The sequence below is a fragment of the Lissotriton helveticus genome, chromosome 5_1 (assembly GCF_964261635.1).
Source record: "Lissotriton helveticus chromosome 5_1, aLisHel1.1, whole genome shotgun sequence".
Classification (NCBI taxonomy): Eukaryota; Metazoa; Chordata; class Amphibia; order Caudata; family Salamandridae; genus Lissotriton; species Lissotriton helveticus.
The window spans coordinates 257,411,036-257,483,124 of NC_136065.1; the positions used below are offsets into that span (position 1 = coordinate 257,411,036).

The window sequence follows — 72,089 nt, forward strand, 5'->3', positions numbered from 1 at the left end:
TCAACACTTGTTATTAATAGTAGCTGACACTGATATCTTTAAAGCTACAGTATTTGCAGATGAGGTGTTGCTTACTCTACCCAGCCCTGAAACTTTGTTCTCAATGTTACTAATGGAATGAAGCCAATTCCAGGCATTTTCTGGCTTTAAAATGATCTTTACAAAATCAGATGACTTAAACGTTGGTGCGACTCCAGACCATCAGCCCTATCAAATGGATGAAAAAATAACTATAATATCTAAGAATAACTATGGCTCAAACTCTGCCAGAGAACTGATTGAAAATCATGATAAGATTCACTCACATGGCTAAGGCAAAACTATTTTGCTGGCGTAATCATCCAATCTCATGGGTATGATGAATTGTAGCAGTCAAGACGATGATCTTAGTAAGATATTTTATCTTTTTGTTGAACTCCACTGGCTAGTCCAAAGGCCAGTATACAAAACGTACAAACCATTTGGCAAGGCAAAAAGGCAAGGATATGAGGGCAGGAAGGAACTTGTCAACATAGAGATGGAGGATTGGTAATTTCCTAGTTACATACAATTTGAAAGTCCCAGTTTTGATCCTTAATGGATTGACCACATTTCGAACTGCAAAAAGAATGGTGCTACATAGGACACACGCTTTCAGTAGAAATCTCTGGTAAGTAGCATGGCTGCCCAAATCACAGAGGAATACTTGGCTCTATATATCACCAGTAGTGAGGTCTTCTCTAGAAATGTGGGAGGACCCTAACCACATAGTCTTCTCCTACCACCTCCTTGCTAAGTAATGTGAACTTCACTACCGGCTGTTAAGCAGTGTTTTGAGTATGGAGACGGAATGAATGTGTCATGGTGAGGTTGTACGAGTAATCAAAACATTTCAGCAACTGAAGGAAGAACATGAGTTTCAAGAAGATGAGAGATACCAATATTTGCAAATGAGATATTGAGCAAAGCGGCAACAAGTCAGCTATTGAGGCTGTAGGTCACTGACAACATTTGAAACATTGATCAAAAGACATATCATTCACACAAACTCATTTATAGAATTCTAGAAAAAAATCAAAGGATCAAACATGTTACTTGTTCCAGTGGTAGACGGAAAAAGAACTAGTTATCATGCAGAATGATAAGCGATGGGAGTAGATCTCACAAACACACAATATTTTTCCTAAACATGCCAATGGGAAAGAAATTTTGTTAAAAACATTTTATAGACAGCATCTCACACCAACTGGTTACCTGATATAGGCAATATCTGTCCCAATGCCTTCTGGAGATGTTTTAGGAAACAAGGTATAGCCAGTACTTTATTTGTGCCTGTGTTTGCCGGTGCTCAGCATGGGCACTTATTTATAAACACCAGCATGTATTCATTAGAATTCACCACATGGTGGTGCTGTGTGTGCATTCTTTAACAGTGTTCGTTAGTTAACCGTTTAGCCATTTAATATATCTTAAAATTATAAAAGTATGACTTCAACCATATTTTGAGGTGACAAGTGAGTAGCACAAGCTGCATAGGGCTCGTGTAAAATTCCTTGGTCCCTGGGACTTAATAATTTATGAACTAAACGCTGAGGTAGTGTTAACGCGGGATTTCTGGTCTATTATTATAGATCTAGATCCCAACTCGGGTCGACTAGACCGTTGGTACCTGTCATAGAGTAAAAGGCAATCCACTACTAGGTCAATCAGTTAAGGACTTACACCACTCTAAAGAACCACCTACTACGAATAAGTTTTAAAAGTTTATTATAAAGCCAAAGTTAACTGGAGATACAAACATCTCAAAATAAGGTTTAAAAGGTATACGGGTATCAATACAAACATGAATTTTCTAAATGCTCTTAGTCGGCAGAAGAATATCACCAAACCCAATTCAAATATCATCAGAGTTGCAAGAATAGACACAAGCTGTAGCTTGTAAGTCATTTACAGAAAGGAAAAATTCAGGTTAGACTGTCCCTACACTAGACTAAGTGACATCCCTACTTAGCAGAATCTTTACCTAAAAAGGTGTCAGCCGTGGTGACTTCCAAAGAAGATCACACACTTTCCTTAATCTTCGTGGTGAATCGATGTCTCGAAGTTAACCTATCTGCCTACCCATCCGCTCTCTGTGGTTCCTCAGACCATCTGCTCTAACTCCACCCAGGGGTGCTGTCCCTAATACAAAAATCACATTTACAATAGAAACGCCCCTTAGAGACGCCCCTCACGTGGTGTCGGAATTGGCATTTTCAATGCTGATACTCCTCTGGGCCCATCGTTAGCGTGGTGACCTTGCTTCTCAGGCTCTTCTCCGGCAGGACGGTACCCCCCAGGAAATTCCTGAAGCCTCCTCCAGGCCTGTGCCTGGCTCCCTGAACAAAAGTCTATTCATCACTCTCTTGATTAGAACCCCCTCGCACCTGCAAACAGACACTTGTACTGTGGGCCCCAAATTCCGGCCTCCACCGTATCTTCTAAGTCGTAAACCCTTCGAGCAGTCTCTGCAATTTATGCTTAACATGACCTTCCTTTAACTAGCACATGCAGATCTAAAGAAATGACTTTCTCTATTCAGGCTTATTAGAATTACATGAAACGGGCCTGTGCACTCTGTAACCTTTAATTTCTTAGTTTAAACAGTATTCTAACTTATTACACACAATGGTTATATGAAACACTTCTATAAAACATATATTTCAGTTCTATGATCAATAATACTTTGAATTACGACAACATTAAAATCCATCTCATGTGAAAGTGTAACAGCATCTTTCGTTCTCTGTGAACTGCCATGTGGCCTACACATTTCTACGTTTAGCAGAATTACATTTTCCCCTACAACAGCCACATAACATGGGATTTCAACATAATTCTAACATCTCTATACACCTCTACATTAGCTTCTCACACTGATATATGCATTCTATTTTAATTAAACACTCTTATGTAATCTTTACTAAACTGATGCAATGTGCTTGTAAATATGGTGCACTTCTATATTTTTTCCCAATTTGCGCTCTCTCAGTCCCCCCTTTGATGACTTTTAGTAGTCATCACCATCACAACACCATCCCTGAGGTATGAACTGAGTCAAACTGAACTCGTTGCAGTACTCCCTCGTTTCATCATCTCTAGAGCCCTCAGACTCCTGTACTGGTTATCCTGCATCACAGCTAGTCTCCTCTCCTGCTCTCTCATGGATCTCTGCAATCTATTTGATCTATACCATTGGTACAGCCGCACCAATCCCCACAAGGTGATTACACAAATCACTATTATGATAATAGGTTTCAGTATGTACCAAATGAAACTCTTTCCTAGGTTGGCAAACCAACCTCCAACTTTACCCATTCCATGACCTACTTTTTCCCACACATTTATCTGTGTCAAATCCTCAATCTCATGATGAATTTCAGTAATATTCCGTATGTACTTTTCTAGAGGTTTTGAATTGTCTGGAATGTAAGTACAACATTCCTGAACCTTCAAAGCCTTACAGACTCCTCCCTCTTTGGCTAACAGAACGTCTAGAGCAAGTCGGTTCTGAAGAACCATTGCCCTTATCGATTGCATCTCTCGCTCCACCAGCATTAATGATCTAGCAGTACTGGCGGACAATCTATCTACAACTGTTGCCAATCTTCTAATCTTGACATCATTCAGTATTATCCCTAAAAGAGGAAACGCAGCACCAAATACGTCTCCTACTACCTCCTCATAGCTTACATCCCTTCTTCCTCTAGCTTGAGTTCCTCCCTCTATAGTTTCCAAATCCTTAGCATGGTATATTTTGGGGAAGACAATTGCCAAATAACATGATCCATACCAATTATCCGGTAGTTTCACATATGCATTTCTTCCACAAACAAAATATACATTTGGGATCACCTGCATTTCCTTCAAGAAGTCCTTGTTATAATATTCTAGTTGGAAAGCATGTTCACAACTTACTTCTCCCACAAACACATTTTCATAATAGGTTTTACCCCTATGTATACACAGTTTCCCCTTTTTCTCTCGATCTAATGCTATTGGACCATTACTACCCTTCCTTTGGTGTGACCTTTCTTCCTCGGTCCAATCTGTTTTCCATTGGCCTGAAGCTTTTAAGATCTTCTGTCTCCTATACCGATCATCCACCCGCCCTATAAACTTTTTCTCAATTTCTGACACTTTACAAGTCAAATTATTTCTTCGGGCATGTGAAGTATCCAACGTTTTCCAAGGAATGAAACATTCTGTAATCTATCTTCACTCTTATAATAATCCCACTTGTTCAAGTGCTTGTAGTTTGGCACTTCTGGTAAAACAGCATCAAAATATGAAAAATAATACTCAAAACCATCACGTTCATAAAATATGCTCAGCAACAAACTACATGTGATTCCATAAGTCATTGGAAGATGATGATATCTAATACCTTCGTCTACAGAGGCTGGCAATTTCATGCAAACATAACAATTCTTGGCCTCCATAGCATCAATATATTCATAAAGCAATTTAGCATATGCATTTGATTTGAAATTTCCCTGTGATTCATCCACATGTAACCTACGAGTCTCAGCTGCTAGTAAAGCTTTATATTTCTCTGTATTATTCCCCCTTTGACCAGCAGTAGTAGGTTTCTGTATCGATACAATTTTTGCTTCCTTTGTTGCTTTCTCTTCATTTTCATGTCCCACTACATATGATATAGTAACTACTAAAACTATAAGAAAAATCACTCCCCCTAAAAGTGTGCCTACTATGCATTTTGTCCTGCGGTTCGGGTTGCCAGCCTCCATGTTCTCAAGACAGTGTAGTTCTGATTTTCTTTCACAACACAAAGTCTCTTTTATTTGCTTCTTCAGCCTTTCCGAACCACACCTGGAAGCTGATAATCCCTTCTGCAAGATCAGTCTTTTGAGTTCTATAGCAACAGACAACCCTAGCCCTTCTCCGTCCACTAAATGGAAGTCCTTAAATTTTCTTCTTCTTCCACTTGGCGCTAGGTTATCTCTCAATCTGTTTATTTACAAAGTCTTTAGCAATCTGGAATTATACGTGTTCCGGCAGCTCTGATCACGTATTCCAATATTTCCAAATGAAGAATGATCTCCTCATGTGTTGGGCTCATTGAACAAGAAGTCGGAAATTCTAGTCTGTTTAAAACCATGTCTCTTATCCTGCTCAGTAGGGGAGGATTGGGGATAGTGAATGTCAGCAACCCTTCGACCTCCACTCCTGGTATCAACAACACTATTTCCAATGTTATGATTGGGTCAGTACTGATCGGTAGCACTTCCCTCACCCTCCCGGATCTCCGTGCACAGGACATCTGCAGCTAGGTAGGTCCACTCAGGAGTAGCGTATCTTCTACAGGGCACTCGCACTCTCCTCGATCTTCTCGGACCTTCCTGTTCCTGTCTTTGTGCACCTTCGTCCAAATCCGAGCCTTCAGATATAGGAGCAAGAGTTCTCTCTGGAGTTGACTTTAAGCTCGGCCTCTGCTTTCTTTCAGGCCAACTAGCTTCTCCACGCCTTGTTCTCCTATTTCTTGTCCTCACACTCGGTTCTTGATCACTCTGGTACTGATCTGTGTCCGAGCCGTATTCACAGCAACTTTCTCCTTCAGTGGCAACTTCAGTTTCACTGCCGTCCTGTCTTTCTTCTTCTGGATCTGTAGCGCTCCCAACTTCTTCCGACACCCCCACAGCTTGACTGATCCCCTCTAGTGGTTCGGCGTCCACAGCTGGATTTTCGTCTGTGAGAGGAGCTGTTTCTTCTAGGGGTGCTGGAACTCTTCGAGTATGGGAGGCATGTATCCAGTTTGGCAGCCCTCCACACTTTACAGCCGTATTCGTTGTCAGGATTATTTGGTAGGGCCCCTTCCAACGCACGTCTAGACAGTTCTTCCGGACGTGCTTCTTCACCAGAATCCAATCACCAGGGCACAAATCGTGACATAGGTCTCTGGAAGATGGAACTTCAGCAGCCTGCACCTGAAGAGACACAGAATGAATGGCGTCAGACAGTCCCTTGCAGTAATCCAGGATCAGGTCATCTGTAATATTCAACAAAGCTGTAGTTGGAACAGACGGAAGTCTCATTGCCCTCCCCATTAACACCTCATGTGGAGAGAGACCTGTCCTCCTGTCTGGTGTACTACGCATACTCATGAGCACCAAAGGCAGAGCATCAGGCCAGCTTAAGGACGTCGATGAACATACTTTGGCTATTCTGGACTTCAGAGTCGCATTTATCTGCTCCACGATACCTGAAGCTTCTGGTCGATAGCTACAGTGCAACTTCTGATCAATGTTCAATGCAGAGCAAAGCATCTTCACAACTTCACTGTTGAAATGAGTTCCTCTATCTGATTCCAGGGAGGTCGGCACCCCGAAGCGGGGGATCAATTCTCTAAGCAACAACTTTGCTACTGTGATTGTATCGCACCTGCGTGTAGGGTATGCTTCGACCCATCTGGAAAATATGCATACAACCACCAGAACATACCTGAGGCAGTTGACTTTTGGCATCTCAATAAAATCTAATTGCATTCGGTTGAAAGGCCCCCCAGACCTCCCAATGTGACTCATTGTAACTGGTGTTCTTTTCCCTACGTTCAATTGTTGACATGTAACACATCTCTTGCACACTGCTTCTGCCGCAATCCTGAACTTGGGACAATACCAAGTCTGCCTAAATAACCTCAGCATGGCATCTCTTCCCAAGTGTACTGGACCATGTATCTGTCGTGCCATTGGACTCACTAATTCCTCAGGTAATACTGCCCTTCCATCTGCTGAAACCCACAAATCCATTTCACCTTTCACACAACCTGCTGTTTCCCATGCCTTTTTCTCAGAATCAGGTGCGTTTTCTTGCATGTATTTCAAATCTTCCCAAGTATCTACTGTTTCTAGCACCATGTTTAACTCTGTCTTTTCCTGAGTCCCACCTACTTCCACCTCCGTGAAAGAATATCCTTGCTCCGCGCAATATCGCGCGACTTCGTCTGCATATCGATTTCCTTGCAACACAAAATCTGTATTTTTAGTGTGGGCTACACATTTAACAATCGCAATTGCTGCTGGTCCTTGTAATGCTTCTAACAACAGTCGCACAAATTCCCCATTTCGAATAGGCGAACCAGAGGAGGTCATGTAACCTCTCTGAGACCACAATTGCCCAAAATCATGAACTACACCGAAACCATATTGGCTATCGGTATAAATGGTGACTCTAATTTTTCTACCTGCTATACAGGCACGTGTCAATGCAATGATTTCGGCTTCCTGACCGGAGTGTACTCCTTCCAGGCAAGCGGCTTCCACAACTCCAGTAATGGTGCAAACAGCATAAGCTGCTCTCAACCGACCAGTATCGTCTCTTAAACATGAGCCATCAACAAAGAAAATTTCATCAGGGTCAGTCAACGGCTCATCCACAATATCTGGTCTTGGCTTCGTGCATAGTTCAGTCACATCAAGGCAATCGTGATCTTCACATTCTTCGCCTTCTATATCATTAGGAAGTGGCATCAATGTAGCAGGATTCAAAACAGAGCACCTCTTAAGGGTCACGTTCTCCGCAGCAAGAATAACTTGCTCGTAGCGCGTGAGCCTATTACTGGTTAAGTGCTGTGTCTTGGTCCTGGTCATTAACAGTTCTACAGAATGCGGTACATACACCACTAATTGGTGTCCCATGACAATGTTTTCACACTTTTCAATGCTGACACCTGTTGCAGCAACGGATTTGAGACATCCGGGCAACGCTGCGGCTACCGGATCTAAAGTAGCCGAAAAGTATGCAACTGGTCTACGGGCATTTCCATGAGTTTGTACTAAAACTGACAAAGCACAGCCCTCTCTTTCGCAACAGTAAAGTGAAAATGGTTTTTCGTAATCAGGCATCCCCAAGGCTGGAGCACGGCACAAGTCCTCTCTCAGCTGTAGGAACGACATCAAACAATCCTTGTCCCATGGTACCGGATCACTCACATCCTTGTGCGTCAGTTTTTGTAAGGGTTTTGCTTTCAGTGAAAAGTTAGCTATCCACTGTCGGCAATAACCAACCATTCCTAGGAACATCCTGACTTCTCTCTGAGTCGTAGGCGAGTTCATCTTCATTATCGCCTCTATCCTATCTGGTGACACCTTGCGCTTTCCTTTATCTATCCGGTGACCCAAGTACTGTACTTCTGTCAGACAGTACTGCAATTTGCTCGGAGATACCTTGTGCCCATTTTCAGCTAAATGGTTCAGCAAGGCGATGGTGTCTATCTTACAAGCTTCTTCCGTTCCTGACGCAACAAGTAGGTCGTCTATGTACTGGACCAGAACCGAGTCCTGTGGCAGTACTAGACTTTCAAGATTTTTCTTCAGTAGCTGGTTGAAAATTGATGGGCTTTCTGTATACCCTTGTGGGATACGACACCATGTTAAAACACGATTTTCCAGCTTAAAAGCGAAAAGATACTGGCTCTCCTCATCTAATAGAATTGAAAAGAAGGCCTGACAAAGATCTATCACTGTAAACCACTCAGCTTGGAATGGTATCTGAAACAATATCACTGATGAATTCGGTACCACTGGACAACATGAAACAACTATGGTATTAATTTTTCGAAGATCTTGTACTATTCTGAATTTCCCACTAGGTTTTTGCAAACCAATAATCGGGGAGTTGCATGGACTACCCACGATTTCCTTCAGTATTCCCTGTTGAATCATAGAGTCGATCACGGGTTTTATTCCTGCAATCATCTCCGGGGTCAATTTGTATTGGGGCGTTCTTGGATACTCAACATTTGGTTTTACCATGATCTTCACTGGTTCTACTCCTTTGATCAATCCTATCTCTTCTCCAGTGAAATCCCATACCTCTGATGCCACTGTATCTCGTAAGTCCCAAGGAAGGTCCTCCACAGTCAGGGTAGGATACAGTTCTATGCATACTCTCGAATTTGCAACTTTAAAAGTAGCATCATCGTCTGTAGTCTGTACCTCCACTCCCTGAGGTGTGCAGTATATTGAGCAATTCAGTTTGCACAATAAGTCCCTTCCTAACAGACACACAGGACTAGAATCACATACTACAAACTGGTGTTCATTGGTGTAGTTTCCTATTTTCACTGACACTGGTTCCGTCAAAGGGCTAGTCATTCTCCTATTTGCGACTCCTACCACCTGAATAGTTTCCCCCGACATTGGTAGATCTGGAACCACTGCCGATCTCAAAGTTGATCGAGTAGCTCCGGTATCTACTAAGAATGTTGTAGGACACCCTGCCACTTCAGCCTCAACAAACGGTCCTCTTTGATCCACTTCTAGAACTGCCCCGAGGGTACAGTCCTCTTCTCTACTTACACGTCGTCCCGTCAATGGATCGACGTAGTAACACTCTTCTTCGTCTACAAAAAGAGGCATTTGTCTATGGATCTTTCCCCCTGTCGTAATCTTTGGTGGCTGCGGGAACTGAGCTCGTGGAGCCGAAGTCCCCCCTTTGGCCACCTTACTCCTTGACACTGTCACCCCTTGAACTGGAACTTCTTGAACTTCCTCCTCTAGAACTTCTAGTTCTCCGTTTTCAGGGTTATAGGGACACTCGCGTTTCCAATGTCCCACCTGGTGACACTGGTGACACTTTGTCGTTTTTTTCAATGTAGCAAAGTCTATTCTAGGTCTCAGATTTTCCTCGTTGTTCTTATTCTGACTATTTGATTTCCGTCCCATTGTCCCTGTTCCCTGTTGCTGCTGTCCACCCTTTCCAGCTGACTGCATCTGCACCATCATCAGTTTCTCTTTCAGTTTCTTTGCTTTAGAATCTATTTCATCACTGCAATACCTTGCGTATCTCAAAATCTCATCCAATGGTTTGTTTTGCCAACAAATTAAATGTTGCTGAATCATCAAACAAATATCAGGTCTTAACCCCAAAACAAACTTCGATACAAACTGTCCTATCTCCTTGGGATCCATTACATCTAATCCACTGTATTGTTTGAACGTTTTCAACAATCGCTCATAATACTCATGAACTGTTTCCTTGGGTTCCTGTCTTGTTCGGTCTATTTTTACCCAATCTATATCTTGTGGTGGCACCTTCTCTTTCAGCCAAGTCATCACCCTTTCATATTTTAACATTACACTTTCTGACGGTCCATTAGTAAGAGCATTCCTTTCTGGTTCAGCAGTTGGCCATTCGACACTAACCTTGCATGCTATCCACAAGTCCCCTGGGACCACAATGTCAAACAAGGTGTTCAAATCTATCCACAATACCTTTGAAATCTTGACAAACCTCTCTACCTGCTTGTACCACTCTACAGGATTCTCCCTTAACTTCGGAAATGAGTTGGTAAATGCAGCTAAATCTCCTCTACTCCAAGGCACGTGTACATAACTCCCATTCGCTATTTCTCGCAAAGGGAATGCCTCCATCTGCATTAGCCTTCCCTCTGTAGACATCAAATTTGCGCTCCGCCTAACAGTTCCCTTTTTGGACCACCTCTCTTCCCATTTGTCCATATCTCTCCATGCTCTTATTCCTGTGATCAGTACTCTTATGTGTGTTTTTAATCCAGTAGTCCTCCTCTCATCTAAGTCCTGATCTGAATAATGCAACCTATGGTTACCCTGCAATGCCTTTGTTCTGGACAAATCTACCATATACTTTTCTGCCAGTTCAGACAGTTTCTCATGAGTTGCTCTTGCCTTCCGAGTAATATCCTTTGCTATAAACAGCAGCTCATCTTGTTCGTATATGTCAATCCTTTCTAAAGGCAACACACCCTCTATTATATCATCCAGGTCAGATTTTAAGCTGGTCACATCGAGTCTTTTGGCTTTTATCACAGCTTTCAGTATGCTATCTCTAGAGAGTCCATTTACATCTCTCCCATCACAGCTCTGAGTCCTTCGTCTGGGCTCAGGCGTGTTATGGGGAGTCCTCCCATGTTCCCATCTCTCCAGGTCCCATGCAGTTCCATCCTCTCTGGGTGTATGGTGAAACACTTCTCTATTTCCCATAGTCCCACATTTCTCATTCTGCCTGGTTTCTCTAGGTGCATTGTAAGACATTCCATTATTCCCCATGCCTTCGCAATTTGCCTGTGATCTCTGATCTCTCGACACATGGCAAGATCCTTCACGGTTTCCCATGTTCCCACGATTCCAGTGCTGTACATTATCACCAGGTGCGTGGAGAGTGCACTTAAATCTGTCCCTGTACTCTTGTGTCCTTTGGTCTCCCTCACTTTGAATGAGACGAGACATCTCTCCACACTCCATACTTCTACCTTTTCGCTCCTGTCCATTTCCACCGTCAATATGACGTGTAACTCCTCTACTCTCCTGACTTTTACCATCCCACTCCTGACCGCTTTCGCTAGCCCCGCAGTGAGATACTGTCCCGTTGCCTCGACTTCCCCATTCAGGTTCTGCTCTTGACCTGTTGCTCGGTGCTTCTGTGGACCTATCCCATTCTCTCAAGTCAGCCCTCAGCTCTTTGTAGGATTCAGGCCGTGGTCCCCTCAGGTCCATCGGTCCTCTCTGACCCCCCTGCTCTGTTACGGGATCCACTGCTGAATCCAATGGGGTGCTCCACGTTATCGGTCCTGGCAATTGCCTCCAGGCATTTGTCGTGTTATTTCTTCCTTCCATCTCAACTCTTTCTCTTTCTAGCTGTACCTGTTCTTCCTCTCTCCCTTTCTCTGGGTGATAAACCGACACTATAGGACCTATGGTAACGGGTACTTGAAGAGCATCTGGCAAACCATAAGGCTCAGCCCTCTCTGTCGCTGGCATCTTCTGCACCACAACCCTTCCGACTACACTCTGTACTGGACTATGTTGCGGTGTCCTCTCACCTTTGGTATGTACCCAATTCGTTATAGGGAGTGGCCTATTCCCTTCAACCCTATCTTCCCTTGGGAGCTCAGTACCTTCTATCTCCCTATTGTCCGGAGGCGGTCTATCTATCAGCAACCTATTTATTAGGCCATCCTCCGACTCGCTCTCGTCATCCTCTTCTATGAGTCTCTTTTCTCCTGTAACCTCTCTCATTGGGTACAACTTATCCACTTCAATCGTCTGTACCCTCCATTTATTGGCTTCCGCATCCCATTTGGCATCTTGCACTGCTCTTACTGATCGCCTTACCCTTTCCTGGCGTCTGTTCTGATTCCTGTTGTGCGCCGCCCTAATCCACGCATTAAGGGCCTCAAACTGTGTTGGTCTAGGCAAAGGTCTCAGTGAGGACATAACTGCTTTCAGCTGATGCAACACTTCTAGTCTAAACGTTCCGTATTTCGGAAAAGTCAGTTCCTCATTCCCTTCTGTAATCTTACTCCAAGCATCAAGCCACAGTATAGTATGTAGCCCAACATTCGTTGCCATATAGTGAGCTGGTGTACCCTCTGGCGGTGCCTCTTCCCCGTAATAAGATTCTCTTCTTTTTCTCTTAAAGATCGCTCTCAAACATTTAAAACACTTCATGTTAAAACCTACAAAATTCCTATTTTCTCCGCATTCGTTTAGTTCCTGATGACAATCCACCAATCTCAGCGCGGTTCTCGCTAACCGGCCTATCACAGCGCGGCTTCTCGCTGACGTCACACCAACCGCCCTATCACAGCGCGGCTTCTCACTAACCGGCCTATCACAGCGCGGCTCTCGCTGACATCACTCGTCTCAGCGTGGCTTCACACCGACCGGCCTATCACAGCGCGGCTCTCGCTGACGTCACTCTCCCCCTTCGCAGCAGTTCCCCTCCTTTCTCCGCTCGTCTCCCGGTCATGCATGCATCCCATTCATACTCTGAAAAAATGATTACTTCCGACCAAGCGATCACTTTTCTTGACTGTACGCCCACAGTCTAACTGTAATTGTCACCTTAACTGACGAAATGTCTTTCCGTGTATGTCCAGACAACCGCCTTAACTGATAGGTTACTTGCACACGGTAACTTTAGCCCTGCGTCCGTTACCCACACACTCACTCTTGCATTCCCCCTATCTCGGTCCTGCGGGCGATCAATGGTACCTCATGACCCCCTTTACTCTGGTCGACAACTACTCTGGATGTTCGATACACCCGAACCACTTAGCTCTTCCCCGAACTTAAGATTTCCCAGTTTACCAGGTTGCGCGCGCTCACATTCCTCTCTCAATCACACTACAGGCATTCAACTCCGCATGACATTACAATACAGATACAACACAAAACACCGCAATCTGTCAACGCATGACCCTTGTTATACTCACTCACGTCCGACCCTGCTGCTTTTCTCTCGCCGTCAGCACCTTCTTCGGCAGGACATCTCTCGATCTCTAGGGACCTTGGCGTAATCTTAACCTAGTCTAGATCACCTTCCTCAAGAAGGTAACCATCCTCACTCTGCTACCAACTGTTAACGCGGGATTTCTGGTCTATTATTATAGATCTAGATCCCAACTCGGGTCGACTAGACCGTTGGTACCTGTCATAGAGTAAAAGGCAATCCACTACTAGGTCAATCAGTTAAGGACTTACACCACTCTAAAGAACCACCTACTACGAATAAGTTTTAAAAGTTTATTATAAAGCCAAAGTTAACTGGAGATACAAACATCTCAAAATAAGGTTTAAAAGGTATACGGGTATCAATACAAACATGAATTTTCTAAATGCTCTTAGTCGGCAGAAGAATATCACCAAACCCAATTCAAATATCATCAGAGTTGCAAGAATAGACACAAGCTGTAGCTTGTAAGTCATTTACAGAAAGGAAAAATTCAGGTTAGACTGTCCCTACACTAGACTAAGTGACATCCCTACTTAGCAGAATCTTTACCTAAAAAGGTGTCAGCCGTGGTGACTTCCAAAGAAGATCACACACTTTCCTTAATCTTCGTGGTGAATCGATGTCTCGCAGTTAACCTATCTGCCTACCCATCCGCTCTCTGTGGTTCCTCAGACCATCTGCTCTAACTCCACCCAGAGGTGCTGTCCCTAATACAAAAATCACATTTACAATAGAAACGCCCCTTAGAGACGCCCCTCACGTGGTGTCGGAATTGGCATTTTCCATGCTGATACTCCTCTGGGCCCATCGTTAGCGTGGTGACCTTGCTTCTCAGGCTCTTCTCCGGCAGGACGGTACCCCCCAGGAAATTCCTGAAGCCTCCTCCAGGCCTGTGCCTGGCTCCCTGAACAAAAGTCTATTCATCACTCTCTTGATTAGAACCTCCTCGCACCTGCAAACAGACACTTGTACTGTGGGCCCCAAATTCCGGCCTCCACCGTATCTTCTAAGTCGTAAACCCTTCGAGCAGTCTCTGCAATTTATGCTTAACATGACCTTCCTTTAACTAGCACATGCAGATCTAAAGAAATGACTTTCTCTATTCAGGCCTATTAGAATTACATGAAACGGGCCTGTGCACTCTGTAACCTTTAATTTCTTAGTTTAAACAGTATTCTAACTTATTACACACAATGGTTATATGAAACACTTCTATAAAACATATATTTCAGTTCTATGATCAATAATACTTTGAATTACGACAACATGAAAATCCATCTCATGTGAAAGTGTAACAGCATCTTTCGTTCTCTGTGAACTGCCATGTGGCCTACACATTTCTACGTTTAGCAGAATTACATTTTCCCCTACAACAGCCACATAACATGGGATTTCAACATCATTCTAACATCTCTATACACTTCTACATTAGCTTCTCACACTGATATATGCATTCTATTTTAATTAAACACTCTTATGTAATCTTTACTAAACTGATGCAACGTGCTTGTAAATATGGTGCACTTCTATATTTTTTCCCAATTTGCGCTCTCTCAGTAGACTTACCCGTATCCTATGGGCCTGCCCATGGTTGCGATCCTACTAAAACATGCAATAAGAGATTTCAATCTGGATACATGCCCTCAAAGGATTTTAATGGTGTTCCTTTCAGAAGAGAACCTACATGATACCAAAGGGTAAACAATATCCTTCGTGCTTTTGGAGTCAATATGTAATTCTTGCACTTTGGCGGCAAGGATAAGCACCAGATTGTAATATTTGCTGCAAGGGATTTGGAAAAGTGTAAGCTAGCCTATAAAGAATGACATTATTTCGATTTCTAGCCGGGACTGCATCCACAAGCCATTTCTGAAGAGGATCTACGGTTGATGGACACCAAGAAGAGGTAGAGATCAATTGTCTCAGTGTCATTTTAAGGATTTAGGAGACCCCGGTGGAACGTTTTGGAACCCCCTCCCTGTTCAGAACAACTTTGAATTTTATTACCCATTTTCTGCTGATTCAAACCCACAGGATGCCAAACAAACCCTCGAAATGTGGTCACACAAAACATTTAAATTAAGTCTTTCCAGGGGACAGAAGGAGAGAGATTGAGATATATAAAAAGACGGAGGTGAGACAGAGAGAAAGAAAGTTCACCTCCCAGGGCCTCCTTGAATGATGGGGCCCTGGACAGTTGCTTTGCCCGTTCCTTTAAACGTCTCTGGATGTTGGCCGGAAAGGAGACATTGGTCACGAGCCTGATCGCTTGGATTGGACTCATGCATGGCGACGTGAACAACTAGAATATTAAGGCCTTATGTGGGGAAGGGGTGGAGAATGTTGAGAGGGCTTTTGTTTAATGTCTTGAAAGCCTTTGTTTCTTAAGAGAGTGTTGTGAAACAAAAGTGGAAATAAAACGATTGAAACCTGAAAGTTTAAGTCGATTTTAGGGCAACATTCCAGTTCGATCCATATAAGAGATTCTGTGATTGCAGAGCTCCGGCAGCATGGTAGTTTTGGGTGTAACATATGCCGCGAACATTAGTACAGAATGGGAGCACAGTCCCGGATTACAACATATGTTTTCCCGCACCCTACTTAAATGAGCAGTATCTCTCCATCTCTTCCCGTCTTTTGAGCATGTGTGTTGTCTGTATGCTTTTGGTAACCTGGGAGTGGAAGTGATAGCTCACAAAGCCTTAGTAATGTAATGCCCGTGTGCAGGACAGGGGATTCGCTCATCCACAGTTGTGCATGCAAGGGATGGGGCTGTCAGTGTTTGGCTTGTACCTCCCTGACCATGTGGGCTAGTGACTCCATCTTTATGGAAGGGCCTGACTAGTTGCATGGGCATGCTGTGTACATTTGGGAGATGTACGGGTGGAACATGCGTGAACATCACTGCTAGAAATTCTCTGCTTCCGTTTCTATGCCTTGTTGTTTTGTTCCCTAAGCTTTTAGTGCAGTGTTTTGTTCTCTAAGCTTGAAGTGTAGTGTCACGTCACACCGCAAACTTGGTAAATACAAATTAGGGAAGGCATGGGGTACACTAAAATAGACAGGCCAATGCACATTTTGGCATGCCTGTGGTTACATGCTTTAACATACAGGATTAACCTATGATTGTTCCTTATCTCTCCTGTGTTTCTTGAAACCGCATTTATTATTATATCGCTAGGCATTACCACAAATGAAGCATTTGTAATACTGCGTTAGAACCATTGTTTTTCGAATATTTGATAAATCATTATTCCATTCTTGTGGACAAATGGTTCTGGTATACCTATGGCCCTGATTAAAAATAGGCTGGATAATTGTGATCCCCGTGCAAACCCCTGTTTATGCAGGAGTCAATGCAAGGTTGACCACATCCTGCCATTACCAAATGCTATAAAGTCTACACACTCACTACTTTGACCAGGTAGATATTGGCAGGTCAGCCATGGTGATATGTGCTGGGGGAAACACCCAGAAAATACCGGGACATGCAGATTTTGGTGTGAACAGCACCAAACTGTGCATTTATACTCCCTTTTGAAGGTTTTTACATATCATAAGCAGTGGTACTGGAAGAATCTTTAGAGTAGGGGTGCTGGCCAAAGATGGAACCTCTCTAAAGACACAGGGACCATGTATGAAATGCTGCCAGTTGAAAAATATTTATTTTTCATTCTTCATCGAAACGTTCACGTTTTATGGGGGTGCTGCAGCACCTTCTGCACCCCTAGCCCCAGCACTAATGATTATAAGTGATAATTACAGCAATTATTAAAATATGAACACAGGATATCAGATTTCAACATAAGATATTATTATACCCAGGTCAGGGGCATGTGTGATTGAGGGGTTGTGGAAATTAATGAATTCATGTATATTATACATTTTGGATTCATTATGTGGCTGAAACAGAATGCTAGCCCAAAGACACTTTGGGGTTTATTTAGAGTTTGGCACATGCAGAACATCTGTCAAAAATAGGTGAATATCCTGTTCGCCCTACTTAGAGCCTGTCCGACCGCCCTATTGCAACTAGGGTAGTTGGATCGCCATTGCACTGCCGCAACACCTGGTGGTGGTGTGGTGGTCTTGAGGCTGCAATATTTTTGGTCCCGCCACACATATTACGAGTTTTCTCTCCGCCATAGTTTCCATGGCGGTTCCTACTCCATGAAAACCGTAGTGGAAAGGAAAGAAAGGGGACCCTACAGGGGGCTCTTTTGCCTCAGAGCCATGGTGCATGCCCACCAGTACCTGCACGGCATGGACTGCCATGCAGGTACTGCCTTTGACGTTTCCATTGTGGTGCCTATTTCCTAGGCACCGCCGTGGGACCACCAAAGAACCACCCGCCAGTGACAAAAAAGTCATAATCTAGCGTGCGGTGCGCACACGGGTTTGGTGAGGCAGAGGTGTGGCGGTCCCGCTCCCAAACTGCCAAACTCGTAATCAGGCCCTTACAGTGCATAGCCCCGAATATACTGTAAATAGGACAGATGTAGGAACCAATATAACAATTTTATGAGCAAGGATTCTGATAGCATGACTTGAAAATGCAAAATGTGACGAACCCATCACAGTTTTCACGTGCTGTGATGGGGATAACATAGTGTCTGCAGAACGCATAGGTTAGAGCACAAAGAGAGAATGAGAATCTTTCAAATGTGTACAAGAAGAGAGGCTGAACAAAATGAGTAAAGAGAAAGAAATGGAAGAACATTGGAGAGCAGGAGTGGCACTGTCACAGTTCCTGCTACAAGGTTCCACCCATGGCAAAGAATTAACACTTGAGAAGACTGACCTCCAATGAGCACACTGGAATAATTTATTATTTGGGAGTATTACACTGCAAGTAATCTTTCAGTGGTGTCAGAGCACAGTTCGAGAAATAAAACAATGTTCAAGCAGAAGAAGCAGGGTGGTGGGAATCTATATGGAGTAGGATGAGCTGTCTTTTATGCAGCTCCAGAGATGAAAAAGTATCTATATGGAGCTTCATCGTGTAGGGGGAAGCTGTCCACTGTGCAAATCCAGAAATGAACGCAGTTCTATCTAGAGTTTTATTGGGTAGGCAGAGTTTCCCTATGCAGCTTTGAAAATTGAATAGACATCTGTATGGAGTTTCAATTGGTTGCATTAGCTGGCATGCAATACCTGAACATACATCTTCCTCACCAGACAGCATGGAGCATTGGGAAGGGTCTTGTGTGAGCTTTGTGGACGTGATGGTCATCAGGTCTCAAGGAATTCTAAAAACCCTTCAAATATTTGTGTTCGACTTGTACAAAGGAGGGAAACACCATAATTGTACCACGATTCCAAATAAATAAAGGGCTTTGCACAAATGTATTAACTGTGTTTCATGTTCATGGCTTTCAGATTCGATCATTTCACCAATATTTTACTACAGAGTTACCATGCTGTCCAAGTTTTCTTTCACTTTTGTTGATTTTTTCTTCCATATTAAGTTCAGTTTTTCTCATTTCCTCTTTAATATTCTGTTCACTTTTCCTAATTTTCACTTCCATATTCTCCTCACTTTCCTCAATTTTGTTTTCCATTTTCTGCATATTTTCATCAATTTTCTCTTCGATATTTTGTTCACTTTTCTTAATTTTTACTTCCATATTCTGCCCACTTTCCTCAATTCTGTTTGCCATTGTCTGCGCATTTTCTTCAATTTTCTCTTCTATGTTGTGCTTACATTTTCTAATTTTCTCTTCCATATTCTGCTCACTTTCTTCAATTTTCTCCAGCATATTCTGTTTCGTCATCTTGTTGTTATCTTCAATTACTCTCTTAATTTTTTTAGCAACTATCTTACTTTTTTCGACCATATTTTGTTCGGCTATTCGTTTATATAGGTATTCGGTATATGCATTATTTTCTAGGTTAGCTAGTTTGGCCTTTTCATCAATATTCCATTCCGTCATCATGTAGTTTTCTTTAATGGCGTCCATAATTGCTTCCTCTAGATCCTTCTCAGGTTGTCTTTTTGAAAACCAGCTGATTGAGGAGTTACTAGTTTGCTGTATTTGAATACAGCTGCTCCCCACGTTCCATGGTATCAAGTAACTTCTTTCCTTTACTTTCGTTATCACTTCGTCCAAATCACGTCGAACTTTCTGAAATGATTCTCTTAGATCCCGTTCAGAAGTACAAGAAACAACTCCGGGATTCTGGTATGTTTGCTTTATTTCCTCCATTCTCTGTTTCATATTTGTCATTTCTTCGTTCAGATGCTGCTGATTTTGCATTATGTGGGTGACTGCCGAATGCAAGTTTATAATTTCCCTGCAGGGCAAAGAATTAGAACTTTATCAGTCTTGACATTTTGCACGAGACCTTCACCAAACAGAGACTGCAAATACTTTTTAGAGTTAAACCAATTACAAATCCAGATACCTCATACATGAGACATGCAAGAATAGAAAGTGTGAGAGGAAAATCTAGATGTGAGGGACATCTATATACCCCTGCAGCACCCACAAAGATGTCCATTTTCCTTGTGTATGAATACTGGTGATCTAGTGGGTGTCTCTCCCCCAAGGTGCTCCCCGAAGGTTTGCTTTAAAGATGTGTGGTGCTAACAGTAATTCTAGAGCTGTTTGAAAGATGTGTATCAAGAGCAGCTCAGCTGTATTTATCAAAAGTCTTTTATCTATGTTCATCCTGACCCATGGGGTGAATCCTTTCCCACTGCTCTCAAGGCAACTGACTGTACCCAGATGTGCCAAACATGGGTGTAGGGCGCTGTTTGAAGATGGAAGTAGATGTGCATGCCATGGTGCAGTTAATAGGTTATGATGACCTTCTTCTGTCCCTTGTAGGCTGCTGGGCCCAGTCATCGATGCTTCTTCGTGCTCTTTAGCTCTTTACCCATAACCTGGGCTTCAAGAGAACTGGGAAACCCCCTACAAGCCCTTTACCTAAAACTGGGATTAACAACTACTGCACCTACTCAGACCTTTCAGAGCGTGGACTACTCTAAAAATCAGGGACTCAAGTGAGAGTGCGGGCAGAGGTGGATACAGGGGAGCTGTTCTGAGACATTTGGTGGGAAGTTGCGAAAGCGAAATAGAAACTTGTTTGGACTGTGATACCACTCCTTCAAATATTGTGGAGGCATACTCAGGACTATGTAGGCGAATCTCTTAATTGCTAACAACTATTGCACCTCACCGCCCGATAAAGGCGACCAAGTGGTTTGATGGCCCGTGCTCAAGAGCACATAAACAACTTAACACCATCGGTGCGGCGCATTTTCCCGCTGTGCGCTAAAGATTCGCAAATCCCGCGGTTCAAAAGACTCTCCCAGGGTCCTGGGAATTATACGATCTTGTAGATGTTCTTAAAAGATCATGCTTGAAACTAGGAAAGCGATTATAAAAAAGGAAGCCTGAGACCAGTTGAAGAGGGCCTGTGTGGAAAAAGACTCAAAATTGTTTTGGAAAGTAGTAAATTTCCCATACTTTGCATGTGGCCACAATGGGTGTACGGATATTCCTATTCAATCTTCAACCTGGGTGATACATTTTACCCAGGTATTTAATGATACTTGTTATCCAAACCAAAGTGAACGCGACTGCCAATTTAACTTTGGCTTTAGGGACATGCCCTTATTATCTATCGGGACATATAACTAAATGAAGTCATCTTAGCTCTGAATGGATGTCCAAATAGCAAAGCACCATGGCCTGATGGGGTGCCAATTGATCTTTTTAGGAATAATACAGAGATGTTGGCACCTATACTAGTTAACATCTTAAAAAGTGCAACTATTTGTAGGCGGCCCCCAGGTCCTGGTCAGATGCCATCATAGTTACTAGCTTCAAAAATGACAATAGATGGGACCCCAAATTCTACCCCCCAATGTTGCTGATATATAGGACAGCGAAAATGTTGGGCAGTGTGAACCTGAGCCGCTGCTGTCAGAGGGAGCTTTGAGGATCTTCTGAACTATTGCTATCAAAGTTACAAATGACAGCCTTCTGAGCTGCGGCGGTTAGAGTAAACAGTGATAATCCTCTGAGCTGCTTCTGTCCTACTAAAAATCCTCCAAGTTGCTGCAATAAGGGAGCAAGGATCACCTTCCATGCTGTTGCTGTCAGTGTCCAGTGAGAATCCTCAGAGCTTCTGCTATCAGAGTGAGCAACGAGAATACTCCCAGCTGGTGCTTTCAAGGTGAGCACCGAGACCTCTCTGAGAAGTTGCTGTCGGAGTGAGCAGTGAGAATTCTGTACACTGTTCCTAACAGAGAGAGCAGCAAGAATACTCTATGCTGCTATTATAAGACTGACCAGTGAGAATCCTCGCAGCTGCTGCTATCAGAGTAATCAGTGACAATTCCCACTCTGCTATTATGAGAGTGGCCAATGGAACTCATCCGAGCTGCTGGTATCGCAGTGCACAGTTTTCGATAGGCTGCCATCATAGTGATGGGTTGTGATGTGACGTAACGGCTAGAGCGGCAACAAGTAAGATTTGTAAATATCTTACATGCACGCACTGCTGCCTCTGCACTGCATCTGGTAGGTGACGTACTGCCAGTTGCCAGGAGGTGGAAGGCTCGGGGTGGTGCTGGCCACAGAGTCAGAAACATGTAATAATGTAATAATTTACTTAGCATAAGCTACAACCATTTTGGCTGTGGTTTCCATTTCGTTTCCTTTGTAATTCTTTCGTACTCTGCTGTTTGCCTTTTTACTCTGCTTGTGTCATCTATTTTAGTTGACCTCCTGACATGGCTAAGCTATGTACTTGCTGGGGGTTTGTATCTGCCAGTGCACCTGGTCTTAGATGTTATCTGTTGACTGTTTACTGCTGTCATAAGCATTCCTGCTCCCCCTCCCTATTTGCTAATAGCTATTTCTAAACTTGTTCCTTCCTTTTCTGTCCACATGCTTACATTGCAGAACAAGAGTATATAAAGACAATGGTCTGTGAGTTCAGGGTACTACCTCCTGCAGCACTTGAGAGTGTTGTGTGGATGTTGTCCTACACATGAGTGATTAATAAACTTGATTTATCTTACTTCAACTCCAGTGCCAATCTCTTTTTGTCAGTCTTTGGAACCCGTGGACGAGAGGGTGACCCTGCACCAGTGTGCTCACTTTTGGGTACATTTCCACAGAGGGAGATGGGCAGCAACAACCGGGAGAGAGTGCAAGCAGGGATGGTCCTTCAGCCGATAGCTGAAGGCCAGATAGTAACAAACACAGTGTGCTCTGGCTACAATAATGCCAAACTAACCTTTAGTGGATTGACTCCCTTCTTGGTTCAGCTCTGCCTGGTAGCTGCTGCTGCCACCGGTGCTGCAACTGACCCACTGGTAAGAAGTTCACCTATAGGCTCCTGCCTGCGTCTCATCCCTGGTGGTCTAGTGGCAGAGCGTCATGGCTCTGCTGCTAGGGCTGCCCTTCTGTCTCTCTTTTCTGCTATTTTTGTTTTTGCCTTTATTTCTGCATTTTTTTCTGCTTCTGCCTTTACTCTGTTTTGCTCTTTTTTCGGATTCTACCTTTATTCTGTTTTTCCGCGCCTTTTTTGCCCCCCTCGCCGCTGTGATCCCTTGGGACCCCACTCCAGTGCCTCTTTCCACTGCCGTGTTTCCCGCCTCCCAGCTTTCCAGCACCCCATAGCACTACTTAATGGTGGCCACACATCAGGCTCGCCACCCTCATGTTAAAGGTACGCCGAATGCTTGCCAAAGGCAAACCCATCTATGTCTGGACCGTGCCCAGCACCAGGGACCCTGGTTCATGGACCTTCCACCGCTATGACACCAGCACTCTCCTCGCCCTCAACACTGGATGCCACGCCGCCTGCCACCTTGTGTCGCCGTCAGAGACCCATGAACTCTTCGCCTGCTGAAACTGCAGCCACACCTTCACCCACGCCAACACGCTAGATCCTCTCACTGCCCAGCCGACCAACAGCTCACCCAACCGGCTCAACTGCACCCTTCTCAACGTGCGATCCCTACATAAACACGCCACAGAAGTCTGGGACCTCCTCGACACTGCCTCTCTCAAAAGCGCCTTCTTCACGGAAACCTGGAAAAACCCCTGTTCTTAACCGGACATTGCCATCGCCATCCGTGCAGCTACAAATTCTCCTGCAAGGACCACACTGACCAACCAGGAGGAGGCATCGCAATTGTCCACAAGAACACCCTCCGACTGACCACGCACTCAATTGACCCAACAACAACCATGGAACATCTCCACTTCGAGATCCAGACCAACCCCAACAACACCCTCCGTGGCACCCTCATCAGCAGGCTCCTTGGGCTACTGCCCGCCCTTCACCAATGCCTTCGTAGACCTCATCGCACCCCAAGCTCTCGAGCGCACTGATTACACCCTACTTGGTGACCTTAACTTCCACCTGGGCAACTCCAGTGACCAGAACACCACCTCCCTACTGGAGAATCTTGCCAACATCGGACTCAAGCAGCTAGTCACATCACCACCCCACACAGTCAGACACATGCTCAACCCCGTTTTCTCTACCAGCGGGAACATCACCTACAGCCACGCCACTGAACTCCTCTGGACCGACCACCATACACCACTGCCCTCATAGCCCCCCATCGCAGCAGGAACAAGGCCACCGAACAAACGTCTCGTTGACTCCCTCAACATGACCAAACTGCCAACACCAACATACGCCAACACCACAGCGTGCAACTTCACCAATGGATCTCCAACTGCCCGTCACTCTGGCACACCTCAAGAAGATACTAGGTAAGCAACACTCCAAGAAAGCTAGCCGGTTCACTCCCACCCTCCACGAGTCCAGACACACCTGCAGACGACTCGAGAAGAGATGGAGGAACAACAAAACTCTGGAAACCCACACAACCTTCAAATCCGCCGCCAACGCACACGATCTTCTCCTCAAAACCACAAAGAAAATGTCCCTCCAAGACAAAATCAATGCCAATGCACACAACAGCCAACAACTTTTTGCCATCATGAAGGAGTTTGCCAGGCCCAGCAGCAAGACCACAGACGTCTCACCCTCCCAAAACCACTGCAACAAAGTCAGCACCCTCTTCCACCACAAGATCAGGCAGATCGATGGCAGCTTCAAGACCCTGCCACAATGCCCGCCACCACTGCATGAAACCACTCCGCACCCCAACAGATCGTGCGCATCTGGACTCCGCTCACCACGGATGACACACTCGTAACCATGAAGAGCATCCACTCAGGAGCCCCATCGGATTCTTGCCCATACCACATGTTCTATAGAGCAACTGCCTCCATCGCCCCAGCTATGCCGCACCAATAACTGCTCCATCGAAACCGCCACCTCCCCCGATGACTGGAAACGTGTTGCTGATGTTACCAGAGTCAGCAGTGTGAATCCTTCCACTGCTGCTATCAGAGGGATCACTGAGAATCCTCCATGCTTCTGCTGACAGAGTGAGCATTCAGCACAGCTGCTATTAGTGTGACCAGTGAGAATCCTCATTGCTGCACTTTGTAGAGTGACTAGAAGGAATCCTCTCAGCTAATTCTTTAAGCCGCTCCTACGAGAGTTTATAGTGTGAATCTAAGAGCTGCTGCTAGAAGAGTGACTAGTAGGAATCCCCTGTGCTGTCGTCAGAGCGAGCTGCTAAAATCCTCCAGACACCTGCATTGAAGTGAGCAACAAAGTGAGAACCTGTGTTCTGCTCCTAACTGGGTTACCCATTAGAATCCTCCAAGCTCTTGAGATAAGAGTCAACAGACAGAATCCCCGAGCTTGTACTATTAAAGTGATCAAGCTGCTGCATCTATCTGAAAGACCATAGTGAATCCTCTGATCTTCCGCTATCAAAGTGACCAGTAAGAATTCTAAGAGCTGCTACTAGAAGAGTGAGCAGTTAGAATCGGTGAGCACCTGCTATGGGAGTGATCAATGTGTACTTTGGGCATCTACTCTCACCGTGAGCAGTGAGAATCCTCCTAGCTACTACTATCAGAGCTACCAATGATAATAACCCAAGATTCCATCAGAGTGAGAATACACCAAGCTTAGGCTGTAAGAGTAGCTACAAGGTATGCTGCAAGCTGCCGTTAGAGGGACTAGTAAGACCCCATGAGGTTCTGTCATCAGTCACCAGCAAGAATCTTCTAAGCTACTGCTATGAGACTGACAGGTGAGAAACCTACGAGCATCGCAAAGAGAAGGCTGCCTTTGCTAATTTAATCAACCCACCCCCCCATCATCCATACCACACTTTGGCATGAGGAATGTTTAGGCATGTGTGTGACTTATCTTTGGGAATGGTGTAGAATGAATGCCCCACTTGTAAGGTTTAATTTCCATACCTGTATGAAGACCTACTGTGAGTTGGAGAATCTTACCCTGCATGACTCTGGAGAGCATGTACACCTACCTCAAAATCATTGTAATAAGCTGTACATGTTTGACCCTTGCCTCAACACACACAACAGTCATGGTGTGTGCTGGAGGTATTTTGGTGACATTTATTGAGACCCAGATTGAACACTCTTTGGCGAGATTGACTACCACGACCACAAGAGAGCAAAGAGGACAGACAGTGGAGGCTGCATACTGTTTCTAATGGAAAGGCAGGTCTTTTTACCTGTCCCTGCCAGAGAGATTTGTCTTTTTGCCATCTGTCCTTTTTTAAATTGATCTGCCAGTCCCCTGCAATTGTGCCCTTTGCTTATCTCTGTAGTACATAGATACTGTGTGGTGGTACAATTTAGCATGTATGGAAGATGCATAAATGGAATGAGCATGACACTTGTGGAAGCAGCTTGACTAAGTTCCATTTTGTGCTTTCTACATTTGAGTGGAAACTAAGATGGAAGAATGAGGAAGATCCTACTCAGTAGATTTGGAGAGCAGACTGTTCTCAGAACATTCCAGTAATCTTTTGTACTGTGTCAAATTAAAGCATGTTATGGGAAGGTGGGAGAGGCTTCTTTAAAGGTACGGAATTTCCCCCTACTCTTTCCTGGCCATTGTTCTCTGGAGTCGCTACCACCCACTGGTTAGTAGGTAGTTGAGGGCTTCTCCAAAGAAGACTCCAAGCTCCAACTCACCATCCTCCTCACAGCTAATAAAAAAGATATTGTATGAACCAGAGTAAGTGCAAACAGCAAAATCACAGAACTGCTCAAAACAATTCCCAGAACTGACCAGCTGGAATACACGACTGTCTGCAACTTTAGTATGAAGATGGAAAAGAAACTTCCAGCTGTGCTAAGATTCTCTATTGGATTCCAGGGTCTCCACACCAGTGGCTACAAAAAGCTATCTGTGCTTTGCAATTGGAGTACTCACTGTCAACTACCCTTGCCATGGTCAGGACCAGAGACCCCAGGAAGTTGCTTTGACCTGCCAGGAAAGGATGCCTGGAATATACTTTGAGTAAGAGAGCTGACTAACTGTTCAGGAGGCACACTGGGAATGTCAAGCCATGAGGAAGATGCCTCTCATCAGAAGCAGGAGCAATAAAGAATGTCCTCTGCAGTGCCAGGAAATGAAGTGTGTCATCCTGTAATGGTGGACTGCGTATACTTGTGGGCAGAGGGTACTGTGGAACTCAAGTCTGTCCGGGAAACATCCTTTACGACGTAACTTTTACCACGCAGTGCCTTTACAACGTAGGTTTTTCAACGCAAGTTATTACAACGAATTGCGCTGGGGGGCGCTCTAGGATAGGTAATAGTTTAATTTACTACCCAACACCTTCCCTACTATTCACGGGGACTGGAGTTGGAATAGTAAATTAAACTATTCACTATCCAGCACCCCCCAACGCAAGTCATTGTAACGACTTGCGTTGAAAAACCTACGTTGTAAAGGCATGCGTAGTAAAAGCATGCGTTGTAACAACGTACATCCGTCTGTTCAAGCTACAATGCTACAATCAAGCATCAAGAAGTCAAGAGTTGACACAAGCAGCTGGAATGAGAGAAGTGAGAGTGCTGGAAGTCAACTGCATCAACGGAGTGGCCTGCAACATTGACTAAGTACTAACTAACAAGCGCTACCTAGCTTGTTTGGATGGTACATTTGAGTCTGGGTCAGAGGAAGATACAAAGCTGTAGGAGCCATCAAGCCATGAGCACCATAACTTGAGAGCCACCTCCTGGACTGGTGCAGATGCTACCTATCCTCCCTGGTGACACTGCAACATCATTGCAAACACCAGAATCAGACTGGCTGTACATTGATTTATTGGCCTATACTGGTTGCCTTTTACTTTATGAGCCTTTAACTATACACCACCTCCCACAGTAAACCTTGGACTTCTCAACTTTGTTACCTTGAGGGTCAAGTGCTAAATGGGTGCACTTGATGCTCATTTTTGGTTCCAAAAGTAAGATTAAGCCAGGGGTGTGGAATTTAATAAAATATCTACTTGTCCCTGGGGCAGGTTGCTTCATAAATCTACTTGTCCTGTAACAAAATCCACTTGTCCCTTTGGTGCCATTTGGTGTGGCGACACATTATGAGAGCAATCTCATTATATAAGAGCTCTGATATAGCCTCTCTGATTAGGCCAAGGCTCATACCATAGTGGTGTTTGAATACTTGCAATCCCCTTGTTTTGCCACATTTCTGTAGATCTACATACTGGGGCTGAAGGTAGTGGTAAATAATAGTTCCAGGGTTAGAATGCTCTTTTGAGCCTGTGCAAACCTACTGACTTGCATGTTTTAAGGGTTTTCAACAAATCCTCTTTAATCTTTTCCCATACTGAGAAATGTTGGAAATGTATTCCTGACAATGGCAGACGGAAACCTTCTTCCAGAGTTGGGAAAAAAGTGGTTGGAGGGAAAGTGAACTTGCAAACACTCAGATTTTCCCATGAGCTAATCTACACATGCAGATTTTCTCATGCTAAAATGCAGTTCACAAATATTTTCTGGGAGTACTATTTCCTGTCCTACTTCTGTAAACTCTTGGAAATTCATGAAAGCCAATTAGCTTCACTTAATGCAAGGACATATACCATGGGTGCACTTCTGAGACTTTCTTTAATAATTGGGCCCCTAATTTGGTCTGGCGTTGACCATGACCCTTTGTGTTTATTAAAAATTCTGTCTCTCGCTCTCTCTGTATCGGCTGGCTTCACTGCGAGTGACAGCATTCTGCTCTTTCACAAGGAGCATATTGGCACACAAAGTAGTTTAGTACAGTGCCAGTAACTATTGTGGCAGTGTGTGCTTTTTGAGACCAAAAACAATTTTTGCTTTTGCCAATGTATGTTATAATGGTGAGTTCCCGACAGCTCCCATACCAATAAGGGTTTGCAAAAACCATGCCAAAACAAATCGCACATTGACAAAACTAAAAAAGACCCCCCAATTTCAGACCTACTGGTTTTGCCAATACTTTTTGTTTCCCATAATTGTTTTGAAACTGGTTACACTGATTTCAATTATGAATAATTTGGGGAAATACCAGCATGCATCAACACATTACTAAATGATGCAGCAAAGAAATGGTACCTGAAATTTTACAGTAGTTTAGCGAAATGTTTTGTTTCCTGCTTTCATTTTTTAATGAATATTTTATTTTGAAAGCAAAGAATCATCAATTTTCGTTTTATGCTTCTGCAAATATTTGCATCAAACCAGAGAGCATTCTGGGAGCATTATGCATAGCTTCATATTGCTAAACTTAGCAAATGTGTGTACACATTTTTATACTGGAGCCACTGTTGGTAGTTCAGTCAAAGCTTACAACATTTACTTTGTGTGCGCACTCTAATAATAAATGAGTTCAATTAATGAACCATAAATACAAGTTTGAACAGCATTAACAAAAATATTTCTTAACTGCAGACAGTCCCTTTCCTGATCCATAATGTGGTACTGCAAACTGGCAGCCAAAGGGTTTGTGCTGCAGGGGGTTGGGCCTACTTGTCCCAAGGAAACAATGGGCCCAATTCACAGAACTAACTTAAGACAAAATCCTAAACTTACTACCATCTTGGTATTCACAGAAGGCACTTACTCATTTTTGTATTCACAGAAGGCACTTACTCATTTCGGTATTCACAGAAGTTAGTAGTCCTAACTTTAGGACTCCTAAATGCCTTCTGCGAATACCGAAAGTCTTAAAGTTAGGAGTAATAAAGTTTGGACTCCTAACCTTAGGACTCCTAAATGCTTTCTGTGAATTCCGAAAGTCAGGAGTCCTAACTTTACTACTCCTAAACTGAGAAAAATCCTAACATTAAGACTTTCGGTATTCACAGAAGGCATTTCGGAGTCCTAAATTTAGGACTCCTAACTTCTGTGAATACCGAAATGAGTAAATGCCTTCTGTGAATACCAAAATGAGTAAGTGCCTTCTGTGAATACCAAAATGGTAGCAAGTTTAGGATTTTGTCTTAAGTTAGTTCTGTGAATCGGGCCCAATATGTCTTTGGCGTTGAGCTAGAGGAATTCCACATCCTGTTAAGCTCTAGGACACCTGTGGTAACTGGATGTAATTGATTCAATTTGAGCTAATTAACCGCCACTAGACTCTTTAGAAAGGTCTGAAATTGGGAACTCAACAACTCATGTATCCAAACATGACTCTCTCAAAATTCTCAGCATATGGAGATGAGTTGTCCGGTTATGTCAGGCTACGCAGATTTTATCAGATAGAGGCTGTAGGCAGTCTTTTGCCTTTGGATGCAGAGAAAAAGATTTGTGCCGCATGGCTACTTATGAGCTGCCACTAACCATTAGACCAGTCTTGGCTTTGTTACAAAGACGGTGGTCAGTTATGGTGAAAGAGTCCCATTCCAAAAGAGTCTCAGATGGGAAACAATGAAAAAAGCCACGTAGAACCTCTGCTAGAGTATTTATGGCACATTTCTCTTACACAAGAAATTATATCATAAATTCGGAAAAGAGAAGCAGTAGCATACTTGGCAATAACTCCATGGGGTTTCAGCACTGCAGGGATGATTCACTGCTCAATAAACATTCAAAAGAAAAAAATAAGGCAAATGCAAGGGCTACAGAAACAATCTGTCAAAGCATGCATAAACCTTATTAAACCCAACCACTTCATATCTGTTGTTAAGGCACTCCATTAGCTTCTGGACGACACAATGGCAAAGCCAAATTAATGTCTTCTGACCTGTTCACAAAGTTTTATGAGACACAGGCACAGAATACCTGCAGACACAGGCACCAAAAACATGCATAGCTAGAAACCTCAACTTTGCAAATGTACACTTAATTATCAGGTGAACCTTGAAACTGAGGCAGATATTTAAGGGTAAAAGCCCTAAAGTTATGGAGCCATCTCAGCCTAACGCTGAGAACTGGACCTATCCACATTATGTTCAGGAAACATATAAAAGCAGACTTATATACCGTGACTTTCACTTGATCTCTACAGAAAAGGACAACAATTGAATATCAGGGGGGTGCCTGTGAATAGGGGGTACGCCAGGGCTGTGTGATGGCCCGACATTGTTCTCCCTCTTTATCAATGGGGTGGAAGACAATTGAGGGAGGACAATGCCGATACCCCGGTCCTGGTGGGGGAGAAAACACCAACCCTCCTCTTCGCAGATGACACCCTCCTGTTGTCCAAAACCCCTTCGGGGCTGCAGAAACTACTGGACAGATTCAGTCTATTTTGCGATGAACGCGGGCTGACCATTAATACATCCAAAACCAAGCTAATGGTGCTGCTCCCTTCAAAAAAAGCAAAGAAAATTAATATCACCCTTAATGGGTCGCCTCTTGAGGTGGTGGAGGATTTTGACTACCTGGGAATCAGAATTAACAATAGAATGAAATGGGACTCCCATGTTGCCAAGATGCTGCTAAATATCAAGAGAGTCTCGGGAGCCATTCTGAGGAGTCAGCGTATGTCAGCCAGCAGGCCTATAGCTCCGGCTCTAGCTGTATATGAAGGGAAGGCGCTGTCCTCCGCAGTCTATGGGTCGGAACTGTGGGGCTGCGAAAATGTAACCGATCTGGTCAGAGCCGAGAATAAGTTTATAAGGGACTTAGTTGCCGTTCCTATCTCAACCCCATTGAAGCCCCTTTTTCACGATATGGGCAAACGCTCGATTTTAGACATAGTCCGCCTTTGCCCTGTGCTGTTCAGGGTGTGCCTGAGAAGGACCCCAGAACTAGCAAATTATGCCCTGGTGATGGACAAACTGATAGCCTTGAATAGTGCGAATAAGATCCAGTGACTAAACAGATTGAGGCAAATGGTTATGAAGCTGGTATTGGCTGAATCCTGGACCTCACAGTCCCCTCCTCCAAAGCAAGTTGTTAAGAAAATCTACTGGGAGTGGGTACACACTGAGGAACAGAAGAGTACAAAATGGGGAGCCCTAACCACACAATTTTTGGAGCATAAGCCCACTAGGAGGTTTGAACCATTATTAGATTTCATCCAAATACCAAAAGACAGATCAATTTTTTTTTAAATGAGGTATGGGACACTACCCCTTAACAAATGTATTAGGGGATAGAAAGGAACCTGCTGTCCATGTGAGACCGAATCCCTACCACACTTTCTGAGTGTATGCAAAGCATACAAGAGGGCGAGATCGAGATGGTTGAAACCAGTATGCAGGGAGTTGGGGGTTAGAGATTTTAGGGTCGCCCTCCGCATTCTCTTAACCGATACAACATCCTTATTTGTTGTATGTGGAGTTGCAAAGTACCTATCAAGTACCTGGCTTACTCGCACCAGATTGCTAAATACTAATAAAGTATAGATCCTGCATGTACAGAAAGCCCATATGTATATTAGCGTTGTTGCACTTTAGTACCGCTATTAGAGTTGTTTTTAAAGTGTAAATAGTATTTTTATTGTCTTTTATCTTATGAATTGTACATTTTTATCATATACGCTATTTTTTATTAACTTGAATGTTTGTACTTTTATGATATGATTATATAGAATAAAGTATTACAACAACAGAATATCAGACACCGTTCCCACTTCATCTTATTGAACTCTAGCTTTCCCATTACCTAAATCAAGATGTATTTTTGTTGTCAAAGCCCCTCTACTGTGGCGTAGCCAAAAGATGACACCTAGGTCTATATGAAGCTTCTAAATAAGTAAATGAACTCAAGACTCTCTTGACTCAAAAGGTCATGCTAGGTTACAATGCTGCAGAATGTCCAAGATAGTGAATGTCATTCACATGGAAAGCAGCGCACTAAAAAGTGAAGAGAAAGGAGGTGATGTGCTGGTCATGAGAGGTGGACATCTTTAAAAATGTAAGCGAAAGCTGTAAAGGATGCGGTTCCTATAGATGCCACCTTTTTTGTTTGGTTGGTGATATCCAGAGTATATGGGCACTGAGTAGGATTTCTATGATCTGAGGGGGATAAGGGTTTTATTATTGGCTTTATGTGCCAACCTCCATTACTTTCTATGTTTTTCTATGTCTATATCTATCGGTGTTTGGCCATGTGTGGTGTTAGACTTACTTCAGCTCCAAGATGAAGTACATTTACTACAGTTTTGATTCATTTTTGGCTGCAGTAACTATAAAAGAGCAGTTTGTGAATAGGAAAGGTCTCTTTTGTGGGTGGGCATATGCCCCTCCCTAAACCCCTGCCCTTGACTCCCTTATCCCCTCCTTCCTCCTCCCTAAACCCTACCTATTTTTCAACCACTCCCTCAGTCCTCCCTTGTTAACTACTATGTAGTAAACTTACCTGTGTGAAGATCTTGCAATAAAAAATAGGAGATCTAGGGATTTATACTCATAGATTTGTGAACAGCAGTAGTACTTTAGTAGTGATAATGTAGACTACAAATGTATGACAAAATGCAGTTTGTGAATAGGGCCTAAAGAATTAACCATTGATGTAAAACAGGAGAGAGAAAGAGATACCCATCGAGCGGCTGAATTGCACAATGTGAAATCATAAAACCAAAGATCAATTTAGGCTTCGTCGCTTGACCAAACTGTGTGATCCTAGGCAAATATTTTATTTCATTGACCCTCCTTTTCTTCATTGTCACATAGGAGAGCCCCTTCAACTATGTGAGTGCAGGAAGTGCAGCATAGCTCTTTTGTTTAACAGGACTATCATTTTAGTTATGTAAAATAAGAATCTAGTCCACACATAGGGAATACTCGACGACAGACTTGATTATTTACATGCAAACATTTATATTTGGCCTGCTTGCGCGGGGTCTCTTGTAGAGACACCAAGGTCTGGCTCGGCTCTGGCTCTCCCTGGTAATTTGTTGGCCCTCTGACATCTTCTCCAGGCCATTCTGTAACTGATGTCAAAGAGAGCTCCTACTTGACTGATATCCCAGCGCCCCGCTGTGACCAGGAGCCCGTTATTCCAGTGTCCGACTCACCTGTGATGCTGCTCCAGGTAGCCTTTAATTTGCTCGATGACCGCCCCCTGCTCCCCCACAACTCTCTGGATGTCGTTCATGCTGCTAAAGGTCTTAATTAATTCTGGTGAAAAGATAAAATTGTAGCGAGAAAATGTCTTTTGTAAACAAGCAGTGCTCCGCGGCGTTGGATAGTCGCAGGCGTCTCAGGAGAGAGAAGAAGGCGGCTCTTTCTCCAGAGCTCGGCTTGGGAGCTGTGACGGGGATGCGAGGGCATGTCACGTGACCTCAGGTCTGTTTAAGCTCTCGAGAGTACAATGCAATGCGCAGAAACAGCGAAGTGAAACTTCAGAGTCTAAAACGAAACTGATTTGTAATTTGTAACCCATCCCCCGTGTACAGACTTGTGAATTGAGGGCGCGTTCACCAAATACGACATCTTAAAGAAATATCACATCCATTGCCAATGTCCTCCTCCACTGGACCCCCAAATTTTATAGCTGACTTTCACTTTCCTGTCGCGGTGCGGTGCGAGGGCGTCTGTTTCACCAGTTGTATTAGGGAACCTGGTGCTCTACTTACAGCACTTGAACATTGACTATGCCAGACCCACACAACTGCAAATATTAGCATGCCAATCGTTTTAGCTTTTGTAGATTTAAAATACGTGTATAAGCTTGACTGACACAGAGGTCAGGTAGGTAGAGGCAGTAGAGGCTTAATTCCTGCACTGCCGCTGCACATGCTAGCCCTGTGTTACATACAATCAGGGCACAAATCCTAAAAGGAAGTGGGTGGATTAACCACTTAGGCAGCATTCGAGTGACATGACGGCGTGATATCACCACGTGTGACATCAAACTGCATAACTTCACAGCGTCAGACATCACAGGAAGTGACATTACCGCCCATGACACCACAGGAAGTCATATCACAAGAAGTGACATCAGATCTAAAGGCCTCGGACATATGCTTAGCAGGGGTACTAAGAGCACGTTTGAGCACATTACACAATTTAACAAGTGAAAACTTATCAGTACTTACGCCTGTGACTTGAATTCTCTGTCTGAAGGAATGAACAGCCCAAACGTGGATGAAGGTTGGTGTCTGACTAACTGCAGTGAATAAGTTGCTACGTGCTACAAGCTAGGCATGATACACTTGGTCCCAAGAACAAAGCACAGTTCACATATTGTACTAACAATGCTAGAAACTGCAATGGTGTACATCTAAACTATAAAAAACCTATTACTAAATCTAACATATAACCATTAGATATAATAATTTTAGCACCCTTTGACCTTTATAAAAAACTGCAAATTGCACACTGCTTTTAGTATTCTGAGCTTGGCAAATGATATTCCTTATGAAAAATACAGTTATAACTGGATATTGTGCACATTTATTAATTCAGATATTGTGGACAACGCTATTGCCACATGAAGGTTAACCATAGAACAGGAGCGGTCCGTACAGGTAAGAGTGGTAGGGCGGGTTAGTAGGGGACTCGACAGATGACAAGGGAAAATTAATTATTTATTTAATTTTACCTTGTTGTATGTGGGCTCGATTGCCCCCCACCCCGCCCTGCCCCGCAATCGCTCTTACCTGCACTGGGCGCTACTGCACGAGAATTGAGTAATTACTGACTATTAAATCCCTACTATATGGGTAACTGAGGGCCATTTGTATCATTCAAAATTACGATCGCAAAGGCTGAAATTCTGCGGTAGCAATTAGGCTTAATGTTATGTATAAAAGAAAAACTGCCTCGCAAAATAAGGAATCGCAAAATTTGTGATTCCTTATTTTGCAAATGCATTTAAGGAATTACAAATTGCGATTCCTTAAATGGAATGTATGAGGCACCCAAGTTGTGTGAATTTAGCATAAGGAATCGCAAAGTACCACCAACTACAAGTTGGTGGTAATTTGCGATTTCTTTGAAAAATGCACAAATGTGCATTTTTTTAAGAAAATAGGGCATGTATGTGCGCCACATGTGCACCACGCTCATTTCAGGGGTGCAACAAGGTGTCCTTTTGACACCTTGGCACACTTGAAGTTGCATTCTTAATTTGCGATTCTTTAATTGAGAATCACAAATTGAGAATGTCTTCCTATTCATTCCTATGGGCCTCTAGGCCCATAGGAATGAATGGGGAAGCATTCTTTAATTGCGAATTGCAATTTGGGATTCGCAATCAAGGAATATGTAGAATTCGCAACATTTATTGCAAATCCTACATACATAGCGTTTTGCGATTCTCAAATAGCGATTCTCAAAAATTCGCTATTTGAGAATCGCAAAACCTAACATTGATACATATAGCCCTGAATCACTTAAACAATTCCGTGTATCTGTGTACCTTTTGTTGTGATGGGCATTGGCATTGACCTTCCTAGACTGAGTATCATCTGCATGCCGATGAGCAGTTAGCCACCTGTTAACATATGGCAATAGATTCCAAAGAGGTAGAGGAGGGACCATGACATTTATGAACACTAGTGAAAAAAGACATTAGAAAGCAAGACAGTGACATCATCAAGTTAATGGTGCTTAAACCCCTTTCGCAGTTACTTGAAGTCACTGGTAGTGTGTTTTTTTCCTCAAAACAAGTTGTAGTTGCTCTTGAACCTCATTCCCACCCTTCTCAATGTAGTCTCTGAAGCCTTTCGATATCAGTTTATAATTAATAGACAATCTCCTGTGCAGGTTTACAGTTTCTCCACGCCTTCAAGCCGTGGGCTGTCAGTGTTGTTTGGTTACCTGTATGGATTGATAACTTCTCTTATTTTTACCTGTCCATGTGATTCTTCAGTACTGATTGGCACTCCTTAAAATAAGTCACTTTCAATGACTTGTTCAGCTTCCTTTCGATATCTCCCTGGGATCTTTGTAAGCTTCTCAATTGCTCTTACTACATGATTGATGAGCTGGTAAGCTCCTGGCAGCATTACTTCATGTCTTTGCAGTGCTTCTGAAAGTGTTCCAAATTCATGAACAGCATCAGCAACACCAGCTAGGTTCAGCACAAAGTCTGCTGATGCCAGGATTTTAATCAGCCCACTGAAAATAAAATGATTTTTAGCATCACAATAAGTGCTTGACAGAAAGAAATGTTTGTAAATGCTGGAGTTTGACTTCCACACTGTTTGAACTGCGCTTTTGCTATAGGCCATCCACCGAACTGGAAATACTCACCCAGTTTTGAGAATTGCGATTTCAAGCCCTTTTACACATGCATAGAGTTCCTGCTGATTTTTGGAGGTCTGTTGTACACAGCATAAAGTTTTTCAAAAAATGACATGAGGTGTTTAAGGTCTGGAAGAGTATCACTATGTCCAATACACTGAGGTCAATCTGGTGGCATAGTCAGTGCCATTTTACAATGCATGGGTATTTTGAGCATTGCCTCTCAAAAACACCAAAGTTTCTCCCAAACATTACACTGGCACTATCACTGCACACCCCTATCCAATTTTCTGCATGGAGCCCTGTTGCAAAGTCCATGTTTCACAGGACATTTGAAAAGTGAGGCCTTAGAGCAATCCACATCCCCCCTAGTCACCTCAACCAAAACAATGAGAAAGGTGTGGGGCTCTTTTCCACTAAATGCTAACTCTGGAATCAACCCCACCAGAAAACCTACACAAAGAATGACCATAAATTTCATAGTAAGAGGTATCATCTCCACATTAAAAAGTGTAACTGAGCCAGTGTCAAGGATGAGGAAGAAACAGTGGTAACGTTAACTCACGTGAACAGGGCAGACGCAGTTCCATTCTATTTAGCAATTTCAAGAAATCATTATTGCTTTGGGGATCGGGAATAGTCTGAATTGTCACACTTAAAGGAATGTGATGGTTAGTAGTTGTGTTGGTATTGTCACTGGAAGTTCTGGCATAGACAATAGGCAGTGCAAGCTTCAGTGGGTTCCTGGCAAGGGCCCTGGCACTTATTGTTTTTACAAATTAAGCACTGTCTGTTATAATACAATACATCCCAAACTCTGCAGCAATGTCGCAGTAGGTAAAGGGAGAGAAGGGCAAAGAGCCAGATCAGCCATGCCCAAACAGGGTAACAACTTGGCTAACTTAACATTGCCATATCCAGCACTCCCGAATTTCCAGAGCAAAAAAAAAAGCAATTTCTCTACCTTTCAAGGAAATCAGCTCTTCAACATTCCGTGGATGGAAGCTGATGTCAACGTTATCGCGCAGATGTTATGTTATGTTATGTTATGTTAAATGGATTTGTAGAGCGCATGGCTGCACGAGTGCTTCACAGCACTAATTGAGTGAGCCGCGGAAGAGTAAGTGAATAAGTATGTTTAAAGGTACTGCTGAAATATCCATGTCTTAAACTTTTTCCTAAAACTACGTTTAGCTTCCTAAAATCTTAATTCAGGTGGCAATGTATTTCAGAGTTTAGGTGGCAGATATGAGAAAGATCTGACTCCCCAACTTGCTCTTTTGATTCTTGTAGTTCAGAGAAGATGTTCTTGAGGTGATCTTAGACATCTGTTGGGGACATATGGCACAATCATGTCTCTTATTTTCAGGGGACCTCTGTTATTTATTGCTTTATGAGTTATGCAATGTGCTTTAATTTTAATCTTGGTTTCAATCGGTAGCCAGTGGAGCAGTTTCAAATGCTCTTCTACTGGTTCATGGATTGGGACCTTACACAGGAGCCTAGCTGCAGCCTTCTGCACAACTTGGAGTCGTTTTATAATGTATTTTGGGACACCTAAATAAAGAGAATTACCATAATCAAGACGTGAGATCACCAATGCATGAATTACTGTTTTCCTTAGTGTTTTGGAATCAGCTCCAGTACCTTTCGGAGCATTCGGAGTAATCCGAAGCATGAGTTGGCCAGCTTTTTTGCTTGTACTTCCATTACAAGTTCATTGCCCTTCCATATTCTGAGGTTCTTGATAAAAGGATTTGGAACTGCGGATTCTCCATACAGCTTGGCCAGCTGGGCAAAGTCCTGGGGATCAATTTGCTTCCCAGAATCAACAACTTTGTCTTCTCCCCATTTGACTTCAAGCAACTGCTCGTCATCCACTCCGAACCATTTCCAAGCATGGCACTGGTTGCTTACATTCCAGATTTGTCCCTGTATCAAAGGAAACTACCAGCTGTGTATCTGAGTATGAGACCATGGATATGCCGAACTCCTGGATAATGTCAGCCACCGGTCATATATAAATATTGAAAAATGTTGGGCTGAGCGAGGAGCCCTGAGGCACCCCACATATCAGAGGCATCTTGTCAGAAAAGTAGCGGGCTACCATGACTTGGAAGGATTGTCCTTAAGAAAGGATAGCAGCCAATCCAAGGCTTTGTCCTGGATCCCAAACTCCCTGAGTCTCTTTAGCAGAATGATATGATCCACGGTATCAAATGCCACCTCAGATCCAGGAGCAATATTGCGGCTGAGCTACCTTGATCGAGAGTGCTTTTTGAGTTCTTCTGTGACTGCCAGCAGAGCGGATTCAGTGCTGTGCTGTTCACAAAAGCCCATCTGCATGGGGTGAAGACAGTGACTGTCTTCCAAGAAATTAGACAACACCCAATTCACTTATTTTTTCACAATCTTTCCTGGAAATGGTAAGAGTGAGATAGACCGATAATTGAATGATAGTGATGGGCCAAAACGCAATTTTTTTTAATAGTAGTCTGATGATTGCATGTTAACATATTTTTGGGAATAATCGTTTTGTGTTCTAATATCTTTATTAGTTTGAGAGAAGAAATATAAACAAATAAAATACCCTAATAAGCAATACAACCAAAAAGAGAGTTACACAATAAATAAATAGATACATAATTTTGGGACTATTCTTGACACTAATGAGCGATTAAGAATTTCAACTATAGAAGGGAGAATAGCCTCCATGGCTTTATATAAAACGTGAGGGGGTGATGGTTCTAAAGGAGATCCAGATTTGATCTTACTCATCAGAGTTCGTACTGTGTCTTTGTTATTGGATGGGAAGTGGTTGAGGACCGGAAGCGTAGGAGCAAACAAAAGGTCTATTCATGGCTTGTTGCTGACCCAGTCCCTCCTTGAAGAGAGTCTTATATAAAGTGTCAAGGATTTTACCACTTTGAACAGTTCCTTAGGGAAATCTTTCATTCAAAGAATTTCACCTGGGCTTCTTTGATGTTATTGTGATAAAGCATAATGGCTGATTTATAACTGTCATTTAGACATGATTCACAATCCTTCCGCCATTTCCTCTCTATCGTCTTACAAGCCTTTCTTAAGGAAACTAAGTGAGCGTTGAACCAAGGTGCTCTTTTGATGTTAATTTTTTACTTAGGTGCAGTTTTCGAGATACGCTTGTCTAGTGACTGAGTAATCCAGCTTTCCTAGTTAATGTAAGCCTCATCCAAATTTACTTTTAGATGTGGGGTAGAAGTTTTCAAAATGTTCAACCACGCTTCCAGGTTGAGTTTTGACCAATTCTTCATCAATTGAGTGTAATAGTTTGGTTTATTTTTTGGGCTACTATGTTAGTCAATGTAAAAGGAATGAAATGATGATTAGACCATGGCACAGGTCCTGGGCCGAATACTAAACTTTTAGGGTCGTTGGCGATTAGAGGATCAAAAATGTGTCTTTTAACGTGAGTAGCGGTGGTTACAAATAGAGTTAAATGCATCCCTTCCAGTTCCTGCAACAGTCTTTTGACATAAGGGAGATTAGGTTCATCTAAATGATTATTTACATCTCCTATGATAGTGATATGTGTTTTTTTTCTCACTACTGGACTATCCAGGGTATCTAACATACTGCCCATAAAATCTGCACGGGATTCCATGGGTCTATATAGTAATTGTCCTGAAAAGGTGTATGTTGGAACAAATGAGATAGAAAATTGAAGGTTTTCACAATCTTAAATTGGGATGGGGTTAGTGATGCATTTATGTTCATCCTTTATTAGATGGCAATGCCACCCCCTGCCTTTCTTATACGATCATTTTGAACCCAGATGGACGGGCCGTTAGAAGGTCAAGAATAGAGCTAAGCCAACTTTCGGTAATGAACAGAATGTCTAGGTCTTCGTCTTCAAGCAGGAGCCATATTTCTATTTTGTGTTTTGCAGGGGGGGAGTGACTATTAATAAGGCCTGATTTCTAGATAATCTACAAGATATTCATAGTTCATGTGCAGGGCCGGGAAACATGTTGTTCTCAAGAATAGATGTACAAAAGGAATGACTCAAAAAAAGAGTATGAGATCAGTAATTTAGAAAAACTATGGTTTATTAGGATATTAAAGTGCAATACAAAAGTCAGAAATATAGTTAGCTTCAATAAATCAATCATAGAGCTCAGCCATAAATGGCCATTAAGGGTCTTAGCATTTAGAAATAGATGAAGCAATGAAAAAGGTCTGGAAAGTAGGTTAAGTCTAGAGTGTGCAGAATATCGATAGAAAATCTGGTTGCAATCCTAACAGAGACCGAAAAGTATCTGGCTAATTCCCAGATTCAGTGCCTTTTTTTTATTTTTATTTATTTTTATTAAAACTTTTAACAACATGAACAAGAAAAATAACAAGGCAATACAATCAATCGAATGGCGAAGCGTCCAGCGGGGAGGAATGCATAAGATCATAATACAAACATTGACATTACAGGATGGGAAGAAAGAGGGACAAAGCAAGTCCGGAGACAATCCCGGCACCATAATAGGTGGAATGTAGAGTCATGGGGAAGGAGGATCCCCACTACGTGGGTGTAGGGAGGCGTGCAGATGTCTCCCTGGTAGGAGTTCCATCGACCCCAAATCTTACCCCACTTGCGGGACCTGCCACGTGCAACATATACCGTCTTCTCTCTGAACATGCACCAATCCATATTTTCCTTCCATGCCGAGACTGTGGGCGGCCTCTGAGAGCCCCACAACTGGGCGATATCCCTCTTAGCGATCATATTGCCAAGGGTCACCCACTGAGTCTGGGCCAAATCATAGTCGTTGGGTTCCCAAACATTCAGCAAACATCGTCTAGCTTCAGGCAACAACGCAAGACCTGTGACCTCTTCCATCACTGCATGCACTCGATCCCAGAAACGAACAACCACCGGGCACTCCCAGAGCACGTGGAGAAAAGTGCCCAAGAGGCCGCAACCACGCCTGCACAGCCCGTCTGAAGCATAACCCATACTAACTAAGCGTGGACCGGTAACATAGATCCTATGAAGAATCTTAAGCTGTACAAATCAGAGGTGGGCCGGAATTGCAACCTCTTTCGGCGAGGATATGGCCGACTGCCAGTCCTCGTCATCTAACTCCAAGCCATCACCGGTCCAAGCCTCCCTGAGGCGTTGTAGAAGGTCGGTCCTATTCTTTATCAACTTTTTGTAAATAAGCGAAATCGTACTGTCGGGAACGTGCTCGTCAAGCACCCGATCCTCAAGCGGTGAAGCTTCCGGGACAGTAGTGCCCGGAGGGAAAACCGCCATCAATGCGTGCCGGATCTGAGCATATCTAAAAAACTCCTTGTCACTCAAGTCATACTCCAGTCTCAATTCCTCAAAGGTTTTAACCCAATCCTTTGTCCATACATCATTCACCCTACCTATACCAATAACATCCCACCTATCAAAACCTTTCGTCTTCCACAGGGAGCCTAGCCTCTCGGAAGCGTAAAGAGGGGTTGCGCGTGTGAGTCTATCCTTCCATCCCATTGCATCATTAGCACGATGCCATACCTGCACAGCTATTTTGGTAAGGCCAGTAAGCGTCCTCCCAGCGGATTTCGTATAAAGAGCCCTGTTGTAGTCTCCACCAGGCAGCAACCATCTGTCCATTTCGAACGCGGGATTCGACGTGGGGTCGTACGCGCCGTGGTTAATCGCCCCCAGCTGAGAGGCCCAGTAATAGCGCTTAATATCCGGGAGAGAGATTCCACCGTCATACCAAGGAAGTGTTAATTTGGCAAGGGCTATGCGGGACCGCCCACCCCATATCAGTTGTCTCTGGGCGGCCTCTCGAAAGTAGCTGGCCGGGATAGTATCAAAAGTATTCTGGAGGGCATATAGAAATCGGGGCAGTGACATCATCTTGAATAGAGCCGCTCGTCCGAGCGGGGACAACGGAAGTCTACGCCACGCCTCAACATCAGACCGTAGGCGCTGAAGCGGGGGTAGCAGGTTGCGCTCGAATCGAACCACAGGATCCAGGGTGATAAACACCCCCAAGTATTTAAAACCCGCGTGTACCACCTGTATTGGACACCCACGTGGCAAGAGAGGAGAATCGCCCGAGAGAACGTACACGCAGGACTTGGACCAATTGATCACAAGGCCAGAGTTTTTACCAAAGGAAGTCAATACATCGAATAGCACTATTAGCGACTTCCGAGGTGACGTGAGGTATAACAGGATGTCGTCCGCATAGAGCGACACTCTGTCCTCGAAGTCGGGGGTCCAACGTATACCCTTCATTGATGGTTCCCACCTCAACCAAGCCGCCAAGGGTTCCAAAGCAAGGGCAAAAAGGAGCGGGGACAACGGGCACCCCTGGCGGGTACCCCTCCCAAGAGAAAATGAATCAGAAGCACGACCATTAACAACCACCTGAGCCAAGGGGTCGTGATACAGTAATTTTACCCAACTGATGAAGACAGGGCCAAAACCAAACTTGGCGAGGGCAGCCCAAAGGTATGGCCATTCCAGCGTATCAAACGCCATTGTGGCGTCCAAAGAGGCCAAAATGGCTGATTCATGCAGCGAGGACGCTCTCGCAAGGGTGCCATGGAGACGCCGGAGGTTCAGTGCCGTATTACGGTGCGGAATAAATCCGGACTGGATGGATCAGGTCGCAGATAGCAGTTATCAAGCGATTCGCAAGCACTTTTGCAAGGATCTTAGGCTCGGCATTTAAGAGCGAGATGGGCCTGTACGACGCGCAGCGATCGCGTGGCTTCCCCTCCTTATGAATCACAACGATAGACGCAAGTCGTTGATCACGAGGGAGGGTACCAGCTTCTAGCGATTCTAAAAACATAGAGCGTAGATGTGGTGCTATTTTATCTGGACGTAACTTATAGAGTTCGATGGGAAGTCCATTCGGACCCGTGGCCTTCCCGGATCTCACAGAGCGGACCGCGGCCGCGACCTCCTCAACGGAGAGTGTCGCGTCCATCAATCCCCTATCCAGATCTGACAAGCAGGGCAAAGCAATGTCCCTAAGAAGCAGATGCGAGTCCTGTTCCGGTCTATCCGATACTGGGGAGTACACGGTTTGGAAATACTCAGAAAAACACTCCACAATTTCAACTGGGTCAGTCACTCTCACACCATCCGCCTTCTCAATCAAAGGAACCACACGACTAGCCCTCTCCTTCCTGTCCAACCAAGAAATCAACTTTCCGGCCTTATCTCCCATGTCATACAAACAGCCTTGCTGCTCCCTACTCATCACCTTAGCGGCATCAGTGACCAATGCTCTATAGTCAGTTTGTTTGAGGCTGAGTATGTGCAACCTGTCCTGGGTAACATCAGATTCCAGGTCTCTTTCTATATCTGATATCTCAGTTTCAAGTCGGACCACTGCCTCGCACTTACACTTCTTAGCGTTATTAATTAACGACAAGGCGTGGCCACGGATAACGGTCTTATAGGCTTCCCATAGTGAGACAGACGATGACACAGACCCCACATTATCCACAAAATAATGGTCAAGTGATTTAATCAATTCCGTTTGGATCTTAGGGTCACGGAGATACCAAGGGTTGATCGGGGCTACCCGGCCCTCAGTTCCCGGCCCAGCTTCCATTACAAGCCATAAGGGGGAGTGATCTGAAATACCCCTAGCCAAGTGTCTAATTTCTTTAACCAACGGTGCCTGTGTTGCGGGCATCAGGATATAGTCTAGTCTCGAGAGGCTACCGTGTGCGCCAGAGTGAAAGGTGTATTGCAATTGTCCAGGGTGTAGCAGCCTCCAGCAGTCTATCACTCCCAGAGTGTCAAGGAAGCCACCCAGCCATGACTGGGACCTCCCGAGATCCCTAGGTGGGTAGCGATCGCTATTCCCGGAGACCACTGACTTGAAATCGCCGCCCACCACAAGAATGCCTTCTGGGAGCCCCAGTATCACCCTCCCCAGATCAGCAAAGGTCGTAGTCTGAAGGCCGGGTGGGACATAAACAGAGAGCAGAGAGATGAATTTCCCCTCCCACCGTCCAGTAATGGCAGGGTATCGCCCCCTATCGTCAAAAATGACGGCATCGATCTCAATGGGGAGGGAGGCCCTGACCAGGATACCCGCCCCCCTAGAGCCAGTGGTGAAACCGGAGTGTGCAAGGAAACGGTAGCCCCTTCGATTCATAGCATGACATGTATTGCCTATCAAGTGTGTCTCTTGCAATAGCACGATATCAAGGGAGAGACGTCTCAAAAGTTGTAACACCACACCACGTTTTATCCTGTCCCCCAACCCGTTAACATTCCAACATAGCAATTTTAGCCCCCTACCCCCCATCCCGAACATGGTCGCAGCATCCACCCCACATTAGTCGCAACAGCCAAGCCCAAAAGACGTCGATACAGCGCCTTGAAATGAACCAAACAAGAAATTTCCCCCCCCCACCCTCCTCCCAATCTACCCTGGAAACAAAAACCCCCACCCTGCACCCCTGCGTTAGACTCAAAGGCCCCCCCCAACTTGCAGTGTGCCTGTCGCCCTAGCAAAAACTAATCTACGAAAAGAAACCCCGGAGGAGGAAAAGACCCACGTCCTCCGCCACCCCCGGAAAACCAGGACAATTAAGGCGAATTAAAGAATCCGCAAACCACAGCTGAAAGATCAATAAGGAGTCCGGCGAACCAAGTCCCATCACTATTCCTGTTCCATCGGGCCACCTTCAGCTCCACCAGAGTGTTCAGGATGTTCCTGCCGCCTTGGCAAAGTGTCGAGCCAGTCACTTGCAGCCTCAGGGTGATCAAAGGAGAACGTCCGATCTCCATGAACCACACGTAGTCGAGCTGGAAATAACATTGCGTATTTCATGTCCCTGTCTCTCAATCGTCTCTTCACTCCCTGAAACCCCATCCTCTGTTTCTGCACCAGCTGAGTGTAGTCTGGGTAGAAACTCACCGTCGTATTCTCAAATTTCGTGGGGCCACCCAAGCGCGACGCCTGCAGGATAGCGTCCCGATCACGGAAATTAAATATCCTGGCGATTATGGGTCGCGGGGTAGCACCCAGCTTAGGTTTACCACCCGGCACTCTGTGCGCTCGCTCCACCGTAAAGAATTTACTCAGGCCTTTGGGTGCAAGGAGGTTGACAATGAGGTCTTCCACGATGAGGTCAACATTTAAGTTGTCGGAATTCTCAGGGACACCCACAATACGGACGGTGTTCCGCCTAGCACGACTCCCAAAATCCTCCAGACGGCGGGAGAAGAAATCATTAGAGGACCGTAAATTACGGACCTCCTTCTGTAGGTCGGAGACATCCGTAGTGAGGCTAGAAGAATTCAATTCCAGGGATTTAATTTTTTCGTTCATTTTAGCTAAATCCGCCCTGATCAAGTTGACATCAATCGCCACTATATCCAGTTTTTGAGCCAGGGTTTCATACTGCTCACCGATTGAGGTCTTCATACTCGCAATGGCGCCCATAACATCGTGCAGAGTCAGGTTATCGTCTGCCGTAGAATCATCTCCCTTGTCCACCGGGTGCTTGCCCGTTACCCTTAGGATGGGTGTATCGATCCATGACATTAGATTGTATGGAGCCCCCACGGTGAATAGTCTTGGTCTTTTGCTTTTCAACCTCGGGCTTGCCGGCCATCTTGGAAGCTACGTCCCCGAGGGACCCTGAGATCTGGTGAAAATGACTATGTCAAAATCACTCACAGATGCTCATCCAAAGGACAGTGTGTCTCACGTCACAGACCAAGGAATGATGTAGGGTCCCGGCCCTGGAGTAGGACCACAAAGTAGAGCAGTCTTTGGGCAGCAGGGTCAAATCCGCGGCATAGAAGGATCCGGACCATAAGCGAAACCGAAAGCCACGTCCAGGGTGGAGAATCGGATTAGGGGCAACCGCTATTGTTCAATTACCGCCCAGGCAAGTCATCAACTCGAGCCCGGGGCAGGTCCGTGGAGCAGGCCAGGAAAGTTCAGATTGTCATAAAATCGGTTCCCGTGGACCAAATCAATTTTTGAAAGCAGCTAGCAGATCAGCCGGGTTGCATCTTCAATGATCCGTCGTCATAAACAGGATTATAGTCAGGAGAAGTGCCGGAGGTGGCGAAAGTCCGGGAGCCCTGTGCTCACGCGACCATCCCGGTTGCGCGCGAAGCTCCTCCTCCAAATTCAGTGCCTTTTAAAACATATTTTACCGTGCAATGGAAATCACACAGTAAGCATCAGGTGAGCAAAAATAACTACATTGGCAAATCACAGTATAGAATTATAAAACGTCATATAATACCACCATCCTAGCGCTATACTCCTAACTGCATAATAATAAGTACCCTCTGACCTAATGTCATCAAAAATGTGTTTAGCATGAATATAATTCTATAAACAATAAGATTCTTGGTGAACTGCATACAGGAAGGGTCATGGAAAAGTAACTAATGGCTTACTGCAGAGTTCTTCAAGAACAACATGTCATCACAAAACATCATTCCACATTTTGCTGATTCTGGTGTCAATAACAAATATAAACACATGATTAATATGAATTCTCCAAAAGACAAGATGGAGATGAGGCCTAGTTGAGGACTAGTCTGCATAGCTAGGTCTCAACTAGGCCTCATCTCCATCTTGTATATAAGCTGTAAATTACAGCATTACCATTTGATTTTCAAACGGTTCATGTTAATAAGAAAATACAAAAAATATCTACTTCAAATCCCCCTTTTGATGAGTACTATCATTACCAACATCCTACTATTAGATTCACAATGTAGTTTGCATCACTTTCTGTTGTTAACACCTCGACTCTTCCAACATTTTGATATCATAATAAATTCATTCATAAACTTTATTCGACAGTTAAGTCATAAAAGTACAGCGTACAAATACATTTTAAGAACCAATTAATAAATATATAAAATATTTAAAATACCATTAAATCATACAACAACCATCGAACATTTTAAAAAAAGATTCCATTAGTTCACTAAAATTATTTTTAAAAACAACCAATAATTAATTTTACAGAAGTTGTAAATCCAAAAAGTGTGCCAAAATCTTGCACTACAAAGGGGAACACGTAACATGAGTCTAGAAGGCAGAAGATCTTGTGACAATAAGTCATCGTAAAACTTTGAATGTTATAGGCAATTACTTACTAGCCACTTGGGACAATATTTTCAGGCGGATTCGCCAGGCCCAGCTCAGAAACTTCGCTACAGCAATAGCGATCGGAGGGGCGGGATCTGAGCACAAGATTCGCAAGGCAACGGCATATCTTCTAATGCCCATTGCCCGACAAATGGGCTTTATCCACACATTACGCGGTACAGTATGCAGGGGGCAAAAAATATTATTTGGCCCATTGTTTCACATTGTTCTTGGCACTTGCCACTGTAGGAGAGTAGGGTCTGCTTTCCTATGGTCAACCCACTTTTTGCTTTTTGCTTCACTGGTTTTCGACTTAATATGGCTGTGGGCCTGCTAATCAGACCCACAGCCCTGCTGTTCTCTCTCTAAATTTCACACCCTGTACTTTAGGTACATCACCAATTGAGATTTGGGTCACTCTTTTGAGTCCCTGTACAGTGTAACATAGGTACCCAGGGCTTAGGTGTACCCAAGGCCTACCATGGGCTGCAGCATATCTTTTGCCACCCCTGGCTGGCCATCCAACTGAAACAACTGGCTGATCACTCAGCTGGGGCAAAGTCGTGTAATCACCCCTTGCTTAGGTGTAGTATCCCTATACCTACCATTATATATAGACACATATGCACCTATAAGTCACTCTTATGGCAGGCCTTAACAATCCTGAAGGCAGAGTGCTTGGTTTTATGTGAGATGGTGCTCTAGCATGAGCTGAGCCTGTCTGCAGCTTTCGGAACAATATCCTATAGCTGTTCTATGATATAGCCATACCATATACTCTCAAGTGCATTATAATCCTCACGGTTATTGCTAACTTTGGTTTGGCTTTATCAAAACATGTCGTGTAAGGTGTCATACGCTTTGAAATACAACCCCCTCGCCAGTTCTGGCAACGGGGGTAGCATTCCACCCTTCTAGCGGGAGAAGACATGTTGTTCCTACTAATCCCGGTTAAAGTTAACCAAAGCCTCAGCATCACAAAATGGATGCTGCTGCCACAGACACAAGTTTGACCTCCTGCTGCTGGGAGCCCTTCCAGCGAGGGAGGCTTGGACAATAGGTTTCCTGTCTTGGGAGGTGCTAGCACCACCCCAGACAGGCCATAGTGTATTGGGGCAGGGAGGGCTGAATGAAATGAGACACTGCCTGGGGCACACAAGGTGTCCCATGCATAGTCCAGTTCAAACCGGTGCTGGGGCACTCCAGCCCCAGCTCTGGCGTGAAACTGGACAAAGGGGAAGGGGTGTAACCATGCCCTTCCTGGGTCCCACCCATAAGAGGGACCTAGCAGGTAATCCAGCCCCTAGATTTTGTATATAGGTAGGAGCTGAGTCCCAAGACTTTAGATTTAACCTGACTGAAACTCTGAAATGAAACTCTGGACCTTCTACTATCTACTTTGCAAGGAGACGACTGAAGAATCTCCCTTGTGGTCAAGGAGTGACCACCCTGTGCAAGCAGGCACCATCAAGCGATCAACAGTTTGCTTTGTCGTTGCTACCGCTGGAGCTCGAACACAGAGCCTGACAAGATCCAGGCTTTCAGACTTCCATCAGCCCGATCCACAGCCACAGCAAAGCTGAGACCCGTGGAGGTGACGCGAGACGTGGGACCGGCCATCTTGGAAAGCCACCGAATTGCTTTCCGTGCACCTTCTGAGGCACCCTTGAAGTTGTGCATTGGGGATTGAAAAGGCCCAGCCCCGAGCACCAACTGCACTGAAGATCAGCCCTCCACACTGCACGAGTTCTGCGTGGGGTCCTTGTGCATTTTCCTGCTTGACGCATCTGTCCGGTCACTTGCCTGTTGGCTAGTGGCCTCTGTGACGACAAACCTTTGAATTTCCAATGCTGGTCTGGTTGCTCCAGAGTGCCCCTGCTTCCCTGAAAAGGAGAAGCCCATCAGACCTTGCTGGTCTGATCCAGAAGCCATCTTTGATTCCTGTGTGGGTTGCCTTTGCCAAGGCTTGTTGACTCCAATCCGGAAGCCAACACTGCCGACAGCGAGATCCTTTGTGGGACAGTCCATGCCCAGCTCCTTGTTGTCGTCGACACCTCCTGGTCCACGTGTCTGCAGAGACAAGCTTCACGACATCACCTGATTGCATCCCGACATCGCCTGGTTCCTTCCTGCTTCCTTCCTGGTCACTCAGTAGTGACCCAGACTCTATCCCCTCTGCTTTCAGGTACCCTTCATCCTTGATCCGCCCTTGGATCCAACCGGATACCTCTCTCCTGGTCGCCTGCAGCATCTTTCTCCAAGGCTCCCTAGGATTCAGCGACGAAACCCGACACACTTTGACACCTATGCACCCGCTTCCTGTGGGTGAGGCAACGCGAGTACTTCGGTGCTCCTGTGGGTATTTACTATCCTAGTGTCTAACTTTCAAGTAGCTTTCTCCTTGTCCATCCGGAAGTGACCTAAAAGACCTAGTTTCCAATTCTTTCGTTCCCATTCTAACTCCATGGTAACTCGCTTGTGTGTAAAGACACTGCACACGTATCCCGTGGGCCTTCTACTTCCTATCCTTTGGTAGTACAGTGTAGCCCCAGCGATTCCCTAGGCCCTAGGCCTATCCTTTTTTCGTGACGTGGTTCTTATACCACTATTTTAGTATTTGGTTTTACGTGCCCCTAGGGCTCTACTGTATTTTGTGCAACTTAACGTATGATATTTGAGTAACTTGTTATAGGCTTGTGCCTCTGACCTCATAAAGAGTTCAGAGGATTGTGTTTAGTAATAAATACATATATTTTTATATATAACCTGTGTGGTGTCCTTTCATTTGGTATTAAAGGGGTTACATATGGTAAAACAGCTGGCTTCACATGCCCTCTTGAGTTTAGCCTAAGACTAGTGCTTTGTCCATGCTACCACTAGGATAGCTGGTCTATAAGGTTGACTTTACAACCATCACCATAAGGGTTGTTTGGATTGGCTCAAGGTGCTCACTAGAATAGTGAACATCATATACCAGGCCAACTTCTCACATTGGTGTGCAGCGGTTGGGATTTGAGCTTGCTGTTGTTTTACCAATTGTAATCTTGAGATATCATTTGAACGATCACATTAGGTACCATAGGTACATATAACAAGACTTAAAATACTTAAGTTCTACTGAACTTAGTTGTTGTAGACCAAAGGTCTTAGCACACCCTGACTACAACTCCTAGAGAGGTTTAGTATAAAACACTTAGTGTAGGTAGGTGCACACACCACACCTCACTAGATCATGTCTGGCACAGGTGACCCATCTGGATCTCTACCTGTGGTGAGTGGCCCTCCCAGGGCACCCTCCAAATATGAAATACTCAACTTCCAAGAGATGAGACACTTGTGTACCTCAAGGAAATTGACACAGGGTTCCAACCCTACCATCCCACACCTGATAGAACTCCTAGAGAGAGCTGATGCTGAAAAGGCCTCTAATCCAGGCCCCTCAGATAGTACAGGTGAGGGCATACCCTCCACAGAAGATAACCCCCCAGTCCTAGAAGAGGAGGAAGAGGAGGTAGAAGAAGATTCTGATGGAGAGGTAGACAGCCAAACTATAGTCAGAAGACTTAGCCAGGCTAACTTAGCCAACTTGGGGCTGAAGATGGTACAGCCCCATTCAGACCTCTAAGTGGGTTTAACCAGAGGTTTAGGAGGGATAGGTCTCTCTCAGGTGACTCCATCCACTCCAATGCTTCAAGGGGTTCTAGGAGGGGAATGACTTCCCCTCAGAGAAAAGAACACCAGGGTAGGATGAGGGAAGTCCAGATCAGAATAGAGAATGTCGAACTTGCCCTAGCCAAATCAAAACTTGCTTTAGCAAGGGAGCAAAAGTTAAGTGGATTAGATTCCACTGTTGGCAGCAATATCCCTAAGGATAAAGACAGGTCCTATGACAATAGACACCTGAGTAAGATTGTGCCCCCCTACAGAGATGGGGACGATATCCACAAATGGATACCTGCTTTGGAGAGGGCCTGCAAGGTACAGCAGATCCCCCAAAGTCAGTGGGCAGCAATCTTGTGGCTCTCCTTTGCAGAAAAGGGAAGAGACAAGCTCCTCACAGTTAGTGGTGATGATGCTAATAATTACACTGTCCTGAAGAGTGCTCTAATTGATGGGTTTGGCCTAACCACTGAACAGTACAGGTTGATGTTCAGAGATACCCAGAAGACACAGACTCAGGACTGGACTGATTTTGTTGATTGTGCCACTAAGGCTCTGGAAGGCTGGTTACTGGGAAGTAAAGTTAAGGACTATACAGGATTGTATAATTTGATCATGAGAGAGAAAATTCTTAACAATTGTCTGAACCAGTTGTTGCACCAACACCTGATTGACTCAGATCTGACCTCTCCCCAAGAATTGGGAAAGAAGGCAGACAAATGGGACAGAACCAGGGTTAAGCAGAAGCCCCAGAACCAAGGTGGTGATCAGAAAAAGGCAGACCAAAAAGGTGGGGATCAGAAACAAAAAGACCAGAAGTCTTCATCAGGCCCCCAAAATTCTAATGAATTGGGGTCCCAAGCTTCCAAGAAGAAGACGAAAGAAGGTCTAAAGAAACCTTGTTGTAATTATTGTAAATCTACCTCTCACTGGTTTAGTGAGTGCACCAAGAAAGGTACAGCCCCTACCACTGTAGCCCCTAAGGCATCTGCACCCCCTAGTACAGTTAACAGTGGTAGTTCCCAACCCAAGGCTATAGTGGGGTTAACCATGGGTACTGAGATGGATTCTGGCCTAGTCAGGATACCAACTCAGGCTGTTCTTGTCTGTGATGTGGACATGGCTCTGTCCACTACTGTGAGTCCCAGTACTCTGGGCAAGTACAGGCAAACACCTTTAATCAATGATAAAGTGGCTCAGGCCTTCAGGGACACATGTGCCAGTGTCACTATGGTGACACCTAACTTTGTGGACCCTGGACAGATTGTACTGGATGATAATTACCTGGTGACCAATGCTAGCAATGTCACTACTACACATAGTGTGGCAGTTGTTAACTTCTCCTGGGGATGGGTAACTGGCCTCAAAAGAGTTGTGGTAAGTGCAGACCTCCCAGTTGAATGTCTGTTAAGCAATGATCTTGAATCCTTCAGTATGGTCAGAAGTGAAGTATAAGACTCATGCAGAGATGTTAGGTATATCAGCTCATGTCCTTGCTGCGACCAGGTCACAGGCCAAAAAGTGCCACACTGAACAGGTCTTGGATCCTGTAACTATGGACCAAATATCATCCAAGAGAAAGAGCAGTAGGGTTAAGGCAGTGCCTTCCCCCCTGCCCTCAAGTGAAGATCAGCCTTCTCAGGAAGCTGACTGTGAGACCCCTAAAGGAACTGTCCTAGAAGAACTTGAGCCTGATCAGGTTGAGTTTCTTGGGACAGGGGGGCCTTCAAGGGCAGACTTGAGGCATGCACAGTTAGACTGCCCCTCTCTTGAACCCCTCAGACAGCAAGCTGCTTCTGAGGCTGCTGGGAATGCTACAGGTACCCATAAAGTTTACTGGGATGAAGGAGTCCTTTATTCTGAGGGTCGAGACCCCAAGCATGGTGCTTCCAGGAGGTTGGTCATACCTCAGGCCTTTAGGGGTTTCCTTCTAACCTTAGCCCATGATATTCCCTTAGCAGGACATCTAGGCCAGAACATGACTTGGGACAGGCTTGTCCCTCACTTTCACTGGCCCCATATGTCAGAAGGTGCCAGAGAGTTTTGTCGCTCCTGTGTAACCTGCCAAGCCAATGGCAAATCAGGTGGCACAACAAAGGCCCCTCTTATACCACTACCTGTTTCGGGGGTTCCCTTTGAAAGAGTAGGGATTGACATTGTTGGCCCAATGGATCCCCAAACAGCCTCTGGGCACAGATTTATACTGCTGGTAGTGGATCATGCCACCAGGTATCCAGAAGCTATTCCCCTACGGACCACAACAGCCCCTGTTGTGGCAAGAGCCCTCCTGGGAGTTTTCTCAAGAGTGCGCTTTCCAAAGGAGGTTGTCTCAGACAGAGGTGCAAACTTCATGTCTGGGTATTTGACTGCAATGTGGAAGGAGTGTGGTGTTAATTACAAATTCACTACACCCTACCATCCACAGTGCAATGGGCTTGTTGAAAGATTCAATGGGCTTGTTGAAAGATTCAACAAGACCCTCGAGGGTATGATCAAGGGTTTACCTGAAAAGCTTAGGCGAAGATGGGACATCCTGCTACCCTGCTTTCTGTTTGCTTACAGAGAGGTCCCACAAAAGGGAGTTGGCTACAGCCCTTTGAACTTTTGTTTGGGCATCCTGTAAGAGGACCCCTATGTCTGGTGAAGGAAGGATGGGAGTTACCTCTCAAAAAGCCCAAACTCGACATTGTGGACTATGTACTTGGTCTCCGCTCCCGGATGGCTGAGTACATGAATAAGGCTACTAAAAACCTTGAGGCTAGCCAAGAACTTCAAAAAGCTTGGCATGACCAAAAGGCAGTGGACCCAGCAGCACTCCAGGAGAAATGGACTGGACCCCACACAATTGTTGAGAAAAAGGGAGAGGTCAGCTACTTGGTGGACTTTGGAACTCCCAGGAGCCCACACAGGGTGCTCCATGTCAACAGACTCAAAGCATATGTTGACAGGGCAGACATGGGCTTGCTCATGGCTACAGATGAGGGACAGGAGGAAGAGAGTGACCCTCTCCCAGACCTGTTGACTCAGAACCCTGATGATGGTTTAGTTGATGGTGTGGCCTTAGCTGGCAGCCTCACTGACCAGCAGCAACAGGACTGTAGACAAGTTCTTCAGTCCTTCAGACATATGTTTTCCTTGACACCTTGTCAGACTAACTGGTGCACCCATGAGGTGGACACTGGTGACAGTCTGCCTGTTAAGAGTAAGATCTACAGGCAACCTGACCATGTCAGGGACTGTATAAAGACTGAGGTACAGAAAATGCTGGAGTTGGGAGTAATCGACCCATCAGAGAGTCCCTGGGCGAGCCCAGTAGTCCTTGTACCAAAACCTCACACCCATGATGGTAAGAGAGAGATGAGGTTCTGTGTGGACTATAGAGGACTCAATGCTGTCACTAGGACAGATGCTCACCCAATTCCAAGAGCAGATGAGCTCATTGATAGATTGGCTTCTGTCAAGTTTCTGAGCACATTTGATTTGACAGCTGGCTATTGGCAAATCAGGTTAGCTGAGGATGCCAAGGCCAAAACTGCTTTCTCAACCCCAGGAGGTCATTACCAATTTGTGGTGATGCCCTTTGGCTTGAACAATGCACCTGCCACTTTCCAAAGGTTGGTGAACCAAGTCCTCACTGGGTTGGATGACGTTTGTGCAGCTTATCTTGATGATATTGCTGTCAGCTCCACCTGGGAGGATCACCTGATTCACCTGAAGAAGGTTTTAGAGTCCCTGCAGAAGGCAGGCCTAACTATCAAGGCCACTAAGTGCCAGATAGAGCAGAGTAAGGTTGTATACCTGGGCCACCTTGTAGGTGGGGGTCAGGTTCAACAACTGGAGAGTAAGATCCAGACCATAAAGGACTGGGCTCCTCCAACCACCCAGACACAGGTCAGAGCTTTCTTGGGCCTGTCTGGGTACTACAGAAAGTTTGTTAAGAACTATGGGTCCATTGTGACACCTCTTAATGACTTGCCTTCCAAAAAGATACCAAAAAAGGTTCAGTGGACAGTAAGCTGTCAAAAGACATTTGATGACCTGAAGAAGGCCATGTGCTATGCACCTATCTTGAAGAGTCCTGACTACTCTAAAGAGTTTATTGTGCAAACAGATGCTTCTGAGTTGGGGGTGGGAGCTGTGCTTTCACAACTTAATGTAGATGGTCAAGATCAGCCCATTGCTTTTATTAGCAGAAGGCTGACCCCTAGAGAGAAACGTTAGTCAGCTATTGAGAGGGAGGCCTTTGCTGTGGTTTGGGCCCTGAAGAAGCTGAGGCCATACTTGTTTGGCACTCACTTCAAAATTCAGACAGACCATAAGCCCCTCTTGTGGCTAAATCAGATGAAGGGTGAAAATCCCAAACTACTCAGGTGGCCCATTTCACTACAGGGTATGGACTTTACAGTGGAGCACAGACCAGGGACTGGCCATGGTAATGCAGATGGTCTCTCCAGGTACTTCCACTTAGAACATGAAGACACAACTGGTCAAGGTTAGTCTAACGTCCCTGCGTTTGTGGGGGGGGGGGGTTATGTAGGAGAGTAGGGTCTGCTTTCCTATGGTCACCCCACTTTTTGCTTTTTGCTTCACTGGTTTTCGACTTAATATGGCTGTGGGCCTGCTAATCAGACCCACAGCCCTGCTGTTCACTCTCTAAATTTCACACCATGTACTTTAGGTACATCACCAATTGAGATTTGGGTCACTCTTGTGAGTCCCTGTACAGTGTACCATAGGTACCCAGGGCATAGGTGTACCCAAGGCCTACCAGGGCCTGCAGCATATCTTTTGCCACCCCTGGCTGGCCATCCAAACTGACACAACTGGCTGATCACTCAGCTGGGGCAAGGTTGTGTAATCACCCCTTGCTTAGGTGTAGTATCCCTATACCTACCATTATATATAGACACATATGCACCTATAAGTCACTCCTATGGCAGGCCTTAACAATCCTGAAGGCAGAGTGCTTGGTTTTATGTGAGATGGTGCTCTAGCAGGAGCTGAGCCTGTCTGCAGCTTTCGGAACCATGTCCTTATAGCTGTTCTATGATAAAGCCATACCATATACTCAAGTGCATTATAATCCTCGCGGTTATTGCTACCTTTGGTTTGGCTTTATCAAAACATGTTGTGTAAGGTGTCATACGCTTTGGAATACTACCCCCTCGCCAGTTCTGGCGACGGGGGTAGCATTCCACCCTTCTAGAAGGAGAAGACATTTTGTTCCTACTAATCCCGGTTAAAGTTAACCAGAGCCTCAGCATCACTAAATGGATGCTGCTGCCACAGACACAAGTCTGACCTCCTGTTGCTGGGAGCCCTTCCAGTGAGGGAGGCTTGGACAATAGGTTTCCTGTTTTGGGAGGTGCTAGCACCACCCCAGACAGGCCATAGTGTATTGGGGCAGGGAGGGCTGAATGAAATGAGACACTGCCCGGGGCACACAAGTTGTCCCATGCATAGTCCAGTTCAAACCGGTGCTGGGACACTCCAGCCCCAGCTCTGGCGTGAAACTGGACAAAGGGAAAGGGGTGTAACCACCCCCTTCCTGGGTCCCACACGTAGGAGGGACCTAGCAGGTAATCCAGCCCCTAGATTTGGTATATAGGTAGGAGCTGAGTCCCAAGACTTTAGATTTAACCTGACTGAAACTCTGAAACGAAACTCTGGACCTTCTACGATCTACTTTGCAAGAAGACAACTGAAGAATCTCCCTTGTGGTCAAGGAGTGACCACCCTGTGCAAGCAGGCACCATCAAGCGATCAATGGTTTGCTTTGTCGTTGCTCCTGCCGGAGCCCGAACACAGAGCCTGACAAGATCTGGACTGCCAGACTTCCTTCAGCTTGATCCACAGCCACAGCAAAGCTGAGACCCGTGGAGGCGACGCAAGACGTGGGACCGGCCAACTTGGAAAGCCAGCGAATTACTTTCCGTGCAACTTCTGAGGTACCCTCGAAGTTGTGCATTGGGGATTGGGAAGCCCTAGGCCCGAGCACCAACTGCACCGAAGATCATCCCTCCACACTCCACGAGTTCTGCGTGGGGCCCTTCTGCATTTTCCTGCTCGACGTGTCTGTCCGGTCACTTGCCCGTTAGCTAGTAGCCTCTGTGATGACGAACCTTTGAATTTCCAATGCTGGTCTGGTTGCTCTAGACTGGTCCCTGCTTCCCTGAAAAGGAGAAGCCCATCAGACCGTGCTGGTCTGATCCAGAAGCCATCTTCGATTCCTGCGTGGGTTGCCTTTGCCAAGGCTTGTTGACTCCAATCCAGAAGCCGACACCGCAGACCGCGAGATCCTTCGTGGGACAGTCCCTGCCCAGCTCCTGGTCATCGTCGACGCCTCTTGGTCCACGTGGCTGCAGAGACAAGCTTCACGACATCACCTGATTGCATCCCAACATCGCCTGGTTCCTTCCTGGTCACTGGCTAGTGACCCAGACTCTATCCCCTCTGCTTTCAGGTACTCTTCATCCTTGATCCGCCCTTGGATCCAACCGGACACTTCTCTCCTGGTCGCCTGCAGCATCTTTCTCCAAGGCTCCATAGGATTCAGCAACGAAACCCGACACACTTTGGCACCTATGCACCCGCTTCCTGTGGGTGAGGTAACGCGAGTACTTCGGTGCTCCTGTGGGTATTTACTATCCTAGTGTCTAACTTTTAAGTAGCTTTCTCCTTGTCCATCCGGAAGTGACCTAAAAGAACTAGTTTCCAATTCTTTCGTTCCCATTCTAACTCTATGGTAACTTGCGTGTGCGTAAAGCCACTGCACACGCATCCCGTGGGCCTCCTACTTCCTATCCTTTGGTAGTATAGTGTAGCCCCAGCGATTCCCTAGGCCCTAGGCCTATCCTTTGTTCATGACGTGGTTCTTATACCACTATTTTAGTGTATGGTTTTACGTGCCCCTAGGGCTCGACTGTATTTTGTGCAACTTAACGTATGATATTTGAGTAACTTGTAATGTGTTTGTGCCTCTGACCTCATAAAGAGTTCAGAGGATTGTGTTTAGTAATAAATACATATATTTTTATATATTCATTTGGTATTAAAGGGGTTACATATGGTAAAACAGCTGGCTTCACATGCCCTCTTGAGTTTAGCCTAAGACTGCTTTGTCCATGCTACCACTAGGTTAGCTGGTCTATAAGGTTGACTTTACAACCATCACCATAAGGGTTGTTTGGTCTGGTGCAAGGTGCTCACTAGAATAGTGATCATCATATACCAGGCCAACTTCTCACAGCCACATCTGTCATTACTAGGTTCCCCCCATTTGCAGGTATATTCCCGAGTTGGGAGAGCACCCACCCTTAATTGAAAATACAGTTTACGGTCATAAGGTTTCTCAATCAAGTCCCAGTACCTTTCCAAGACTGGACGGGACTTGATTTCGAGAAAGCGACCAGTAAGGTGGGTGGAAAGGCCTTGAGAACTCACTGATGTAAATACCCCTTCCCAGTACCTTTCTTTCAGAATTTCCTTCGAAGGGAACACTGCATTTAAAGGATCATTCCAGAGCTCTGACATCCCAAGCTTCCCTAGGAGGCATCTAATCTCCTTTAGCCATGTGATTTTATGAAAGAGGTCGGTTTTTATGACGTCCATGAGACCTCTGGTGCAATGTGAAAGTTCCTCCGTACACCATAGAGCCTGCGCCAATATAATAAGGGGCGAAGACTCGCTAGGTATACCACGGGCATTTTACCAAGATCCAGCAATAGTGGTCTTAGTGGGGTCCTTTGAGGGAGGAATGTTACTTTGCGTAAAAACGCATTCTCCAATAAGGTCAAACACTTCAAATTTTCAAACCCCCACAACTCTGCTTCATATAGGGCAGAGCTCAGGACCTTTATCCCGTAAATATCTAAAACTGGACTAATTGGTTTTGTCAATGAAGTCTTAAACTTTGTTAGAAGGATTCCTGCTTGCTGTTTATGCGTCAAAACAGTCCGGTCAAGTTGGCAGTTCCATCGCATATCCTTCTGTAAGGTGACACCCAAATATGTGAAGAACTCAACCTGTTCCAGGGGTAATTTGTTCATGAACACATTCCCCCTGAATGACTTATGTTCATTAAATGACATAAATTTAGTTTTGGCAGTATTTACTTCTAGGCCGCGCAGATTGCAAAATTCTTCAAATCGCTGGAGGGCCTTTTGTAGACCACTTGGAGTCTTAGAGATTATTAAGGTGTCATCCGCAAACATAAGGATTGGGATGTATGACCCTGCCAGCACCGGAGTGTCTGTGATGGTCAGGAAAAAGAAAGTCAACCACCCCATTGAGGAAGAGTGAGAACAGGGTAGGCACCATAACGCATCCCTGTCGCACACCCCTGCCAACAGGGAAGGCTTCCATCACCTCACCCTGTACCCCCCACCGGACCCGTGCAAAATTGTCCTCGTGCCACCGGATGATAAGGGACAGCAACTCTGCGGCCATCCCCATTTCTTCCAGAACTTTTCATAGTTCATTACGAGGGACTAGATCAAAAGCTGCCCTTAGATCAACGAATACAGCGTAAAAGGCCCCCTTTCCTATTACCACCGTCCCCCAGTACAAGGTAATAAAACGGAAAACTTGATCTATTGCACTGGTTAGTCGACGGAAGCCAGCCTGCATGGGGCTCAGGATATCGTTGTTATCTATCCACGTCTGAACCTTAGACAAGACCAATCGGCCCATAATCTTCTGCACCGAATCTATTAAACTGATTGGCCTATAATTACCCGGTACAGACTTATCGCCCTTTTTAGATACTGGAACGATTTCCGCCCCCTTCCAGGAGGGTGGGACATCAGCTCCCCGAGCAATTGCATTTGCAATATGCGCAATGTATTGTCGCCAGGTTTGTTTATCATTAACAAAAACTGCTGCCGGGATGCCATCCATGCCCAGCGCTCTACCCCCGGTTACTGCATCCAGTGCCCTATCAACATCTACAGGAGTGAAAACCACCCCCTCATAATAAATATGCGGGGGCGGTTCATGGAACTCATCATCACTGCTCTTAGCATACTGTGGCTTGAAATAATCGACCCATGCGTACTGAACCACAATGTTCTGGGGGCGATCCGGGCAACCTCCCCTATCCCATTTAAATATATCCCAAACCTGCTTGGGATTTTTAGCCGCACAGGCTTCTTTAAGTTCCTTCCACTTCTCCTCATCCGAACACTTTTTTGCCTCCAGCTGGGTTTTCCTATAGCAGACCCGTGCTGACCTTACTTTGGATGTATCTCTTGTTTTTAGGGCCCTGCCAAGGCTAACCCGAGCTTGTCGACATGCTGCGTTATACCATCCCTCTGGTTTACTGCCCCTTGCAATCCTACCTGTGTTGGGCTTACAAAAGTAAGTTTTTAAACGATCACAAAGTTTAGTATGGACATCAGTCACAATGGAACGGGAATCCACAATAACAATAATAGACCCCAGCACTGCCAGTGCGTTGGTTACATCTTTATTAATTGCAGCTACTGTTTTGGGATGTTCAACGATTTTAAGTGGCGCATATCGTTGGCTAAAACATGGTCGGGCGCTGTTACTCCCTGTGGGACTGGTATACCCACAGCTAGGGACAAGTTAAAATTGGAGGAAAGTGGATTATGATCATCTCTATGCAGTTAGTTACCACTATGTCAACAAGATAGGGCCACAGCCTTAGGTGAACAAGCAGATAGTCTATAAGACTGGACCTATGGCCATTATCGTAGGTGTTCCTTCCTAGTCTATCTGATAAAGTGCGCCCATTGGCTGCCCTCAGAAGGTTACCGACACACAATCCTTTTAGCTGAATGGCCGCCTCTGTCCATTTTTTTATAGGAGCCACCTCAAGAGCAGGGATACCCCAACTAGAATCATCCTCTTCTGTGAGATAGTAATCGTCATGCCACTAGGGGCTCAAAGGTTGTATTAAAATCCCCCGCTAGGCAAAATATTCAGGGGCATAATCACTAGCAGCTCTTCCAAAACAGTTACAACCTCATATTTTCCCCCCCTGGATGGCCTCGAGCATAAACATTAAAGATATCTAGACTAATTCCTGGAGGAGTGCCAAGTCTCACTACAAGAATTTCACTGTTACATACAGGGCGTTGCTGGATTTTACACCCTAGATCCTGCCTGGCCCATATAATTAATCCCCGGATGGGCGACCCCTGACTTTTTTTGTCGCAGGAACATGAAAGTTAAGATAACCAACACGGAAGACAGGGTCTACTAACTATGTCTCCTGAAAAAGGCAAATATCGAATTTTTCAATAAAATCCGACCATTTAGGTGAAACTAGTTTTGAGCCCAAACCTGCTAGATTCCAAGATATAATCGCGGTCGTCCCATTTCCATGAGACAAACCACCAACAGGGTTTAACCTTCCTGAAAAGTCACGCTGGCTATCCCTATTATCAGGACCAGAAGGAAGGGTCAAAGCTGTTTCCCCCCTGGGCGAATATAGTTGTATCTCAGCGCCTGGTAAGAGTAAATTGCTATTTCCTGGTTCTACTTCCATATTAGTTAGGTTAGCGGCTGATGTTTCAGCGTCACCATTAATGCTACCTACAAATGAATCACTTCCCCTGCTTACAATACACTGGGTGGGTTCTAGGTGGTATGCCCCAGCTCTGGGCGGGAGAGACTGTCAATCACAATCTTCCAACCCTGACAACCTGTCAAAAATCATTATGCAACCTTATTCCTTCTTCTTTATTAGCCCACCGCTCTATACCCCTTACTAGTGACTTATTCCTGGTGGGCTGCTGTAATGCACGATAGAAATAAGTGAGGGGTAGGGAGCATATTGAGGTTGCTAAGCTTGCCACGGGCCAATCACAGATATATTCTGCAGCCTTTCTGTCCATAAAATTGATAATAATACAGTCTCCCTCCATAGACTTATTTTGAGGACCCACCCAGTCTACACACCTTGCAAACAAGATTTCAGCTGATACCTTCGGTGGAAAGGGGCAATTAAGAATAAGCCAGTAGATACACTTATTCTTAAGGTCCTTGTACTCCTCCCTTTTATCCTGGCTCAGGGGAGTGACCCCCGTAAGCACCACCACATAGGGGATGTATTCTGGAGGGAGATCAATACAAGGTAATCTTTTTACCAATGGCACTCGAGGGGTGTCCAGATGTGTGATGCCTCCCTTGCGACTTCCCTCCTCCCACCACCGCCACTCAACACCATTTGATTAGGTACGGTCTGGATTCCCATGGGGGGTAAAGAGGGGGTATGCTGTGGAACAGCAACAACTGTAGCATCAACAGGTTTGTTAATAAACGCCTGGTCACCACTGTGGCCAGGCTCATTTGGATGCCCAGTCTGTGTTGGATGGTTAACGTTGGGACCTTTGGCCCATGGTATAGACCGTGCCTGAGCCGAGGCGAATTCAAGGCATGCTAGCCTGCTTTCGATTATGTCTAGTGTGTCGTAGATTGGGAGACATGTTTTAAAAAAAATAAATTCCAATTTTGTCCAAAAGTCTGTCCCCATCTCAACGGGTAACTCTTCACTGGGAGACGAAGGCAGGGTTATCACTTCACTGGTGACATGGCCAGAGTCTGATCTCGGGAGCACTGGCGATGTAACGTTCTTATTAACGGTTTTTGGCATTTTTTTCTTTAGCATTTGCGCCCCCACGTTTCCTTTTGGAACTTTGGCTCTTGGGGTTTTGATCGGCCAGTTGGCGGGGCAGGGCCTGCTTTGCACTAGATGCAGACCGGGTCTTAATGCAAGGAGCCGATGATTCTGTGAGGGTGCTATTGGGTTGCTTCAGTACATTCCTGCAGTGCAAACTTGCATCATCCGTTACTGGGAGGCAAGACTTACTTTCTTCATGCTGCAGTGCGCAATTTGCTTCCCCCCCGTTGTTGCTACTCAGCTCGCCGGGTTCTAAGGCATAAGGTTGCACCGGTGACTGTGCCTGTGCCAATATCCCCAATGAAGAACGCTTTTCCAAAGCGATATCCAAGGACAGTCTTTTTTCTGTCTGAACAATTTCGTGGGCTAGGATTGAGGACGCTCTTATCAGGAACTGGTCCAATGTTCCCACTATAGAGTCACCAGTTATGGATTTTCTTCCTTACCTCCCCAGGGGTGACGCCATTATATTGGTCAAAGCTATTGTCAAATAAAGTCAGAGCCTTGATATTTGCACACTAAAAAATGCAATAACAATTATAGCAGTTAATAGCAATGGTTAAACTTTACACTAACCTCCCTGTAAAGATGTTAGGGAAAGGCCCTGTCCCGTCCTCAACCGTTCTCTAACGGGCTCAAACGGGCCCGCGGGACTGGAATGAGAGGCTGATTAAATCCACCTGGAGGCAGGGGCGTGTCGGTAGGGCGTCTCTCTGCCCCTCTGTCTTGTGGTGAGCGTGGTTCTCCCTTGAACGTGTGCCCCTCTGCTGCTGCCGGTAGGTTGCTTGCTTCTGCGAGCGTTTCCCGCGGAGCGGGAAATGCGAAGGGTTTTTATCACCTGGGGGCAGGGGCGTGTCGGTAGGGCGTCTCTCTGCCCCGCTATCTTGTGGCGAGCGTGGTTCTCCCTTGAACGTGTGCCCCATTGCTGCTGCCGGTAGGTTGCTTGCTTCTGTGAGCATTTCCCCCAGAGCGGAAAACGCAAGAGGTTTTTAGGGGGGCAGGGGCGTGTCGGTAGGGCATCTCTCTGCCCCGCAGTCTTGTGGGGAGCGTGGTTCTCCCTTGTACGTGTGCCCCTCTGCTGCTGCCGGTAGGTTGCTTGCTTCTGCGTGCATTTCCCGAGAGATTTTTATCACCTGGGGCCAGGGGCGTGTCGGTAGGGCGTCTCTCTGCCCCGCTGTGTTGTGGGGAGCGTGGTTCTCCCTTGAACGTGTGCCCCTCTGCTGCTGCCGGTAGGTCGCTTGCTTCTGCGAGCGTTTCCCGTGAAGCGGGAAACGCAAGAGGTTTTTATCACCTGGGGGCAGGGGCGTGTCAGTATGGCATCTCTCTGCCCTGCTGTCTTGTGGGGAGTGTGGTTCTCCCTTGAACGTGTGCCCCTCTGCTGCTGCCGGTAGGTTGCTTGCTTCTGCAAGCGTTTCCCACGGAGCGGGAAACGCGAAGGGTTTTTATCACCTGGGGGCAGGGGCGTGTCGGTAGGGCGTCTCTCTGCCCCGCTGTCTTGTGGGGAGCGTGGTTCTCCCTTGAACGTGTGCCCCTCTGCTGCTGCCAGTAGGTTGCTTGCTTCTGTGAGCGTTTCCCGCGGAGCGGGAAACGCAAGAGGTTTTTATCACCTGGGGGCTAGGGCGTGTCGGTAGGGCATCTCTCTGCCCCGCAGTCTTGTGGGGAGCGTGGTTCTCCCCTGTACGTGTGCCCCTCTGCTGCTGCCGGTAGGTTGCTTGCTACTGCGAGCGTTTCCCGAGAGATTTTTATCACCTGGGGCCAGGGGCGTGTCGGTAGGGCGTCTCTCTGCCCCGCTGTCTTGTGGGGAGCGTGGTTCTCCGTTGAAAGTGTGCCCCTCTGCTGCTGCTGGTAGGTCGCTTGCTTCTGCGAGCGTTTCCCATGAAGCGGGAAACGCAAGAGGTTTTTATCACCTGGGGGCAGGGGCGTGTCAGTAGGGCGTCTCTCTGCCCCGCTGTCTTGTGGGGAGCGTGGTTCTCCCTTGAACGTGTGCCCCTCTGCTGCTGCCGGTAGGTTGCTTGCTTCTGCGAGCATTTTGATGTCTCCCAGTTCAAATTCCTTTCACTTTCCTTTGTTTATAGATGTTGCTGACACTTTCTACATATACCCACAAATAAATCCCCATTTTGGAGAAGATTGCTTCAAACATTTTCAGCAAGTGAACAAAACCAATAGCACAAATTAACACACTCACCAACCTTGGCAAACCCCTTTTCCTTTCTCATTAAACCAAGAATCAACTGATTTCCAAAATTCATTCTCCTCAAGAGCTTTTGCTTCACAAGAAATATTAGTATTATTACCAATATTAGGATTAATAAGGTTGCTATTACCTGGGATGAAAATGCAGCACTGTTGCACCTTCAACACACAACAGACTCCGTCCTCCTTCACAAGAAATATCTAAAGCAAGGTGGTTTTGCATTATCTTAGCATGTATAGCCATCAGCTCCTCATTCATTTTAGTTAATACATAAGCATTGTTAGAAGCCAAACGATCTACAAGCATCGGCAGTCCTCTAATTTTCACATCTTCCAAAGCTTCACCAAAAAGCGGCTCATATCACCCAATATACCGAATACAACTTGTCCAAATCAATGCTTCATTCTTTTCAAACCAACAGTATCACTCATTTCGTCTACATAGCAACCACAAGCAAATACTAAAATAGATAGCAGCTTCTGATTCAATTATGTTGGAGGTTAAAATGGTCAGTCTTTCTGCAAACATAATAAATTCCTCTCAATGTTGGCTCTTCATCAATCAAAACTCATGATCAACTACCGTAGCTCTTTTCACATTCCTCCTCTCAAACTAATTCTACTTTGACATGTTTGTCACGCCATGCATAACACCCTTTTTCTCACACTCATCATTCTCAGTCTAGGATGTACATTTGAATTTTTATTCAGCCTCTATTTGTTACGTATTTCACTTGCATCTTCCCATCTTCTCTGAATTTTCACCTTTCTTTCATTATAATCCTTAATAAAGACATGCTCTTCATCAATCAAACTACACAAAAACAAATTTTAAGTTTTGTTAATGTTCAAGTTAGGTTGTGGGATTGATTTGAATTTTTGATATATAGCTACACAATTCCCAGAATTTTCAGTGTCAAGAAACTCGTCTAACAAAGCACTGAGGTCCAAAAGATAAGGATCCAAGAATTTATTACCATAATACACATTAACTAATACATTACATGAGAGAGAAGAGGAGAGAGACAATTGTAGATTGGTTGCTCCGCGCGCAACAGATGAAGGTAGAAATGTACAAACAAAAAAACCTTTCACATTTATACCATCCTTGTGTGTAGTAGTTAATTCAACTTGTGGTGGTGAAACTGGAGACATTAAGCATAACAATAGGCCGTTTAAAATTATTACTAACATTATCAATGAAAATATACAAAATATTTTACAGCATCTTTGCCTGCCTTCTGCCATTTTCTACTAAGTAAAAAAGCAAAAACAAAAAGAACAATCTTGAGTTCAAAAGGTACAAACCTGGAATCATTCTTCAAATACCTCCATTTAGTTTAGTTCACTTGTTTTGTTTGTACTTTATAAGAGGCTCTACTATCTTTGACTGGATACCTAAGGTACAAAAACAAACCAAACTCATTTGCTGTTCTCAAATATTCCAGTTAAAAAATATCAGGGAAAGGTTTTTTCTCAGTTCATAGTGGTTCGTCCTCAAAATCAATTGGCAGTAATTTGTCAAATCATAGAATTCCACGCACAGTCACTCTTGTCGCTCTTTTAGCTGCAGGTGATTAACTCTCACTGTTTTCAAACTCAATTTCAACTGTCTCAGGCTCTTCTCTGATTGACTCTGGCCGCTGAGTTTTCCAGTGGAATCTTTTGCTACTTCTCACTGATTCAGGCCACCTATCTTCTTTTTTTTTGTTGTAAAAACGGTTTTTATTGGCAATCAAGTGGAAATGGTACATTACAGGAGAAAGTAAGTCAGGCATCAGTTAACGATGCGGCAAAGCGGCACAGCTCCAACAAGACACCTTTTATATAGAACAGTCCCCAACTGACCCCCCCCCCGCATTCCCCCCCCCGTAGCCAGTGTGCCGAGCCCCTCCTTGCCAGTCGATGATGTGTTATCAGCACTTGTCCTGAACAGGGACCACAGTAGAGGGTAAGAGGCTCCCTTCAACGGAGAGTCCCGACCCCCAGGTCTGCCAGCAGTAGGTGTGAGTAGTGTGTGCACCCTGGCGGGTGTGAGGAATCCCAGGTTCGGTGGTCTCACCCTGGAGTCACCCCCCCATCCTCGCTCTGGTCGCCATCCGGCAGTTGGAGCGCTACTACCAGGGCCTCCCACGCCCTGGCCACCTCCAGCGCTTTATCATTATCTAGACTCCTAGCCTGGCGCAGCCGCAATGTACTCTCTGCTTTCGCCCAGCGCTCTAGTGTGGTCTTCCAGCGCAGGTAGTTGGGGCCCTGAGTCGATTTCCAGTGCATGGAGATTTCCCGCTTAGCCAATATTAATCCCAGGTCGCAAAATTTGCTGGTAACTCGGTTGCGAGGGGTGTGAGGGAACCACAATAAGAGGCATGTGCCCATGTCAAGAGCGATCTGCCGGTCCGCGACAGCATTCAGGCAAGACAGTACCGCCTCCCAGTAACCCGCTAGCTTGATGCAAGTCCAAAACATGTGGGCGAAGTCCGCTTCCGCGGTTCCGCATCTGGGGCAAAGCGAGGAAGCCCCCTCGAAATATTGCGAGATCTTCGTCGGTGTTAGGTACGCTCGGTGTAGGGTAAAAAATTGGATCATTTGGAACCTGGCGTTCCTTGTGCCCTTCCATGCTCTGCGCAGTAGCTGAGGCCACACCGTGTCAGGAATAGAACGCCCGATGTCCCCTTCCCATTTGGCTCGTAGCCCGTCCAAGGGTCGCAAGGCCGTAGACGTCAGCCGTCGGTAAAGGCATGTGACAGCCTTGTAGGTGCCAGCGGCCGTCACCACATATTGGCAGCACTCCGAGGTCGGCGGTTCAGTGAGCCCGCTCCCCCAATACCGACGAATACCAGCCACCAATGCAGCATGCAGCAGATACCCACCCCTCGGCAGATCGTAGGAGTCCTGCAGCTCCTGAAACGGGAGCAGCGAGCCGTCCCTGTAGAGATCGCCGATCATCTGCAGGCCAAGTTCCTCCCAGTTTGCTAGGGCGGACCAGTCGCCGCCATGAGGGAAGGCCGTGCACATCCCGAGCGGGATGTCTGGGGCGTAAGGGCGAACAGTACCGGAGCGCTTGTGTGCCCGAAGCCAACAGCTGCGGATCGTCCGTTCCTCCAAGGTGAGCAGAGCTAGGTCTAGTTTCTGTCCCAACACTATAAAGGAGATGATATGTCTCGGGAACAATTTGCCCGGCACATCCTCCGGGCCTCGGAACTCCAAAGCCACCGCCTGGGTCAGCCACTGCAGCTGCGCTGCCAGATAGTACCACTCAAAGTCCGGGGCTGCAAGGCCCCCGTCCGCTCTGGGGCGCATCAGCGTGGTCAGCGCAACCCGTCTCCTGCCCGAACCCCAGATGAACCCCGTCATCAGGGATCAGAGTCTGCTGAAAACCGACACGGGTATCCAGATCGGCAGAGTGCGGAACAGATACAGCAATCGGGGAAGTGCCACCATCTTCAACAGCGCGACTCGACCCGCGACCGAGAGCGGCAGCGTCCGCCAGAAACCCATGCAACCCCGCAGATTTCGAATTGCCCTGTTGATGTTACCGTCTAGGAGGGCCGCAGGCGAGTGATAGATGAGTGTGCCCAGATAGGGGAGGCAATGGTACTCCCACTGCAAGGCACCCTCCGACTGGGTGTCATCGGCCCTCGGAGTCAGCGGGAAGAGGCAAGACTTCCCCCAGTTGACTCGCAGCCCCGAGAGGCGACCAAAGTCCGACAGGAGCTGTTCGGCCCCACGTAGTGAATCGTCCGCGTCCGCCAAAAACAACAGGCAATCGTCCGCGTAGAGAGAGATGTAGTTGGTGTCGTTTCTCAGCTGAAGCCCTGCATACGCCCGGCCCAGCCGGGCATGCGCAGCCAGTGGTTCTATGGCCAGTGCAAATAACAGGGGTGACAGAGAGCACCCCTGTCGGGTTCCTCTACCCACCGCATAAGAGGCTGAAATGGTGGTCCCCGTTTTGACCCGGGCCGTGGCCGCGGCATAGAGCAAGGCAGTCCATTTCACAAAGCGGTCACCCAGCCCAAATGTCTCTAGGACACGGAGCAGGTATGGCCACTCGACGCTATCAAATGCTTTCTCGATGTCAATCGAGAGGACTGCGGCATTCGGAAAGCTAGCGGCCTCGCCCCCCATGATCCTGAGCAACCGGCGCACACAGGTGGCAGTGGTGCGCTGAGGAATAAAGCCCGCCTGGTCGCTATGCACCAAGGAGCGCATGTGGGTCAGGAGCCGCGTCGCGAGAACCCGGCTCAGGATCTTATAATCCGTGGTGAGCATGGAGAGCGGGCGGTACGCCGATCGGCAGCTCGCATCACCACCTCTCTTCAGTAAGGGTATCACTAAGGCCTCGCGAGTAGACGCCGGCAAGCACCCCGAGGTCCAGGCCTCTTGGTAAACCGCCTGCAGTCGCGGAACCAGCACATCCGCATAGGCCGCATAGAATTCAATCGGGAGCCCATCTGTACCCGGAGTCTTCCGGCGAGCCATGTGTTTGATGGCCACCCTGATCTCCCCCACGGAGATATCTCCGCCCAGCTGTTTTGCGTGCTCCGGGTCGAGCCTGGGTAACCGCGCCGACACCAGGAACTCCCCCAGCTCTGCCGGAGGATCTGGCATCCTGCTCTCGTAAAGGTGTTCGTAATACTGGAGGAATTGGTCGTTAATGTCCAATTGCGTGTAGACCATGCGCCCCTCCGGCGTGGCAAGCGCCACTATAGGGGAGCCACGGGCCCCAGGGCTGGCCAACCACGCCAGCAACGAACCCACTTTGTCCCGCTCAGCGTGAGCTCGGACCAGGAACTCCTTATAATCAAAGCAGCGCAGCTTTTCCAATGCTGCCGCCACCACCTCTCGTGCCTCCGAAACCGCGCCATAAGCCTCAGTGTCCGTATGGCTGCGCCGTTCCTCCGCGCGCAATCGGTCCTCACTGCGCTCTACATCCTGCAGCAGGGTTTTGCGGACACCTGCGGTAGCCGAGATGCAGACGCCCCGAACCACCGCCTTAAAGGCGTCCCACTCTATAGCCCTGCTGGAGGCTGTGTCCACGTTTGCGTCGAAATACCCCTCCACCCCACTGCGCACACTGGCCTTAAATGCTGGGTCCTCCAGCGTCAGTGGGTTTAACCGCCACGTTGGAATAGCTTGGCGCCGTCGCATCCACTGTACCGTCACCAGGCAAGGGTTGTGGTCAGACACCGTCTTAGTCAAGTACTCACTATGGCGGACCAGGCTCTGGATGTCCAGGGAACACAGAATGCTGTCTAGGCGAACATGCAGATCGTGTGGGGGGGAGTAAAAGGAGAAATCCCTTTCCGTCGGGTGGTGGGTCCGCCATGCATCGACTAGGCCCCAACTACCCTGCCATTCTCTCCTACTCTGCGCCAACTTGTGAGCTGCTGCCTGCGCTAGCGGTGGGTGAGAGCGATCTAGCCCCACGTCCAACACAGAGTTAAAATCCCCCCCAAGCAGGACCGTGCCAGCCAGGACAGTCGCCAGCTTCCCAGACAGTCGCGCAAAGAAAGCAGGCTGGTCCACGTTCGGGGCGTAGACACTGCAGAGTGTCACGTCCCTCCCATCCAGGCGGCCCTGTACAGCAACAAACCTTCCCTCAGGATCAATTATCGTCACCAAAGGCTGAAAGGGAACCCCCGCCCGGACCCAAATCAAAGCCCCCCGTGCAAATGCCGAGTAAGTGGTATAAAACATATGCCCCCGCCACCTGCGCTGCAGGGCCCGCCCCTCAGTCTGATCAATGTGGGTTTCTTGCAGGAAGGCAACCTGCACCCCCCTGCGGACAAGATGGGCATGGACCCTGTGGCGTTTCAGCATGGAATTCAGACCCCTCACATTCCAGGTCACACACTTCAGATCAAGGAGGGTCCCCATTCCTCACGACAAGCACAACCCCACTGAAAGCAACTTTCGCATGCACACTGGCTACCCCCCATGAAATGAACCCCGACACACCCCAACAGCCCCACGTCCCACCCCTCCCCAGAATAGGTCCCCAACAGTAGAAACCCATCCAAATAAGTAGCACCCAACAGTAACAATCCCTGGTAACTACCAGAGTCCCACAGTAGGTGTGGGAAATGAGGGGGTGGCCTGTCGCCTCTCTCACCAGCCCGCCAGCAGCTCACTCCCCCGAGTCAGTTAGGCCTCCCCTACGTGCCCCATGCCCCCCGCATCCCCTCCACACCAGTCCCAGGCCCAACAGGTCAATGCCGCCATCCCAGGTCACGAACACAGCAGGTCATACGATACCAGTTCAGGGGAGCATTGGCCTCACTCGTCCAGCAAACCATCTGCAGTCCCAGGCGTGGCATGCGGAAGTGTGGGGTCCCCAGTCGCGGATTCCTCCGAGGTCCCCCCGTCAGTGCCACCGCGAGATCCCGACTCCACAGCTGTCACGGAGTCCAACGCCTGAGAGATGTCGGAGACCGCCTGAAGGGCATCCCTGCGCTCCTGCTCAGTTTGTGAGACCGTGGGTGTCCGATCCTTCGGCGGTCGTTTCTTGCGTCTCCTACCCCGTCTAGGCCTCGGCGGTGCCCTCCGTTGTTCCCCAGGTGCATGAAGTGCATCCGCGCCGGTCCTGTAGAGCTCCAGCCAGTCCCAGACGTCGTCGGGGTTGTCGTAGAAGGAAGATTTGCCATCGAGCATGATCCGTAGGCGAGCTGGGAACAGGAGAGAGTAGCGGACG

The 72,089-nt window shown here is 46.0% G+C and overlaps 1 protein-coding gene across 1 annotated transcript; it reads right to left on the minus strand.

Annotated features, from left to right (window-relative positions):
* Positions 1-18,046: 18,046 nt before the first annotated feature.
* On the minus strand, positions 18,047-33,851 carry LOC144753090 (uncharacterized). The gene is made up of 2 exons (XM_078640878.1): positions 33,589-33,851; positions 18,047-19,548 (listed from the first exon to the last, which is right to left on the minus strand). The coding sequence occupies exons 1-2, from the start codon at positions 33,666-33,668 to the stop codon at positions 18,645-18,647; spliced, it is 984 nt and encodes a 327-aa protein (XP_078497004.1). The 5' UTR covers positions 33,669-33,851; the 3' UTR covers positions 18,047-18,644.
* Positions 33,852-72,089: the final 38,238 nt, after the last annotated feature.

Bases quoted from the DNA above. Each gene is read 5' to 3' on its own strand.
- LOC144753090 (XM_078640878.1), bottom strand. From the start codon at position 33,668: ATGAACGACATCCAGAGAGTTGTGGGGGAGCAGGGGGCGGTCATCGAG. The intron at 19,549-33,588 runs GTGAGTCGGACA...TTTGCCCTGCAG, and splicing joins TACCTGGAGCAGCATCACAG to GGAAATTATAAACTTGCATT.